This window comes from Aegilops tauschii, chromosome 5 (genome assembly GCF_002575655.3).
Source record: "Aegilops tauschii subsp. strangulata cultivar AL8/78 chromosome 5, Aet v6.0, whole genome shotgun sequence".
Lineage (NCBI taxonomy): Eukaryota > Viridiplantae > Streptophyta > Magnoliopsida > Poales > Poaceae > Aegilops > Aegilops tauschii.
The window spans coordinates 552544209-552615652 of NC_053039.3; the positions used below are offsets into that span (position 1 = coordinate 552544209).

At 48.2% G+C, this 71444-nt stretch overlaps 3 protein-coding genes and 1 pseudogene across 3 annotated transcripts; 3 read left to right on the forward strand and 1 right to left on the reverse strand.

Annotated features, from left to right (window-relative positions):
* The first annotated feature begins 11442 nt into the window (after nt 1-11442).
* Nucleotides 11443-12742, forward strand: LOC109746545 (uncharacterized; annotated as a pseudogene).
* A 3188-nt stretch (nt 12743-15930) lies between these two features.
* LOC109746552 (calreticulin) lies at nt 15931-18871 on the reverse strand. The gene is made up of 13 exons (XM_020305670.3): nt 18659-18871; nt 18366-18473; nt 18089-18281; nt 17737-17995; nt 17575-17631; nt 17277-17324; nt 17095-17181; nt 16945-17002; nt 16756-16823; nt 16561-16656; nt 16407-16454; nt 16280-16324; nt 15931-16180 (listed from the first exon to the last, which is right to left on the reverse strand). The coding sequence occupies exons 1-13, from the start codon at nt 18753-18755 to the stop codon at nt 16058-16060; spliced, it is 1287 nt and encodes a 428-aa protein (XP_020161259.1). The 5' UTR covers nt 18756-18871; the 3' UTR covers nt 15931-16057.
* A 5256-nt stretch (nt 18872-24127) lies between these two features.
* On the forward strand, nt 24128-24837 carry LOC109746541 (elongation factor 2-like). Its single transcript, XM_020305662.2, has 2 exons — nt 24128-24218; nt 24690-24837. Exons 1-2 carry the CDS (start codon nt 24128-24130, stop codon nt 24824-24826), a joined length of 228 nt encoding a protein of 75 aa, XP_020161251.1. The 3' UTR covers nt 24827-24837.
* Nucleotides 24838-40417: 15580 nt separating this feature from the next.
* LOC109746543 (elongation factor 2-like) lies at nt 40418-45479 on the forward strand. Its single transcript, XM_020305663.4, has 3 exons — nt 40418-40602; nt 42045-42174; nt 42851-45479. Exons 2-3 carry the CDS (start codon nt 42084-42086, stop codon nt 45289-45291), a joined length of 2532 nt encoding a protein of 843 aa, XP_020161252.1. The 5' UTR covers nt 40418-40602; nt 42045-42083; the 3' UTR covers nt 45292-45479.
* Nucleotides 45480-71444: the final 25965 nt, after the last annotated feature.

The window sequence follows — 71444 nt, forward strand, 5'->3', positions numbered from 1 at the left end:
GGGGGTATATCGACCCCCCCCCCACGTGTTGAAGTTATCGGGAGGGGGTTATATCGACAACGACGACATACGTACATGGGAAAATAATATTATCGGGGAGGGGGTATATCGACCCCCCTCGTGTTGAAGTTATCGGGAGGGGTATATCGACGACAACAGACCCGATAAAACATAAGAAAACGAAGAAGAAATAAAAAGAGGAGGAGAAGAAAGGAATAGAGGAGAAGATCGAAGAAAAAAAAGAAAAAAAAGAGGAGAAGAAGAAAGGAATAGAGGAGAAGAAGAAAAAGTAGAATATTTTCTATTTTTTCTTCTTCTCCTCTATTCATTTCTTCTTCTCCTCTTCTTTTTCTTCTTTTTTCCTCTTCTTATTTATTTCTCCTCTTTTCTTCTTCTCCTCTTCTTCTTTCTTCCTCTTCTTATTTTCTTCTTTTCTATCCTTCTTTTTCTTCTTCTTCCCTTCCTAGCTAGATATATAAAACTTTTCTAAAAATGTAACTTTTGCATATATAAAACTTTTCCATAGATCATCATTTCTCATATATATCGAATATATATCCATAGTCATATATAAAAACTTTCTATATATGAACAAAAAACTTTCTATGAACAAAAAAACATTTTTGACATATATATTTAGCATATTCTAAATTTTCCTAACTCTTTTACAACCAAAAAAATTACATATATGGAAAAAACATTAATACACATATGAACAAAAAAATACATATATGAACAAAAACATGCTCTGAACAATTTTTTATACATTTTAAACATCTACATACACATAGCCACATACATACACATATACATCATATATATATATATGAACAAAAAAATTAAACTAATAAAAATGAAAAAAACAGAGCCGGGGCGGCGCGGCGGCTCATAGCGGGGGCGGCTAGCGATGACGATGGCGACGGCGGGGGCGGCGAGGGCGTCGGCGCGCGGGGGCGGGACGGGGCAGGGGCTCGGGGCGCCGGAGCGGCGCGCGCGTCAGAGCAGCGGAGCTCGAGGCGGGGCGGCGCGTGGGGGCAGGGCGACGACGACGAGGAGCGGGCGGCGACCCGTCAGGGCAAGGGCGCGGGGCGACGGCGACGAGGAGCGGGCGGCGACGGCGAGCACGGGCAGGGGCTCGGTGCGCCGGGGCGGCGCGCGCGTCAGAGCAAGGGAGCTCGAGGCGGGGCGGCGCGTGGGGGCAGGGCGACGGCGACGAGGACCGGGCGGCGACCCGCCGGGGAAAGGGCGCGGGGCGACGGCAACGAGGAGCGGGCGGCGACGGTGAGCACGGGCAGCCTGGCGGCGTCGATGAGCTCGGCGTCGTCGGGGGCTAATGCGAGACGAAAACTGAAATTTCCTAAGTGCTTTCTTATATACCCACAGCATTGGTCCCGGTTCGTGGCACCAACCGGGACCAATGCCCCCCTTTAGTCCCGGTTGGTGCCACCAACCGGGACGAAAGGTCTCTTTTCAGCAGCCCAAAGGGCGGGAAGCAGAGGCCTTTGGTCCCGGTTGGCGGCACCAACCGGGACTAAAGGGGGTGCATTGGTCCCGGTTGGTCTCACGAACCGGTACCAATGCACCCCCTTTAGTCCCGGTTGGTGCCACCAACCGGGACCAAAGGCCTCTTGCTGCCCGCGTCGCGGCCAAAAGTTTAGTCCGACCTCGCTAGCTGAGAGGGGCTCGGAGTGGTTTATAAGCCCCGCTGCGGCTGCCCTCTCGAGCTCCTCTCAAATGCAGGCTTACGGGCCTAATCTCACACTATGTTGTCTGTGGGCCTATTGGGCCTTCTGCGGGCCTGAATCCTGGCCCAGATTGGGTTTCTAGTCGTATTCACGCCGTGGTGGCCCAATAGGTGGCAGTTTTTTTCCAGTTTTTTGTTTTCTTTTTGTTTTATTTATTTTCTTTTGTTTTTTGCTTTATTTTTTAATTCTTTTTGCTTTTAGGTTAGAAAAATTATAAACTTTCTGTTAGTGCCATTAGTTTTCAAATTTGAATAGTTAAAATTACTGTGTTTAATATTACTGTGTTTAAAATTCAAAGTTTTTTTCCAGTTTTTTTGTTTTGTTTTTTGCATTATTTATTTTCTTTTGTTTTTTTGCTTTATTTTTAAATTCTTTTTGCTTTTAGGTCAGCAAAATTATAAACTTTCTGTTAGTGCCATTAGTTTTAGAAAAATTATTTTGTTTTTTTTCTTTGTTGCTTTATTTATTTTATTTTGTTTCTACTTACAATAAAATACTTATTGTTGCTATTTTTATTTATTTTATTAAAGTTTATTTTTAATTATTTTATTTTAAGTCACAAAAATTATAAACTTTCTGTTAGTGCCATTAGTTTTCAAATTTGAATAGTTAAAATTTGAATTCTTGAAATTTGTGTGAATCACAAGTTTGTGATTAACTTTACTAAAAAAATGAGCATAGATGCGCCTATAGGGAGAATTCAACCTAAATTTATAATAAATTTCTATGAATTTCAGCGAAATTCAGTATGAATTTAGGTCAAATTCCCTGTATAAGGGCATCTATTTTCACTTTGAGAGGAGCTCAACAAGGCAGAGAGGGAGGGGCTTATAAACCGGTGTGAGCGCCCTTCGGTTGGCGAGGTGGGACTAAACTCTGACCGCAACGAGGACCAACCCTTTAGTCCCGGTTTGTGGCACAACCCGGGACTAATAGTCATGGGCCAGGGGCGAGGCGCATTGGTCCCGGTTCGTGCGTGGAACCGGGACCAAAAGGTCCAGACGAACCGGGACCAATGGCCCACGTGGCTGCCCTCTTGAGTGTTCTTGGTGAGAACATAGTTGACAAGGAGCGAACCGGGATTAATGGTATTACGAGGGCCGAACCATAAGACATTAAAGCATTTCAAATGAACTCTGGAAAAGTTGAAAGTTGGCATGGTATCATAATTTCACACACATAGCATGTGCATGTCCAAAACGGACAATGGTATCATACTCGTCTGTTACAAAGTTGGCATGGTATCATCATAATAGTTGCGGGAGAAAGTCTTCACTTTTTCTTCGCTTGTGTCATTTGCTTATTGCGCTGTAACCATGGATAATCTTCATCGTTTATCAGGATGCTTGGGTCAGCCTTGACTTTGAAGGGAGGAATTTCATGAAACTTTTCATAATCTTCAGACATGTCTGTCTTGCCCTCCACTCCCACGATGTCTCTTTTTCCTGAAAGAACTATGTGGCGCTTTGGCTCATCGTATGATGTATTCGCTTCCTTATATTTTCTTTTTCTCGGTTTGGTAGACATGTCCTTCACATAGATAACCTGTGCCACATCATTGGCTAGGACGAACGGTTCGTCAGTGTACCCAAGATTTTTCAGATCCACTGTTGTCATTCCGTACTGTGGGTCTACTTGTACCCCGCCTCCTGACAGATTGACCCATTTGCACTTAAACAAAGGGACCTTAAAATCATGTCCGTAGTCAAGTTCCCATATGTCCACTATGTAACCATAATATGTGTCCTTTCCCCTCTCGGTTGCTGCATCAAAGCGGACACCGCTGTTTTGGTTGGTGCTCTTTTGATCTTGTTCAATCGTGTAAAATGTATTCCCATTTATCTCGCATCCTTTGTAAATCAATACAGTCAAAGATGGTCCCCTGGACAACAAGTACAGCTCATCACAAACAGTCTTGTCACCTCTGAGACGTGTTTCCAACCAACTGCTGAAAGTCCTGACGTGTTCACATGTAATCCAGTCGTCGCACTGCTCCGGGTGTTTGGAGCGCAGACTGTTCTTGTGTTCATCGACATACGGGGTCACCAAGGTAGAGTTTGTAGAACTGTGTAGTGTGCTTGAGACCAAGAATATCCGTCCCTGCATATTATTGAGTCCCCTCCAAGCGTGCCTTTTCCAGTCAGTCTCCCCTCATACCGCGATTTAGGGAGACCTATCTTCTTAAGGCCAGGAATGAAGTCAACACAAAACCCAATGACATCCTCTGTTTGATGGCCCATGGAGATGCTTCCTTCTGGCCTAGCGCGGTTACGGACATATTTCTTTAGGACTCCCATGAACCTCTCAAATGGGAACATATTGTGTAGAAATACGGGCCCCAGAATGACAATCTCGTCGACTAGATGAACTAGGATGTGCGTCATGATATTGAAGAAGGATGGTGGGAACACCAGCTCGAAACTGACAAGACATTGCGCCACATCACTCCTTAGCCTTGGTACGATTTCTGGATCGATCACCTTCTGAGATATTGCATTGAGGAATGCACATAGCTTCACAATGGCTAATCGGACGTTTTCCGGTAGAAGCCCCCTCAATGCAACCGGAAGCAGTTGCGTCATAATCACGTGGCAGTCATGAGACTTTAGGTTCTGGAACTTTTTCTCTAGCATATTTATTATTCCCTTTATATTCGACGAGAAGCCAGTCGGGACCTTCATACTGAGCAGGCATTCAAAGAAGATTTCTTTCTCTTCTTTCGTAAGAGCGTAGCTGGCAGGACCTTCATAGTGCTTCGGAGGCATGCCGTCTTTTTCGTGCAAGCGTTGCAGGTCCTCCCGTGCCTCAGGTGTATCTTTTGTCTTCCCATACACGCCCAAGAAGCCTAGCAGGTTCATGCAAAGGTTCTTCATCACGTGAATCACGTCGATTGAAGAGCGGACCTCTAGGTCTTTCCAGTAGGGTAGGTCCCAAAATATAGATTTCTTCTTCCACATGGGTGCGTGTCCCTCAGCGTCATTCGGAACAGCTAGTCCGCCGGGACCCTTTCCAAAGATTACGTGTAAATCATTGACCGTAGCAAGTACGTGATCACCGGTACGCATGGCGGGATTCTTCCGGTGATCTGCCTCGCCTTTGAAATGCTTGCCTTTCTTTCGACATTGATGGTTGGTCGGAAGAAATCGACGATGGCCCAGGTACACATTCTTCCTGCATTTGTCCAGGTATATACTTTCAGTGTCATCTAAACAGTGCGTGCATGCGTGGTATCCCTTGTTTGTCTGTCCTGAAAGGTTACTGAGAGCGGGCCAATCGTTGATGGTCACGAACAGCAACGCCTTTAGGTCAAATTCCTCCTGTTTGTGCTCATCCCACGTACGTACACCGTTTCCATTCCACAGCTGTAAAAGTTCTTCAACTAATGGCCTTAGGTACACATCAATGTCATTGCCGGGTTGCTTAGGGCCTTGGATGAGAACTGGCATCATAATGAACTTCCGCTTCATGCACATCCAAGGAGGAAGGTTATACATACATAGAGTCACGGGCCAGGTGCTGTGATTGCTGCTCTGCTCTCCGAAAGGATTAATGCCATCCGCGCTTAAAGCGAACCATACGTTCCTTGGGTCACTTGCAAACTCATCCCAGTACTTTCTCTCGATTTTTCTCCACTGCGACCCGTCAGCGGGTGCTCTCAACTTCCCGTCTTTCTTACGGTCCTCACTGTGCCATCGCATCAACTTGGCATGCTCTCTGTTTCTGAACAGACATTTCAACCGTGGTATTATAGGAGCATACCACATCACCTTCGCAGCAACCCTCTTCCTGGGGGGCTCGCCGTCAACATCACCAGGGTCATCTCGTCTGATCTTACACCGTAATGCACCGCATACCGGGCATGCGTTCAGATCCTTGTACGCACCGCGGTAGAGGATGCAGTCATTAGGGCATGCATGTATCTTCTGCACCTCCAATCCTAGAGGGCATACGACCTTCTTTGCTGTGTACGTACTGTCGGGCAATTCGTTATCCTTTGGAAGCTTCTTCTTCAATATTTTCAGTAGCTTCTCAAATCCTTTGTCAGGCACAGCATTCTCTGCCTTCCACTGCAGCAATTCCAGTACGGTACCGAGCTTTGTGTTGCCATCTTCGCAATTGGGGTACAACCCTTTTTTGTGATCCTCTAACGTGCGATCGAACTTCAGCTTCTCCTTTTGACTTTCGCATTGCGTCCTTGCATCGACAATGACCCGGCGGAGATCATCATCATCGGGCACATCGTCTGGTTCCTCTTGATCTTCAGCAGCTTCGCCCGTTGCAGCATCATCGTGCACATCGTCTAGTTCCTCTTGATCTTCAGTAGCATCACCGTATTCAGGGGGCACATAGTTGTCATCGTCCTCTTCTTCTTCGCCGTCTTCCATCATAACCCCTATTTCTCCGTGCCTCGTCCAAACATTATAGTGTGGCATGAAACCATTGTACAGCAGGTGGGTGTGAAGGATTTTCCGGTCAGAGTAAGACTTCGTATTCCCACATTTAGGGCATGGACAACACATAAAACCATTCTGCTTGTTTGCCTCAGCCACTTCAAGAAAATCATGCACGCCCTTAATGTACTTGGAGGTGTGTCTGTCACCGTACATCCATTGCCGGTTCATCTGCGTGCATTATATATAATTAAGTGTGTCAAAACCATTACAGAACGTCATGAATAGATAATTAAGTGACCAAATTAATAGAAGTTCATCATCACATTAAAACCAAAGTACATACATAGTTCTCATCTAACAACATAAAGCTCTCCAGAGCATCTAAATTAATTAAACCATGCATGCATTGAAACTATGTAAAACATTTCAATGTGAAAACAAATGCGATCATAATTGCAACCAAGATAACAATTGATCCAACGGCATAATGATACCAAGCCTCAGTATGAATGACATATTTTCTAATCTTTTTAATCTTCAAGCGCATTGCATCCATCTTGATCTTGTGATCATCGACGACATCCGCAACATGCAACTCCAATATCATCTTCTCCTCCTCAATTTTTTTTATTTTTTCCTTCAAGAAATTGTATTGTTTTCTTCTTCAACTAAATTTAACCTCTCAACAATAGGGTCGGTTGGAATTTCCGGTTCACATACCTCCTAGATAAATAAAATCTATGTCACGTTGGTCGGCATAATTTTCATAAACAATAAATGAAGCAATAGTTATAAAGATAATATATACCACATCCGAATCATAGACAGGACGAGGGCCGACGGGGGCGGATACCAAAACCATCGCACTATATAATAACAAGCAATAAAATAGTGAGAAAATTAGACAAGTATCTATCTAAAGCAAGAATTTTTTTCTTTCAGAAAGAAGATAAGAACAAGAGGCTCACCACGGTGGTGCCGGCAACGAGATCGGCGCGGGCGATCGACGACAGTGAAGACGGGGACGGGGCGTGATGGGCCGCTAATATAAACCTAGACAAATCTTGGAAAAAATAGAGTTCGGAGGTCGTGCTTCGAGAGGAGAAAGCTTAACTAGTGTGGCTCGGGTATTTCATCGAACACCTCATGTGCATAGGAGGTGAGCTAGAGCACCACAAAGCCCTCCCCTCCCCGGCCAGAGAAAAACAGAGCAGTGGCGTGCTCTGCTCGCGGGCGAGGGGTATATATAGGCACCTCAATGGTCCCGGTTCGTGGCACGAACCAGGACTAAAGGGCAGCCTGTTGTCTCGGTTCAAGCCACCAACTGGGACCAATGGTGGTGGGCCAGGAGCCAGGCCCATTGGTCCAGGTTCATCCAACCGGGACCAAAAGGTCCAGACGAACCGGGACCAATGGCCCACGTGGCCCGGCCGGCCCCCTGGGCTCACGAACCGGGACCAATGCCCCCATGGGTCCCGGTTCTGGATTGAACCGGGACTAATGGGCTGACCCGGCCTGGACCAAAGCCCTCTTTTCTACTAGTGGCGGTAGTACCTTTCCTGTCATCATCTGGTGCTTATTATGATGTTTTGAACGTCACTATCAAGTACTCCCTCCATTCCATAAAATAGTGCGTCCACGCTTTTTGAGGTTCAACTTTGACCATAAGTTAGAAAAATAATATATAAATCATTTTATTGAAAAATCATACCGTTGAAAACTTTTTTCGAATACGAATTCAAAGGTATCTGTCATATTCCCGCCCCAGTTGCCCATGTTAATTAAATTTATGGTCAAAGTTAAATCTCAAAAAGCATGGGCGCACTACATTATGAAATGGAGGGAATATGTATGTATATGATATTAAAGAATCTCTTGCGGACTCCTTAAAAAGGCCAAACCTGTAAAATTCCGACGGGTTTATGGTTCGACTATTTTTTTATCCAGAACAAATGAGGTAAAAGTCCGCGGACCCTTATACGTTTTATGGGCCACCGAAAACGCGAGCCTCAGACCCATACTTCTATGGATCTGAGGACGGTATGCAGGCCACGAACTCGTCGATTCTGCCACCCTCTCCTCGCGCGCCACCGTCCGTACCACACGTCTCGAGCCGTTGATTTCTCCCACCTCCAACAAAATTTTGCACTGCAAAAGGACCGAGCGCGTGCGTGCGGCCATGGCTAATCCCGTTTGTGCTCGACACGAGGAAGAGGAACGGGATGCGGGCTTGGGGCCGGACTCGCGTGTGCATGCGGCCATGGCGGGGCGGGCGGATGCGGTCCTGGGGCTGGCCTCGCGCACTCGGGGAGCAGCCCCGAACTCCTCCTCTCGAGGTCCCAGCTCGCGGTGGCGGTGCGCGGGCAACGCTGGCAGGGGCGGCGGTGCGCGGGACTGCGACGGAGAGCGGATGGGCGGCGGGGGATGGGCCAGCCGGAAGGGCAGAGGATGGACGGCGGCGGCAGGCCGGAGAGGCAGTGGGTTGGTGGCGGCGGCATGCCGGAGGGGCAGCGGCAGGTCGGGCCTCGACCAGTCCATGCGTGAGGATAAGGAGGAGCCTCACAAGAAGAAGAAGAGAAAAGAAATAAAATATGGAAAAAAGTGGGTCCCGCTGGTAGATGCTCTTTTAAGGACCAGATTTAGTGTATCTATTCTATCGTGACCGTTTTCAGCCCGTAAAACCAGTTTTAGGCACCCTGTATATATGTTTTAAAGGTCGAACTTTTACCGTGTCTGCTAGAGATTTTTTTTTAGAAAAGGAGGATGACCCCCGGCCTCTGCATCTGGACGATGCATACGGCCATTTTATTAACTATTCTCACAAGACCTTACAAAGCCATACAATAGCAAGACTAAAGTCACCATCTAAGCAACAACTGTCGCTACACCTATCCAATTGATGAAGGGGCGCAGATAGTCTGGGTCTAATACCAAACAGACATCACAGCCAAACCTAAACATCTAAGACCTGAGGTCCCAACCAGGACGCCTGCCGGGTATGGGGCACCTACCAGCCCGGCGCACTCCTCAACCAGGACGTCTACCAGGTATGAGGCCGCCGCAGCCACCTGCCACCAATCCATCTTCAGAGCTGTACTGTTGCATGTACCGTGCCAGGTCTCTCTGCCATCGACACCACCACGACGCCCGACAGCGTTGTCCTCCTGCGCGAGTCCATCCTCCCACAGCGAACTCCGAATCTGCACTGCGCCACGCCATCAAGATCCGTCGCCATCAGTGTGTAGGATGAATCACCGCTCCACCAAAGAATCCGTCCTCTGGTCCCTCGATCACGTGTGTACCTCCAAGAATGACGCCCCCAAGGGAGGAACGACACCAGAGCGCTGCCGTCATCCGATAGGGTTTCCCCCGGAGGTAGCAGAAAGTGGCCTTGAACTTCTCCACGGCGACGCCTTCAAGAAGGGAACGACGCAGATAGCGCCGCCACCGCCGGCCTTAGCAGACGCCGAAGGCAAGTTTTCACCCAGATCAGTTCGAAGGGATCCAACTCTCGTGCACGGGCCGCCGTCACCACCAGCACCACCATGCAGAACCCTGGAGCACCGGCAGATCAGTGGGCCGCCGCCATCCCCAGCGCCGTCCGGGTCAGAGACGGAGCCGCCGACCGCGCACATGGACCATCGCCGCCTGCACACGCCGGAGCGCCGCCGAGAGCCCAGCGCCTGCCACCGTTTGCCGAGGGCCGCCGCCGTGCGCCCCGAACGGACTTCCACGCACACCAGGGGAAACCGCGAGCGTGAGCCCTGCCGTTGCCCCCAAGCCCGCGCCGGCGCGCCCCGCCTCCAGCGCGTCGCCAACAGCCGCCGCGATCCGCCCGCGCCAGATCCAGCGAGTCGTGGGAGAAGAGATCCCGCCGCCGCCGACGCCGACCGGGCTTTGCCCGGCGGCGGCGAGGAGGAGAGGTCGGGGGAGGGACGAGGACGCGGCGGCGCTAGGGTTCCCCCCGATCGCCGCGCAGGGGCGACAAGGGAGGAGTCGGGAGTCGGTAGGTGAGTTGAGGTTATTATAGATATGTCTCTGCTAGAGATGCTAGAGATGCTCTTAGAACTTTTCTGATGTTCTTTGCTGCTGCCAAATTTCACTTTCAGTTTGCATTGTTGGGAAGCAAAATGACATTGCTATTCTGTCTGACGGGGATACACCCTGGCATATCCTTAGCAGTTTGTTATTGTATTCTTAGTTGTTGAAATGATGTTTAGTCAGGATCTCTCCTTTCAAGGCTGGTAGTTTGATCTTTGCTGTTGAGAATGCTGATAGCATGTGGTTGCTCCTGCTCGTTGTGTCATCATGTTTTCGTCGGACGCATACCTGCGGCTGCATATGCAATGACATTTAATTTAGCACATTTTTTTGTCTGGTTGATTTAACATGTTTTTGATGGTAGTATTATCAAGGCCTCTGTTTTGTTGCTGTTTTTCCTTTTTGAGTGCATAGTTTGGCATTTTTCAGGTAGAAACAATTGAAGATGCACTCCCCTGAAGCAAGATATTTTGTAGATTTAATTCTTCAGTTTCATATATTTTTTAAGTGTTAGATCAGCAGGGTAATCACCAGGCTAGTACGCAACACCATCCCCAGTTTTGCTCGCCATGGTACTTCTTCCATCTATCATCTTGTGTTTTCTCCTCTCTATTTCTCTTTCCTATTTTTTCTGTAGTTTGATCTGGTTAGCTCCCTGTGTGCCAGTGATGTGTTGTGTGTGTGTGTGTGTGTGTGTGTGTGTGTGTGTGTGTGTGTGTGGAGGGAGTGGGTGCGGGCGGCGGCTATGCTTGCTCCTCACTGGTGTCCTATCCCTTCAAGAAGTAGATATTTTTTTTCTTCTTTGGACCGGTATGGCGTATACTAGAGAAAAATTGAAGATAATAAACATATACTAATTAAGGAAAAAACAATCATGACCGAGTTGCTACTTTGCCTTGACTTCTGCACCAAAAATTTAGGAACCAAAAGGATTGCTTCTTCACGTGATGGTCCTGAAGTATCACATTGATGTATTGCCACACGGATGGTCAGCTCTCAGCTATCTCAAGTTGAGGGTACGAGTATTTGAATTTGAATTTTGTAGAGTTTTATATAATATAAAAAGAATAATAACTTTTTTTAGGCAAAAAAGAAAAATAACTAGTACTGATCCTGGACCGACTCCAAATGGACCTCCCGTCCCCATCCTGGTCCGGCCCGTAATCGTACCCCGTAGGATTTAAATTAGCCCCGTAGATGTGGCGAAGCCCTTCCCCACAGAGGCACAGACGACAAACCCAAACCCAGCGACCACCATGTCCATGGCCTCAGCACCGCCGCCGCAGCGACGCCGCGCCCCGCCGCCGGCGATCCCGGACGAGATCGTCGAAGAGATCCTCCTCTGCCTCCCGCCAGACGACCCGGCCTGCCTCCTCCGCGCATCCCTCGTCTGCAAGGACTGGTGCGGCATCGTCTCCCACCCCGTCTTCCGCCGCCGCCTCCACGAGCTCTACCTCGCACCCCCCGTGCTCGGCTTCCTCCACGGATCGGAATACGACGACATCCCGCACTTCGTCCACACCACCGCGTCGCCCTTCTCCCTCGCCGCCCCGGACTGGCGCTCGTGGCGGGCGGTGGACTGCCGCCACGGCCGCGCCCTCTTCCTCTCCAAGCGCAATCATGCTCGTACCTGGGAGCTGCTCCTGTGGGAGCCAATCACGGGCGCCCAGTAGCGCATACCGGTGCCCGCGGCGTTCAACGGCAGCTGGCCGACCGCGGCCGTGTTCTGCGCAGTGGACGGGTGCGACCACCGCGACTGCCTTGGGGGTCCATTCCGCGTGGTCTTCGTCTTCGCCGTCGACAACGAAGACGTTGACCACGAGGAGGAGAATGTCACGTCGGCCGGCGTGTACTCGTCGGAGACCGGCACGTGGGGCGAGCTGACCTCGATGTACAGCGAATTCATGATGTTCTTTGGAGAATATTCCAGCTTGCTCGTTGGGAGGTCTCTGCTCTACTTCATGTCTGACGGTGGGTTGATCCTGGAGTACGATTTAGTGAGGCACGGCCTGACTGTCTTCGACCCACCCGACTACAAGTCTGACGCTGGGTTGTCCCTGGAGGATGACAGATTTAAACTCATGCTTGCGGAGGATGGTGGACTGGGAGTTAGTGAAGAATGTGGCCAGCGTCTCAAACTGTGGACAAGGAAGGCGAGTGACACCACTGATGCACCATGGGTTGTGAAGTGCATCTTCTGCTTGGAAAATTTGTTTCCAACTAGCGATCTCTTGGTCCCGGGTATAAATTATAGAGTGACCGTGCTGGGCTTTACTGAGGAAGCACAAGTCATTTTCGTTGACACGGTTGCCGGCCTCTTCACAATCGATCTGCAATTAGGGTTGGTGACGGAGGTGCCGGATGATCGTGGCTTCTGCAATCTGATTCCAGTTGTCGGCTTCTACACTCCTGTGCCCCGACGCGACAACCAGAATCTGCTGGCGTTGAAACCTTGCGAGGAGGCAAGCGGTGAGGGGGGAGAAAACAATAGTTCAGGCACATCGGCTGTTCGACAAGGGGTCCGATGCTATCAATGAGGAGGGACTTTGTCAACACCTTTGAATGCATCAGCTATGACCACAATGTCAGGCGACGGCTTTGTTCCCAGTGGCCTCGCCTATTCTGAGCTGCGCTGAAACATTTGTACGGGGATTCTGGAAAATATCGTGTTAGTTCAGTACTTCAGTTCCCCTTAAGCTTAGTTGTTGGTTTCCATGTGTCCATAGTTGCTTTAGGACTTTTCTTTCTCTGGAAGGTGAGTTCGGAAAAGGTTTTGATTGTTGTAGGACGAGGTTGTTGCCAAGTGGTGTTCATCTTATATTTGGCGACGAACCCAACTGAGTTTGAGGGGTTCAGCAAGTCGAATTACCCTGGAGTTTTTTGATAGCGTTTTTCGATGAGCAGTGGAAGTACTGTAATTAACATTGGGGTTGTAGCTAGAAGCAGCAAACGTGGTAATGTCAGCTCCGTGCTGAGTTTTCCCCAAAAGAGAGGAGCAGCTGATTGTTCGGTGTCTGTGAAATGTGATTCCAAATACATATGAAGTTCTGAAATTGCCAAGATATGTTTGAGACGTTGTAACAAGATGTTTCTACTCCATGTTCATGCTGCCTCAGTGGTCAATACTCATCTGTTGATTGGTATACAAGTAGCTACTTTTGTTAATTATTTTGGTCAATGCTATTGCAATGTTTGCCATGTTCGTTATCGAATTGAATGATTTAAGAAAAAGGGTTTCCCCGCTTTGTATTACAAAGCAACCATCCGATACAACCAACGATAGGAGCTGGGGCGGGAGCAGCACAATCACGCCCAAAAGAAATGAAAGAGAAAAAGAAAAGAAACAAATGCTGATAAAGGCAGATCGACAAAAACGACGAAGCCTCGCGACCGCTGCGTCCACCGGAGATCGCCCACCAAGCTCCGAGACTCCGAAGCGCCGGTACCAATCACACCTTCAAGAAGGGATGCGACGATGACGACGCTGTTGTCAAGGGTTTCCCCCGGTACGCGGCGAGGAGAGAGGAAGGGTAGCCCCGACGCCCTCCAGGAAGGTCCGGCGGCACCCTCAGACACCACCGCGTCGGTGTCGGCCAAGCCAACAAGGATTTATCCCGATCCCATCCTCCACCTCAGGCACTCCGGAGCTCGCCACCAAACCGACCACCACCCTGCACCAACACGGATACAAAGCTTCCCACGTTGTCTCACCACGGCACCGCGAAGATGGTCTGCACAACGACGAAGAGGAGCCGGGACTAGGGCAGCAGCACCGTCGGCCTACGGGAGGGCCCCACCTCCACCGTCCACGATGGTAGCCGACCGGACGCCAAAGCAGGAGCCTACCGGGCCCGTGGCCCCACAGGCCCGACCGGGGCCTCAAAGGCCCGGGCAGCTCCCGCCTCCGCGCAGCAGCTGGCACGCCGTCAGCGTCGCTGCCCCAGTCCAAGCCGCTCCCCTGCCTCCCCATACAGAGGGCGTTGCGGTCGCGCCGGAGCCGACCCGCAAGGACCCAGAAGGGGCCCTACGGGCCCAGATCTGGGCCGGGGACGCGCCACCGGCCGCTCAGCACCACCAGATCGCCCCGCCGCCAAGAGGTGGCACCACCACGGCGAGCGCCGCCGGCCTCCGCCACCAGGACACCGGACCGCCACCGGCCGAGCACCACTGCCGCCTCCCCCCACCCCGGGAAGGAGGAGCATGCGCGGGTAAGGGACGGCCCGCCGCCGCCGGCACCACGGCGGCGGGAGGGAAGGACGGAGGGAGGGCGGACGAGGTGGAAGGAGGCGCGCGCCGCCCCGGCCGCCTCCCGGGGAGACGGCGGAGGCAGCCAGACGGGGAGGAAGGGAGAGGGGCGGGGGGGAGGCGGGAAGGGGGGCCCGCGCCGGGGGCCGGCGGCGGCAGGAAGGGTCTAGGGCCCGCCGGCGGCGGGGGAAACCCTAGCGGGAGCGGGCTTCGACGGTAGAAAATTAGACTGAGCATTCAATTTTCGACCTCACTGAACAAGGTATCATCGAATTGAATGATTGCCATGCTCTGAAAAGCTTTGATGCAACAGGCTTTGCATTAGTCTTGGAGGGTTTTATAAACAATTTTGCATGTTCTTGTGCATGCGTGAATGTTGCTTTTTATGTGAAATCCATATGTATAGATGTATTACATCTTGTCTCAGTCCATTCTGCTAGCATACATGCCTTTTGGAGGAGTTAAGCTTTCCATATATATCTGACATACTAACATCTCAATTTGTTGTGTGCTGCTTAGTGCTACTCTGATGGTCAGTCATCAGTGCCGTGAGTAGGATCCTTTTTTTCTCCGCAGTCGGGAAACACTTCTTTTCATGGTATTGTAGTTTAGGTTCCAGATCAAACATTGACAAGAATCAAGGCACGAAGAAGTGAAGTAGCGAATGATGTTGAAGACTTGTTCTGAAGATAGCATCACAACTAGGACTTGAAAACTATTTGTAACTGCTAAACCTGATAGTTGTATGATGATGCCTTAGCACTGAGTATGTTTGTTGTTCTATACGGTAATGTTTCTATTCTGTGAAGACTTGTAAGAAATGGGATAAACATCGTCGACATATTTCATCAGTTGCAAGAAAACAGTACTATTTTTTTCCCCTCTCTGTATGAATCTGTTTTTTTTCTACTCTTGCCGGCAGTTGCTTGGTTTAAGTAGCATGCATAGCTAATTCGAAGAGGCTGGCTATTCGGAACAGGTAGTGTTTATCTTCCAAATCAACATTTCTACTGTAGTTTCTACATCTCTTCTGAAACATAACAATATAGTTTTGCTGAAAACTGCTGAGCTGCAGCGACATACAAGGCTAGTTTAGAATTGGGTCTGGGTTTAATACAGTGGTCATCATTTTCTTTCTCTTGAAAAAACAACATTTCAAATTTTTCTTAAACTAGGCAAAAAATATTTAGGGCTTGTTTGAGACTCTTCCTTCCATCAAAATCGGGCCGTTGATGAGTAGGATGAACCTATTGTGCTGCAAGCACTTTGGCTTTTTTTGTGGGTCCTGTTTCTCTCAATAAGTTAACTTTATTAAGTGGACAGTTCGTCTTCTATTTTTTAGCTGAATTATTTCTTCTGCTTTTTTTGACAGGTAAATTATATCTTCTGTACTTAATTAGAAGGTTGACCTCCAACAGGATGCTCCAAAAAAAACGCGATGAGGCACCGAGATAGATTCATGACTACGCTATATTTCCTATGACCGACAAAAAACACATAACAAATTACAAGAGCCGAGATTGCATTACTTCTTCTCTCAACTTTCAGAGAAAATGTTCTTCTAATTGCTGGATGGGAAGTTCTACTGCCTCAAGAGGAAAAAGTTTAGATATAGAGCCTGCCTGCCACACTCTAAAGCTCGTCCTTCTTGTCAGAAGAAGAAGAAGCATCCTTGCTAATTTCCTCCACCTTCTCATCGCCGGAGGCATCCTTGTTCTCCTCATCGCTGGCACCGGCAGCTTTGCCCTCATCCTCCTGCCACAGGTAAGAGAAAGTAGTTTTGTGTTAAAATGAGACACATCATATAAGCAGTTAGAAACGTTGAGGATAAAATTAAATTCATTTGCAGCTTACATCAGCTGCATCGTCATTGTCTTCGGTCTTAGCGTTTGCAGATTCCTGACAAGGAGAAAACAGAGTAGTTAGTACTGGATTTAGCGTAGAAGGCAGTATAACAAACAGAAGATGTTTGCATATATACCTCCTCAAGCCTCTTCTTCTCGGCCTCATCAAAGGCAGCCTTCTCAGCCTGCAAGGCAGAGAGCCATTGACTTAGCTCTCTACATCAAATATCTAAAACGAAGCAAAACTGAAAATGAAACAAAACTTAAACTGCTCGTGATAAGACGGCATACATCCTTGTGCTTGCCCCAGGTCTCCTCCGCGAACTTCTTGGCGTACTCGGGGTCATCAGTGATCAGGATGTTGTCGAACAGAGTTCCTGATTTAACCTAGTGCCGGTCGAAGGAGAAATCAATATCAGTGGTCCCAACAAAAGCTTCACAATGTGCTATGCTAACCATGTTTCACAGAACTTGTGAAGCACTAACCTGCCACAGCTCAATGCCAATGTGCTTCAGGCTGTCAAAAGCGTAGATGTAAGGATCATCCTTGAACTCTGCACGAACAAAGGAAAAGAAGATCATATGAGCTTTGATGTTTCACTGAATTAGTTGAGCAGAAAAGATAAATGTACAGCAGTTAATCTGAATGTACAACAGTGGGCAAGCTCAGCTTACCTGGATTGTCAATCAAAGGTGCCTTCCATTTGCCCTTGAAGTTAGGGTTCTTGATTTTCTGAATACAAAAAAGTCTCGTGTCAGAAGTTGCTATGCACGTTGCCACCTATCTGAACAATTAAGTAACTAGTCATGCTGTCATAGTTATACCTTTTGGATCCATGGTCCCTTGTACTCCGGGTTTGGGATGGTTGGAGCTGTCCATTCACCATCTTCCTCATCATCCCAGTCCTCAGGCTGCCATATATGTAATATCGACCAATGTGAGAAATTGCATACAAGAGGCAACAGAACACAAAGTAAAATTGTTTTATGAACGGGGAAATGTGCACCTTCGTTGCATCAGGTTCAGTGATTTCCTTGGGAATGTCATCATACCCCTGCAAACAATCTGAGTCAAACAGGAAACCACTAGAGGCAAAGCACCAAAGACAAACAACAGTTTATAACACAAGAATGTGGAAACTCATGTTGTGCTGTTAGGATTGTAATGGAAACTTTGCATTCGGAGATTAATATGATGAACACTTCGGCTTAGCTCAGTATTATGGCATTGGCCAGAAATCAATACTCATGCTACAACATTATCATCATATCATACAAATTGTGCAGCAACAAAGGGAAAGCTACCTCTGGCTTCTTGTCCTCGGGGTCAGGAAGGAACTCCTCGTCCTCCCAGTCCTCTGGCTGCAACCATCAGCACGCAATGTTATATTAATGGCTTTATTTATCACCTCTGTGACGAAAACACCTTAACCATGGCTAGTAGACAGTTTTATCTCTGAACCTCACCTTCTTGGCATTAGGATCCCTCTTCTTCTTGGCAGGAAGGATGTCCCAGTCATCGTAGACGCTGCCGGACTGCTTCTCGACGTTGTCGATGAGGATGCTGTACGTGGCGTCGGGCCGGAGGATCAAGGTGTAGACGTGCGTGAGCTGGTCCGTCTCGCAGGGCACCTCCTTCTTGATCAGGTGGTTCTTGCCGTTCTTGGTGAGGATCGCGTGCACCTTCTTGGTGGCGTACCCGCAGATGTCCGGCCCAAACATGATGCTGCGATTCGAATCGAACCAGGGCATGAATGATCAACCAGCCACTAAAACAGATCGGAGACGGATTGAACGATTTAGAGGAGATGATCGGCACCTGTATGGGGTCTCGCCGCCGAACTTCTTCTGGTCGACGTCGGCGGGGAGGAGCTTGACGTAGCCGCCGCCACAGTCAAGGTCCTGCTCGTGCTTGACCGAGAACTGCAGCACCAGGGTCTTGTCCTTGTTGCTGAACTCCGGGTACTGCGCCGAGATGGCGTAGAACCTGTAGTCCTCCGACGTCTGGATGCCTGCGGAAACAGAGCAATTCAGTTCCCCATTCGCCGCCGATCAGAAGAGAACAGAACAAAAGGAAATCCGGCGACAAAAATTACCTTTGTCGTCGGCGTCTCCGTTCCATTTGCCGGAGGTGTGGTTCCACTCGCCGGCCGTGTTGTCCTCCTTCTTCCACTCCGACTTGACCCACCGATAGTCCCATCCGTCTGTATTTTGTGAGGCACAAATCACGGCGAGAATTCAGGCACGAAACGACTTACAAGTAGGACTGGATCAACGAACAACTGAGACGTTTTGATCGACTGGATCTAGAACACGCGCGCTACGAGAGAGGGGCGGGGGGGGGGGGGGGGGGGGGGGGTTGGAATTTGGATCCGGAGGGGCGGCTCACCGTCGAACTTCTCCTGGAAGAAGACCTCGCCGGCGACGGCCGACGCGAGCAGCGCGAGCGCGGCCACCGCGGCGGCCGACCTCGCGAGGACCGCCATCGTCACCGGGGACGGCAAGGGAGCGCCCAACACACCAACCGAAGCTTCTAGATCCTTCCGATCCTGCCCACCTAACTCCAAATCTTGGCAACCTAAAACCTCCTGATGGATAGCGAGCGCGAGACGCGCCTTGATAAAGGAGCGGAGTGGCGTCGCCGCAGGAGGACGCCGTCTCACTGACAGCGCGGGCCCGCGTGGTGGCCGTGCGCGCGGCGCACGCATGGGCCGTGTGACCCGCCAATGGCGCACGGGGGCGGGGAGGGGCTGGGCGAATGGGAGGGCGCCGCGTGGCAAAAGCGACGTGTCTCCGGGCACCCGGACGAAGAATGGTACGTGGACGCCTCCTCCTCGTAGGTATCGCTTGCATGTACCGGCTGCGGGTGCTGCCGCGCGGCGGGTGGGGCCCATAGGCAGGCGGGGCCCCGGGTGTCAGAAATGGTGTTATATTCACGATCAATGTCCGTGTGTTGTTACACTTCTGGCTCCAGTTTTGCTTCTGACATTCAACACCCATTTTATTCATGCATTCATTGACAGTTGACATCACTGACAATCAAATAAGAGATGGAGCCAGGAGCATCATGGAAAGCGAGCAGTCCAAAGGTAAGGGTGAACACACTCGATCGCCCCCGCATCGCTCTGCAAGGGTGACTCGGGAGATGTAACCCTAGCCCGTCACCGGCCTTCCCTCCACCTTCCCCTCTCCCTCGTCGCCACCAAAGGTGGTCGCCGACTCGCAATGTGGCCACAAGTGAAGGTTGCGGCGAGGATCTTAAAGCGTTTGGTCAAATGCATGGTGTGCACCAGCATACAATCCCCAATTTCAGTGAAAATCATTTTTAAGGATAAGATCTATTGTGCTTCGGCAACTCCGTACCGTGACTGGTGATGTGTTGTATGTGGCTGCAATGTGTGCACGGGAAAGAATTGTGCACGTGTGAATTTGTCTTGTCCATGGAGCTGAGTATTCATCGAGAAGATTCTCCGGGGTGTGGAGACGGGGCGTGGCATAGACAGTTATCGAGGACCTCCCGTGGATATGCTATCCTTCGTGCTCTAGCGACTCGACACTCGACAATGCCTCCTTGTTGCGCTCAGTGTAGGAGCTCCATCTTTCACGACCTTGACACTGATCGTCTGATCCCCATACATTGCACAAGTTCTACCTCGCACAGTAACCGTCGGTCATTGGGTTCCTAAACCCAGCATGTTGTTGCCGCACTGGCGACGTCTTTCATTGGACGCTCTTCGCCGGTGTGTTTCTGATGCCAATGATGACGATAACAGTGACAGTGATAACATTGTTCACCCTTCGTAGCCGACTCGTCTCGGTTGTGAACATGCGCCACAAGGGGGTCTGCATCATGTCATGCCTTGTGTGGACGAACGACTCGTCGGCAAGGAGAAAGGAGATAGATTGAGGGAGAAAATGAATACGACAAGTAGGACCATGTGGCCAGTGAGAGAAGCATTCAGGGTGGACTTTTCCAGTGGGACAAACAATCTAGGGTCAGTTTAGGGTTGGACTTGACTAGGATCAAGTTTAAGGTTTGATTCTGACCGTCTCTACGAGTTCAAGGTCTTATTCCAAACTTTACTCAGAAAGAAACCATAATGTGGCGCTTGGCATCGGTGTATTTTAATACAGAGGTATTAAATTTACAAGTGTATCTTACCGGACATGAGTGTTTTCGGACAGAAACAAAATAGGTGGGTAGAGACACATATTGTTTTTAGAGGTGTATCTAAAAGAAAAGTGATAACCCAAACAGGCCCTAAAAGTCCAATGTCCGAACGCCCGGTGCTTGAGCTTAAAGCGCGACCGGTTCAACACTATGATCAGTCGTTCGTCCTATGTTTGGCAGAGTATTTGGGCAGGGGTACAAACTTTCAAGAAAGGCTGCATATGGAGGGTAGGCAATGGGATGAAGATAAACATCTGGGAAGACTGCTGGATACCAAATAGTACATCCAGGAAGATTATAACAGTCCGGGGCAACTGTGTTCTGACGACGGTGAATGAACTTATAAATCCTGTCACTGGAGAATGGGATGAAGCACTAATACGGGACAACTTTTGGCATATTGATGCGGAGAGGATTTTGCAAATTCCGATCTTTCATCATGATACGGAAGATTTTGTTTCTTGGCACCTCACAAAGTCGGGCATTTTTTCTGTCCGGTCTGCCTACTACAGGCAATGGGAGGACACCTACGTATCAAGTAACTCAAGTCCCTCTGGAATAAGTGGCTCCTTGGCTCACCCAGCATGGAAGAAACTTTGGAGCTTAAAGGTACCAAGTAAGATAAAAATATTCTTATGGAGATGCTTACATAATGCAATTCCTTGCTGCTGCGTGTTAGCAAACAGGCATATAGCTCAATCAGGACAATGTCCACTCTGCTTGAAAGAAGCAGAAGACGTTGCACATATGGCGTTCAAGTGTACCCAGGCTCAGGAAATTTGGAGGAGCCTAGGCGTACATGAAATAATAGAGCAGGTGGCTACACTAGGCAGATCGGGGGCGGAGATACTGGAGATATTTCTCTGCGACCCAGCGCATCAAACACAATATATGGACTCGGTTGATCTAACTGAGTTGATCGCTGTGGCGAGCTGGTATCTATGGTGGCGAAGAAGGCAAATTGTGTGAGAGGAAGAGGTTCAGTCTCCTGTTCGATCAAGCCAGTCTATCCGTGCACTTTGTCTGAATTTTGTGAGAGCAGCGAGCAAACCTGCAGCAACCCCTCGTCAGAACCTATGGATAAAACCGATGCTGGGCCAACTTATTCTTAATGTTGATGCTGCGTTCTCAGAAGAGGAGAATGCAGGTGTTTGCGGGGCAATTATAAGGGATAGCAGCGGTATGTTTGTGGGCGCAGCAACGGCTAAACTCGAGCACGTGGCAGATGTGGTGTCAGCGGAAGCAGCCGCACTTGTGGAGGGACTCAAGTTAGCCATTTCTATTCGTGCCAATTCTATATTGGTACAGATGGACAATTTAGTCATTGTGGACGCAATCCAACAGAATACTGACCATTCAATGATCGCTGCTCCTATTCTTGACGTCTGCCGAACTCTTCTTCACGACTTCGGAAAGGCTTTATTAGAGCATTGTAACTGTGAATCTAATATGGTAGCTCACGCGCTAGCTCAGAATGGGCGTGTTGATCCATCAAACTTGTGGTTAGGCGCACCTCCCGATTTTATTTCTGCACTTTTCGCGGACGATGTAAGCGTTGTTTAAATTAATAAAGCTAGCCATGAAGGCCTTTTCCTCAGAAAAAATTGATCAGTCGTTCGTCCGTGTGCGCACAAGCTTGTGATAATATTGACCCGGCTAAAGTGCACGGCGTGGAATGCGTCGCGTGTACGCACCCATCGCACCGTGGCACAAGCCAAAATGAAAGCACCACACCAGTGTTTTTTTAGGAAACAAACACGCTAGCACTATTTGTTTTTTTTAAAGGGGAAACACGGTACCACTAGATAATAAGTTTTCACAAAACCCTTTGGGCCGGGCCGTCATTCCATCTGGCCGGCCTCCTTCACGGCCCTAGTCCAAGCGTGCCTGATAGCACCCGTCCTATAAAGCAGACCTTCGCCGCCGCCGCCGCCGCCTCGTCCTCATTTCCTCATCTCCCGGATCGGGAGAGCGATTCCCCAAGGTGATCCAGCCCTCGTTTGACTGCTTCTTCTTCGTTGACATATCATTCTGAACATAGTAGCTGCCATTGTTCGACCTCCTGCTACGTAGATATATAGGCGCTCGTCGTCCACCCTCGTGCATCGGTCGCTAAGTTGTCGTAGATGTTCGACTGGTACTAGACATGCCTGGATCTATGTCTACTCTTGTCTAACGTGGATCTGTTGTTCTGGTGTGTGGTGTTGTTTACTTTTGTCTGCATATATTGGTAGACTGCTCATTCACTGGTCCCGCCAGAATGTTCATGCCGTAGGAATATATAGTGCTTGCTCGCTTGCATGCCTTCACCTGCTGCTCGGTTCTGCTCTCTGTTCCTTATCTTCTCATCGGATGTTTAAGAGCATCTCCAACAGGCGCCCAACACGCGGCGCGCTAAAATCTGATTTGCGGCGCGCGCAACGCCAGGTTTGGCGCGTGGTGCAGCACTTGCTCCAGCAGTAGCGCTAAAATGCAGCGCACGCGAGCAGCCGGCGCACATGTTTATTCTCATTTTGGGCACAAATTTCACACTTCAACACAAAACACATGGCATATATTGAATCCCAAACATCATTCCAACCAAGTTCGTGCCCAAAAATTCATGCCCACAAGTTTAAATTCATGCCCACAACATAATTAAACCAAGTTTAACATGCAAACCAAGTTTATGATGACACAAACGAAAGACACAAGAATCAAGCCTTGTCCTCGTCTTTGTCTTCATGCTCTTCCTCTGATTTATCTGACTCTTCCGAAGACGATTCTTCCTCCTCCTCTTCATTGTTGCGCGTCGTATCCTCATCACGTGAAGCTCGGAAGGTGTTGCCAAGATCTTCAACGGCATCTTCAGAGGCCGCGCGCGAGGCCGATGCTCGGAGGAGCTCCGGCGGAGGCGTGGCCAACGCTCCCAGCGCTAGGGTTTGCGGCGGCGGCGGCGGCGCTGGAGGGTTCGCGGCTGTAGGATGGGGTGAGGGGAGTGCCGGCGCGTGGGTCCATCGGGGTCAGCTCGCCGGCGCCGGCGCCGGCGGGGCGAAGGTGGCGCGGGGGAGAGAGTGCGGCCCGAGCGCTCGTGTGTGCCGCACGCGGAAGCGGGCGCCCCAAATACGCAGCGCGCGATAGCGATTCGGACCGCGCGCCCAACTCTATATGCGGCGCGCGCGGTTATTGTGCGCCTGCTGGCGATGCACTAGCGATTGCGCGCGCGCTAAAACGGGTAAATTTGCGGCGCGGCCCTTGTTTAGCGCGCCTGTTGGAGATGCTCTAATGCAATCAAATTTTATGTTTCAAAAGGTACATATGCATATTAGTGTGTGTTACTATTCCATGTAACTTCACTACAGGCTTTCTGCATGAATGGTTTTCTGATCTGATCATCTCGTTTAAATTATTTAGTTTTTGTTTCAGTTTATTATGGCTGGTTGCATGTTGCATCTCTTTCAGAACGTCTTGTGCATCGAACTGTTTTTTACCGTGGTAGTTACACGATAATACTGTCAGCACTTGTGCATGCTAATATGATTCTGCCACACGAAGCAACCCTCTACACTGTTTTGTCATTCCCACGTTACTTGAAAAAAGAATTGTCGCATGTTGCTTCCCTGTGTAATTATTCGTATTAGTGAAGTTGGATGCTCACGCTCTGCTGTTCTTTGAGTAGGAACTTATCTTACCACCGTGATAGTCAAGATGGTGAAGTTTACAGCAGAGGAGCTCCGCGCAATTATGGACAAGAGGGACAACATCCGCAACATGTCTGTTACTGCTCATGCGGACCATGGTATGTGCTGAACAGTGGGCAGTGGTCTCGGACTATAAGTTTAAAATTGATGTCTTTATAGCCTGTTCTTAATTATATCGCCTTAATCTAAAACGTGGGTATATTTTTAAATTTGTTATTATGAAGTAATTAATTCCATCCATGAAAGTATCAATCCATCGTATTTTGTTTTCTTATATGATTGATTTATGGTTTAATAAGGTAAAATGTGACTACTACATATGTGCCAAGGGCTCAGATCTACCAAATTTGGAGTGTACTCACGATCATGTTTTTATTACAATTTGTAAGCTCTGCTATTTGATATGAGTAGTCAACTTATTTTGTTTCAATGTACTTCACTGTTGTGCCCTACTAAATTTTCAATCGTCTCTTCATATAAATTGTGTTCATTTGTTCAAACCTGACGCTTTCATTTTGTTGAATAACAAAATTTAGCGCCGTTCTTACATTTTGTTTACATATTTGCAGGCAAGTCTACGCTTACGAATACGCTTGTAGAAGCTGCTCGGACTATTGCCGAGGAAGTTGCTAGCGATGTTCGCATGACCGGTGCCCCTGCAGACAAGGCCGAGGGCGAGAAGGTTGTTGCTTCATCACCTCCTTAGTCAGGGTCACACACTCACACCAAAGATCTCAAATAAGGCGCTCAGCCACCATAATAGTGTCTTCTTCTCTATTGTTGGTGTCTTGGTCCTGATGGAAGATAATGATTCACTAAACTATAGGATCGTCCCAAGGTGTCAAGAGTTACCAGACTTGTTCTTGTGATTCTTCTATGTCTTGTAAACTCTATTTTTTAATGTGGTGACTTACATCTCTTGTTGCATGTCATGCTTATCTTTTGTGTATGTGTGCATGTCATCTTTGTGGCCATCATTCGTTTCTTCATGTGTGGTGTTTGTTGTCTACCATAAACACATAACTGGCTCTCGTGGAATATATCACATGTATTGCATCCTCCTTTACTTATAGGATGAGTGTTTTTGAATTCTCCTCTTCGGCGGGGGTGATGAAAGAGAAAAGGCTAGGGGATGTAGATGTAGAGACCTTTTGAAAAATCCCTGCTCGCCATGGGCATATTATCTGCAATATCATTGAAAACTAAGTATATATTGAGGGAGGTTTAAAGATAATGCTTTTGTTCGAACTACATCGTTAGGATGACGTGGCATTATGCATGGCATGTAAATGTTAAAAAATGAGGACTAGTTGGATCTTTTTTTAACACTGTACTGACGTAAGCGCTCATACATATGCGCGCACACACACCCTACCCCTATGAGCACCTCCGAGAGACTGAGCTGAGATTTTACGAAGTCGCCGTAGGCGCCTCGTAGTCGACGAGAACGTCTCCTCCCACTGGACACGCATCGCCGGAACTGAAATAAATCCAGGATAAATGCGAGCATCAGGATTTGAACCCTAGTTGGCTGGGGATACCACTGCCTACCTAACCATCCTACCACACGTTGGTTAATATTGCGAGTAATCATTCAAACTCACGTGTTTGTTGGGTGGCAGACGTCACTAATCAAGAACACTATTTGAAGGAGGTGGTGGTTTGGTGGATTCTTTTGATGCATGATGCAGAAGAAGTCATGAAAATCAGGTTGCCCAAATTATGAAGATGATGACTTCACTACCTACTATCCTAAGATTGACATTTTTTTTGTCCGGAGCATCTACCGTTTGGCACTTGATGCTACGCTAAGTACAAGCAAACTCCAACACAATCGAAATTATTTGGAAGGCCCTAGTGCCTCCGAAGGTTCATGATTTTGCCTGGAAGCTAGCCTATGTATCCATTCTGATACACACTAATCGATGCAAGTGGATACCAAATCTATCACCAATTTGCAATGTTTGCGGTAGCGAACTAAAACACGTCTTTCATGTCGTAATGTGGTGTACGTTTGTTGGTGATTTGCGACATGGCTTGCAAGATGTTTGGGGCATCCCACTGGATAACGAGTTAAATTACTTTAGGAAAGACTAGGTTCTTATTGTGCTTGATAAGATGAATGAAGACATGCACACAAATTTGGCGCTCATGTCGTAGCGTGCATGCGACATCGCCGAAATGATGCTGTTCTTGGCAAAGTGAGGCTTTACACTCGATTGAGTTTCTTTGGAATCATATGTCTTCCTTGCAGATGTTGAATAGTGACATAGGCAAAATTCATCGAAGGCAAAACGTGAAGTTGGGTGTGGTTTTTCCACCGGGGACAACCACCGACATGAGCTATCAAAAGCAGAAATAGCAACCCTGAGATGATAGTTATTGGTGCTAGATTTTATGAACGGTCTAAGAGCAAATGTAGTAGATTCTCTAAAAAGTGAGTCTTTTAAATAGCTTAAACTGTGTTCTAAAGGTATTGGTGCCTTGTGCTATTTCATATTCCTTAAAACCGACACTTCATAATTTTATTTCTCTCCTATTGTCCTATATATAATATGCGTACATATAAATGTAGGGGATCGTGGCAGAAATTAAAATTTTCTACGCATCACCCAGATCAATCTATGGAGTTTACTAGCAACGAGAGGGGAGGAGTGCATCTACATACCCTTGTAGATCGCGAGCGGAAGCGTTCAAGAGAACGGGGTTGATGGAGTCGTACTCGTCGTGATCCAAATCACCGATGATCCAAGCGCCGAACGGACGGCACCTCCGCGTTCAACACACGTACGGAGCGGTGACGTCTCCCACGCCTTGATCCAGTAAGGAGGAGGGAGAGGTTGAGGAAGAAGGCTCCAACAGCAGCACGACGGCGTGGTGGTGGTGGAGTGACAGTTCTCCGGCAGGGCTTCGCCAAGCACACGCGGAGGAGGAGAGGTGTTGGAGAGGGGAGGGGCTGCGCCTTGGATGTGGTGCTGCAGCCCTCCCATCACCCCTCTATTTATAGAGAGGAGGGGGAAGGGGGCCGACCCCTCTAGATGAGATCTAGAGGGGGGCGGCGGCCAAGGGGGGAGGGAGCTTGCCCCCCAAGCAAGGCCCCCCCCCTTTAGGGTTCCCCCCCAACCCTAGGCGCATGGGCCCTAGGGGGGTTGGCGCCCAGCCCACTAAGGGCTGGTTCCCTTCCACCTACAGCCCATAAGGCCCTCGGGGGCAGGTGGACCCTCCCGGTGGACCCCCGGAACCCCTCCGGTGGTCCCGGTACAATACCGGTATACCCCCGAATATTTCCGGTGACCGTATGGTGACTTCCCATATATAAATCTTTACCTCCAGACCATTCCGGAACTCCGCGTGACGTCCGGGATCTCATCCGGGACTCCGAACAACATTCGGTAATCACATACAAACCTTCCTTATAACCCTAGCGTCATCGAACCTTAAGTGTGTAGACCCTACGGGTTCGGGAATCATGCAGACATGACCGAGACACCTCTCTAGCCAATAACCAACAGCGGGATCTGGATACCCATGTTGGCTCCCACATGTTCCACGATGATCTCATCGGATGAACCACGATGTCGAGGATTCAAGCAATCCCGTATACAATTCCCTTTATCAATCGGTACTTTACTTGCCCGAGATTCGATCGTCGGTATCCGAATACCTCGTTCAATCTCGTTACCGGCAAGTCACTTTACTCATTCCGTAATGCATGATCCCGTGACTAACTACTTAGTCACATTGAGCTCATTATGATGATGCAATACCGAGTGGGCCAGAGATACCTCTCCGTCATACAGAGTGACAAATCCCAGTCTCGATCCGAGCCAACCCAACAGACACTTTCGGAGATACCTGTAGTGCACCTTTATAGCCACCCAGTTACGTTGTGACGTTTGGTACACCCAAAGCATTCCTATGATATCCGGGAGTTGCACGATCTCATGGTCTAAGAAAATGATACTTGACATTAGAAAAGCTTTAGCAAACGAACTACACGATCTAGTGCTATGCTTAGGATTGGGTCTTGTCCATCACATCATTCTCCTAATGATGTGATCCCGTTATCAATGACATCCAATATGCATGGTCAGGAAACCGTAACCATCTATTGATCAACGAGCTAGTCAACTAGAGGCTCACTAGGGACATGTTATGGTCTATGTATTCACACATGTATTACGATTTCCGGATAACACAATTAAAGCATGAACAATAGACAATTATCATGAACAAGGAAATATAATAATAACCATTTTATTATTGCCTCTAGGGCATATTTCCAACAGTCTCCCACTTGCACTAGAGTCAATAATCTAGTTACATTCTGATGAATCGTACACCCATAGAGTTCTGGTGTTGATCATGTTTCGCTCGTGGAAGAGGTTTAGTCAACGGATCTGCGACATTCAAATCCGTATGCACTTTACAAATATCTATGTCTCCATTTTGAACATTTTCACGAATGGAGTTGAAGCGACGCTTGATGTGCCTGGTCTTCTTGTGAAACCTGGGCTCCTTGGCAAGGGCAATAGCTCCAGTGTTGTCACAGAAAAGAGTCATCGGCCCCGATGCATTGGGAATAACTCCTAGGTCGGCAATGAACTCCTTCATCCAGATTGCTTCATGTGCTGCCTCCGAGGCTGCCATGTACTGCGCTTCACATGTAGATCCCGCCACGACGCTTTGCTTGCAACTGCACCAGCTGACTGCCCCACCATTCAAAATATAAACGTATCCGGTTTGTGACTTAGAGTCATCCAGATCTGTGTCGAAGCTAGCATCGACGTAACCCTTTACGACGAGCTCTTCGTCACCTCCATAAACGAGAAACATATCCTTAGTCCTTTTCAGGTACTTTAGGATGTTCTTGACCGCTGTCCAGTGTTCCATGTCGGGATTACTTTGGTACCTTCCTACCAAACTTACGGCAAGGTTTACATCTGTAACACCCCGAGAATCATGCTACAGTAACTCTCTGTGATTAAGCTAATCATGTTGCTAAACAGGGCTTGATCACATTGGAATCACATTTCTTTTCAAACTCCTAATTCAAATTTCAATTAAAATTAAAGTGGAAAATAAAAGTTTTCAAAAATTTAAACAAAAATGTTCGGTGGGTGCCAAATAATACACTGGTAATTATTGTGGAGAAAACTCCTTTTTAGAAAATGCCTAAGTATTTTAAAATGGATTAAAAGGTGAAAGAAAATAAATAAAAGAAAATGCAAAACAAAACAGAACAAACAAAGAAAAAAAGAGAAGGAGAAGGCCCCCCCCACTGGACCCCTGGCCCAACTGGGCCGACCCCCGGCCCAGCCGGCCTAGCCCACCTCTCCCACTCGCCCTCCCCTTCCCTGTTCCCCCGACCGGGGTCGGAACAGGGGCCGGTCCCCGCCGCACCCCCTCGCCGGCGACGGGGGAGGATAAGGACGCCAGCGCCCCCCGCCTCCTCGGGCCCCTCTCCCACTCGCCCCGTTCACCTCTCGGCCTCTGCGCCTCTCCCTTCCCCCCCCCAGATCCACGCCGCTCCCTGCTTCCCCACGCCCGACGCGGTCGCCGCCGTTCTCCGTCGTTCACGCGGCCACCGAGCCCCGTTCTCCTCCCCGACGTGTCCACGAGCTCCGCCGCGTCGAGCCCGTCCTCCCCGACCACCTGCTCGAGCCGGGACACCCTACATCGCCCCCAACGCCGTCGCCTTCTTCCTCGGGTCGCCACCGTCTCCTTCGACTCCGGCGACTGCTGCTGCTACTAAGCCACCCACGGGCCTCTGTGTGCCGCGCGGTGAGCTTCTCCCCCTCCTCCCCTGTCCTTTCGCTCTCGCGCGCCCCCTAGCTGCTTCCCCCCGCGCGCCCAAACGCAGCGCCGCGGAGCTCGCCGCCGGCAAGGCTCCGGTGACCTTTTGGTCACGGGCTCAAGCCCGTTGCACTCCCCACAACGCGTAGATGCTCCCCAGCCCCTCCGCTTGCTCGATAGCACGCCGTAGCCCCGTTTCCGTCGGGCACCCGTGCGCGCCGCCGCCTCCGCCGCTCGCCGGCGCCGATTCCGGCCAGGTCCGGCGAAGCTACGGCCACCACTGGATGCGGCGTTGCGAGCTCCTTCGAATGAGCCTAGCCCCGCTCCTCCCCGAGCCCTGTAGCGCGATTCCGGCCAACTCCGGCGAGGGGCCGCCGCTGTTTTGGTCGCCGGAGTCGCTCCGGCGCCGGCCGCCGACGTGGCTGGCCTGGGGCCACCCCAGTGCCACTGCCAGTGGGCCCAGTGGGTCCCAGTTGACTGGGTTGACCCAGTCAACTGCTGACTGGGCAGGCCCAGCCACTGACATGCGGGCTCTGCCGCATAATTAACAAAAAAAATGTTTTTATAAATAAAACTAATTAATTAATCTAATTAGGCACTGACAGGTGGGGTCCAGTAGTTAATTTAATCTTCTAATTAGCCCACTGTCTATGACAGGTGGGGCCCACTGGTCAGTTTGACCTGGTCAGCCGCTCTGTTGACCTGCTAACATCAGCATTACCTCATGCTGACGTCATAATTCATTTTTGCTAAATTCAAATAATCTTCAAAAATTCATATCTTTTAAACCGTAACTCGGATGAAAATGTTTTCTATATGAAAGTTGCTTAGAACGACGAGACGAATCCGAATACGCAGTCCGTTCGTCCGCCACACCTCCCTAACCTATCGATCTAGCAACTTTCCCCCTCCGGTCTGTCTGTCCGAAAACGCGAAACATCGGGAATGCCTCCCGGATGTTCCCCCCCTTTCGTCGGTACCACCTACTGTTGCGTTAGGACACACCTAGCACCGCTCATTGTCATGTCACGCATCGTCATGCTTATGTTTGCATTGTATTTACTGTTTCTCCCCCCCCTCTTCTCTCCTGTAGACTACGAGACCGACACTGCTGCTGCCCAGTTCGACTACGGAGTCGACGACCCCTCCTACTTGCCAGAGCAACCAGGCAAGCCCCCCCTTGATCACCAGATATCGCCTATTCTTCTCTATACTGCTTGCATTAGAGTAGTGTAGCATGTTACTCCTTTTCGATATCCTATCCTGATGCATAGCCTATCCTTGCTACTACTGTTGTTACCTTTACCTGCAATCCTACATGCTTAGTATAGGATGCTAGTTCCCATCAGTGGCCCTACATTCTTGTCCGTCTGCTGTGCTATACTATCGGGCCGTGATCACCTGGGCGGTGATCACGGGTATATACTTATATACTATATACATGACACATGTGATGACTAAAGTCGGGTCGGCTCGTAGGAGTACCCGCAAGTGGATCTTTGTGGCGGAGCGACAGGGCAGGTTGAGACCACCCAGGTGAGAGGTGGGCCTGGCCTTGGTCGACGTTCGCGGTTACTTAACACGCCTAACGAGATCTTGGTATTTGATCTGAGTCTGGCCATTTGGTCTATACGCACTAGCCATCTACGCGGGAGTAGTTATGGGTATCCCGGCGTCGTGGTATCAGCCGAAGCCTTCGTGACGTCAGCGACTGAGTGGCGCGCGCCGTGTTGGACCGCTTTGACGTAACCGCCGTGATCGTGTGGGTTGCTAGGTCTGCTCGCGGCCGCGTTCGCAACGTGCAGGTGTGCATAGGGCGATGGGCCCAGACCCCTGCGCGCTTAGGATTAGACTGGCGTGCTGACCGCTCTGTTGTGCTTAGGTGGGGCTGCGACGCGTTGATCTTACGAGGCCGGGCATGACCCAGAAAAGTGTGTCCGGCCAAATGGGATCGAGCGTGTTGGGTTATGTGGTGCACCCCTGCAGGGAAGTTTATCTATTCGAATAGCCGTGTCCCTCGGTAAAAGGACGACCCGGAGTTGTACCTTGACCTTATGACAACTAGAACTGGATACTGAATAAAATACACCCTTCCAAGTGCCAGATACAACCCGGTGATCGCTCTCTAACAGGGCGACGAGGAGGGGATCGCCGGGTAGGATTATGCTATGCGATGCTACTTGGAGGACTTCAATCTACTCTCTTCTATATGCTGCAAGATGGGGATGGCCAGAAGCGTAGTCTTCGACAGGACTAGCTATCCCCCTTTTATTCTGGCATTCTGCAGTTCAGTCCACTGATATGCCCCTTTACACATATACCCATGCATATGTAGTGTAGCTCCTTGCTTGCGAGTACTTTGGATGAGTACTCACGGTTGCTTCTCTCCCTCTTTTCCCCCTTTTCTTTTCTATCTGGTTGTCACAACCAGATGCTGGAGTCCAGGCGCCAGGCGCCACCGTCGACGACGACACCTACGACACTGGAGGTGCCTACTACTACGTGCAGGCCGCTGACGACGACCAGGAGTAGTTAGGAGGATCCCAGGCAGGAGGCCTGCGCCTCGTTCGATCTGTATCCCAGTTTGTGCTAGCCTTCTTAAGGCAACTTGTTTAACTTATGTCTGTACTCAGATATTGTTGCTTCCGCTGACTCGTCTGTGATCGAGCACTTGTAATCGAGCCCTCGAGGCCCCTGGCTTGTATTATGATGCTTGTATGACTTATTTATGTTTTAGAGTTGTGTTGTGATATCTTCCCGTGAGTCCCTGATCTTGATCATACACATTTGCGTGCATGATTAGTGGACGGTCAAATCGGGGGCGTCACAACATCAGGTCTGATACACAGCATGGCATACATAATAGACCATATGGCCGAGGCATAGGGGACGACACTCATCTTTTCTCTATCTTCTGCCGTGGTCGGGCATTGAGCCGTGCTCAATCTCACACCTTGCAATACAGGCAAGAACCCCTTCTTGGACTGATCCATATTGAACTTCTTCAATATCTTGTCAAGGTATGTGCTTTGTGAAAGACGTATGAGGCGTCTCGATCTATCTCTATAGATCTTGATGCCTAATATGTAAGCAGCTTCTCCAAGGTCCTTCATTGAAAAACACTTATTGAAGTAGGCCTTTATACTTTCCAAGAATTCTATATCATTTCTCATCAATAGTATGTCATCCACATATAATAAGAGAAATGCTACAGAGCTCCCACTCACTTTCTTGTAAACACAGGCTTCTCCATAAGTCTGCGTAAACCCAAACACTTTGATCATCTCATCAAAGCAAATGTTCCAACTCCGAGATGCCTGCACCCGCCCATAGATTGAGCGCTGGAGCTTGCATACTTTGTCAGCATTCTTAGGATCGACAAAACCTTCCGGCTGCATCATATACAATTCTTCCTTAAGGAAGCCGTTAAGGAATGCCGTTTTGACGTCCATTTGCCATATTTCATAATCGTAGAATGCGGCAATTGCTAACATGATTCGGACGGACTTCAGCTTCGCTACGGGTGAGAAGGTCTCATCATAGTCAACTCCTTGAACTTGTCGATAACCCTTAGCGACAAGTCGAGCTTTATAGATGGTAACATTTCCATCCGCGTCCATCTTCTTCTTAAAGATCCATTTATTTTCTGTCGCTCGCCGATCATCGGGCAAGTCTGTCAAAGTCCATACTTTGTTTTCATACATGGATCCTATCTCGGATTGCATGGCTTCAAGCCATTTGTTGGAATCTGGACCCGCCATTGCTTCTTCATAGTTTGAAGGTTCACCGTTGTCCAACAACATGATTTCCAGGACAGGGTTGCCGTACCACTCTGGTGTGGAACATGTCCTTGTGGACCTACGAAGTTCAGTGGTAACTTGATCATGATCGTCATCATTAACTTCCTCTCTAGTCGGTGCTGGCACCACAGAAACATTTTCTTGTGCTACGCTACTTTCTGGTTCGAGAGGGGTCATCTCATCAAGTTCCACTTTCCTCCCACTTACTTCTTTCGAGAGAAACTCTTTCTCCAGAAAGGACCCGTTCTTAGCAACGAAGATCTTGCCTTCGGATCTGAGGTAGAAGGTATACCTAATGGTTTCCTTAGGGTATCCTATGAAGACGCATTTTTCCGACTTGGGTTTGAGCTTTTCAGGTTGAAGTTTCTTGACATAAGCATCGCATCCCCAAACTTTAAGAAACGACGGCTTAGGTTTCTTTCCAAACCATAATTCATACGGTGTCGTCTCAACGGATTTCGACGGAGCCCTATTTAAAGTGAATGCGGCAGTCTCTAAAGCATAACCCCAGAATGATAGCGGTAGATCGGTAAGAGACATCATAGATCGCACCATATCAAATAGAGTGCGATTACGACGTTCGGACACACCATTATGCTGAGGTGTTCCAGGCAGCGTGAGTTGTGAAACAATTCCACATTTCCTTAAGTGTGTGCCAAATTCGTGACTCAAATATTCCCCTCCACGATCTGATCGTAAGAACTTTATTTTCCTGTCACGTTGATTCTCAACCTCACTCTGAAATTCCTTGAACTTTTCAAAGGTCTCAGACTTGTGTTTCATTAAGTAGACATACCCATATCTACTCAAGTCATCAGTGAGGGTGAGAACATAACGATAGCCACCGCGAGCCTCAATGCTCATTGGACCGCACACATCAGTATGTATGATTTCCAATAAGTTGGTTGCTCGCTCCATTGTTCCGGAGAACGGAGTCTTGGTCATTTTTCCCATGAGGCATGGTTCGCACGTGTCAAATGATTCATAATCAAGAGACTCCAAAAGTCCATCTGCATGGAGTTTCTTCATGCGTTTGACACCAATGTGACCAAGGCGGCAGTGCCACAAGTATGTGGGACTATCATTATCAACCTTACATTTCTTGGCATTCACACTATGAATATGTGTAACATCATGTTCGAGATTCATTAAGAATAAACCATTGACCAGTGGGGCATGACCATAAAACATATCTCTCATATAAATAGAACAACCATTATTCTCGGATTTAAATGAGTAGCCATCTCGCATTAAACGAGATCCAGATACAATGTTCATGCTCAAAGCTGGCACTAAATAACAATTATTGAGGTTTAAAACTAGTCCCGTAGGTAAATGTAGAGGTAGCGTGCCGACGGCAATCACATCGACCTTGGAACCATTCCCGACGCGCATCGTTACCTCGTCCTTCGCCAGTCTCCGCTTATTCCGCGGCTCCTGCTTTGAGTTACAAATATGAGCAACCGCACCGGTATCAAATACCCAGGAGCTACTACGAGCGCTGGTTAGGTACACATCTATAACATGTATATCACATATACCTTTGGTATTGCCGGCCTTCTTATCCGTTAAGTACTTGGGGCAGTTCCGCTTCCAGTGACCGTTTCCCTTGCAATAAAAGTACTCAGTCTCAGGCTTGGGTCCATTCTTTGTCTTCTTCCCGGCAGCTTGCTTACCGGGCGCGGCAACTCCCTTGCCGTCTTTCTTGAAGTTCTTCCTACCCTTGCCTTTCTTGAACTTAGTGGTTTTATTCACCATCAACACTTGATGTTCCTTTTTGATCTCCACCTCCGCTGATTTCAGCATTGAATATACCTCAGGAATGGTCTTTTCCATCCCCTGCATATTGAAGTTCATCACAAAGCTCTTGTAGCTAGGTGGAAGCGACTGAAGGATTCTGTCAACGACCGCGTCATCCGGGAGATTAACTCCCAGCTGAGACAAGCGGTTGTGCAACCTAGACATTTTGAGTATGTGTTCGCTGACGGAACTATTCTCCTCCATCTTACAACTGTAGAACTTGTCGGAGACTTCATATCTCTCGACCCGGGCATGAGCTTGGAAAACCATTTTCAGCTCTTGGAACATCTCATATGCTCCGTGCTGCTCAAAACGCTTTTGGAGCCCCGGTTCTAAGCTGTAAAGCATGCCGCACTGAACCAGGGAGTAATCATCACTACGTGACTGCCAGGCGTTCAGAACGTCTTGAGTTGCTGGGAAAACAGGTGCATCACCTAGCGGTGCTTCAAGGACATATGCTTTCTTGGCAGCTATGAGGATAATCCTCAGGTTACGGACCCAGTCCGTGTAGTTGCTACCATCGTCTTTCAGCTTGGTTTTCTCTAGGAACACGTTGAAGTTGAGGGCAACATTAGCGTGGGCCATTTGATCTACAAGACATATTGTAAAGGTTTTTTAGACTAAGTTCATGATAATTAAGTTCATCTAATCAAATTATTAACGAACTCCCACTCAGACAGACATCCCTCTAGTCATCTAAGTGATACATGATCCGAGTCAACTAGGCCGTGTCCGATCATCACGTGAGACGGATTAGTCATCATCGGTGAACATCTTCATGTTGATCGTATCTTCTATATGACTCATGTTCGACCTTTCGGTCTCTTGTGTTCCGAGGCCATGTCTGTACATGCTAGGCTCGTCAAGTCAACCTAAGTGTATTGCGTGTGTAAATCTGGCTTACACCCGTTGTATGCGAACGTTAGAACCTATCACACCCGATCATCACGTGGTGCTTCGGAACAACGAACCTTCGCAACGGTGGACAGTTAGGGGGAACACTTTCTTGAAATTTTAGCGAGGGATCATCTTATTTATGCTACCGTCGTTCTAAGCAAATAAGATGTAAAACATGATAAACATCACATGCAATCAAATAGTGACATGATATGGCCAATATCATTTTGCTCCTTTTGATCTCCATCTTCGGGGCGCCATGTTCATCATCGTCACCGGCATGACACCATGATCTCCATCATCATGATATCCATCATCGTGTCTTCATGAAGTAGTCTCGCCAACTATTACTTCTACTACTATGGCTAACGGTTAGCAATAAAGTAAAGTAATTACATGACGTTCCAGTTGACACGCGGGTCATAAATAAATTAAGACAACTCCTATGGCTCCTGCCGGTTGTCATACTCATCGACATGCAAGTCGTGATTCCTATTACAAGAACATGATCAATCTCATACATCACATATATCATTCATCACATCCTTCTGGCCATATCACATCACATGACACTTGCTGCAAAAACAAGTTAGACGTCCTCTAATTGTTGTTGCAAACTTTTACGTGGCTGCTATAGGTTTCTAGCAAGAACGATTCTTACCTACGCCAAAACCACAAAGTGATATGCCAATTTCTATTTACCCTTCATAAGGACCCTTTTCATCGAATCCGATCCGACTAAAGTGGGAGAGACAGACACCCGCTAGCCACCTTATGCAACTAGTGCATGTCAGTCGGTGGAACCTGTCTCACGTAAGCGTACGTGTAAGGTCGGTCCGGGCCGCTTCATCCCACGATGCCGCCGAATCAAAATAAGACTAGTAACGGCAAGTAAATTGACAAAATCGACGCCCACAACAACTTGTGTTCTACTCGTGCATAGAAACTACGCATAAACCTGGCTCTGATACCACTGTTGGGGATCGTAGCAGAAATTAAAATTTTCTACACATCACCAAGATCAATCTATGGAGTTTACTAGCAACGAGAGGGGAGGAGTGCATCTACATACCCTTGTAGATCACGAGCGGAAGCGTTCAAGAGAACGGGGTTGATGGAGTCGTATTCGTCGTGATCCAAATCACCGATGATCCAAGCGCCGAACGGACGGCACCTCCGCGTTCAACACACGTACGGAGCGGTGCCGTCTCCCACGCCTTGATCCAGTAAGGAGGAGGGAGAGGTTGAGGAAGAAGGCTCCAACAGCAGCACGACGGCATGGTGGTGGTGGAGTGACAGTTCTCCGGCAGGGCTTCGCCAAGCACACGCGGAGGAGAGGTGTTGGGGAGGGGAGGGGCTGCGCCTTGGATGTGGTGCTGCAGCCCTCCCCTCACCCCTCTATTTATAGGGAGGAGGGGGAAGGGGGTCGGCCCCTCTAGATGAGATCTAGAGGGGGGCGGCGGCCAAGGGGGGAGGGAGCTTGCCCCCCAAGCAAGGGGGGCGCCTCCCCCCTTAGGGTTCCCCCCAAACCCTAGGCGCATGGGCCCTAGGGGGGTTGGCGCCCAGCCCACTAAGGGCTGGTTCCCTTCCACCTACAGCCCATAAGGCCCTCCGGGGCAGGTGGACCCTCCCGGTGGACCCCCGGAACCCCTCCGGTGGTCCCGGTACAATACCGGTATACCCCCGAATATTTCCGGTGACCGTATGGTGACTTCCCATATATAAATCTTTACCTCCGGACCATTCCGGAACTCCGCGTGACGTACGGGATCTCATTCGGGACTCCGAACAACATTCGGTAATCACATACAAACCTTCCTTATAACCCTAGCGTCATCGAACCTTAAGTGTGTAGACCCTACGGGTTCGGGAATCATGCAGACATGACCGAGACACCTCTCTAGCCAATAACCAACAGCGGGATCTGGATACCCATGTTGGCTCCCACATGTTCCACGATGATCTCATCGGATGAACCACGATGTCGAGGATTCAAGCAATCCCGTATACAATTCCCTTTATCAATCGGTACTTTACTTGCCCGAGATTCGATCGTCGGTATCCGAATACCTCGTTCAATCTCGTTACCGGCAAGTCACTTTACTCGTTCCGTAATGCATGATCCCGTGACTAACTACTTAGTCACATTGAGCTCATTATGATGATGCAATACCGAGTGGGCCCAGAGATACCTCTCCGTCATACGGAGTGACAAATCCCAGTCTCGATCCGAGCCAACCCAACAGACACTTTCGGAGATACCTGTAGTGCACCTTTATAGCCACCCAGTTACGTTGTGACGTTTGGTACACCCAAAGCATTCCTACGGTATCTGGGAGTTGCGCGATCTCATGGTCTAAGAAAATGATACTTGACATTAGAAAAGCTTTAGCAAACGAACTACACGATCTAGTGCTATGCTTAGGATTGGGTCTTGTCCATCACATCATTCTCCTAATGATGTGATCCCGTTATTAATGACATCCAATGTCCATGGTCAGGAAACCGTAACCATCTATTGATCAACGAGCTAGTCAACTAGAGGCTCACTAGGGACATGTTATGGTCTATGTATTCACACATGTATTACGATTTCCGGATAACACAATTAAAGCATGAACAATAGACAATTATCATGAACAAGGAAATATAATAATAACCATTTTATTATTGCCTCTAGGGCATATTTCCAACAATAAACTCTATCCAAGTCCAATTCAATCTGGCAGCCACCTTCAAGGGCTAAGAGAGCAGCCGGAGGCGAGAGGGCCAAAAATTTTCTTGCAGCAGCGGCAACACCCTTGAAACCCTCGCTCTAACAGTGTGCAGCCAAGAATATAAGTTTTTTTGGAGCAACTAGTTAACGAGCGCTCCTTCGGGAGCCTCACAACGATCAACGTCACTTGGCGCGCTCTCAGCCGCCTGCCACGTGTCGCGCTTTGGGCGCTCCCTTCGTTTTTTTATTTTTCCGCACGCGTTTTCAGCTTTTTAAACGGTTTTTTCCCTGTTTTTTTTCGACGCTTCGGTTTTTCACTGGCCTTTGTTAGCTTTTAGAACAAATAAATAAATAAAAAAATTTACGCGAAAAAACGTGTTTTCTTTTTTATTTCGTGAGAGTCACGGTTTTGCTTTCGCAAGAGTCACGGCTGTGCCTCTCAGAAACGAAAAACCCATTTTCTGTCTTTTTTCTTTCGCGAGAGGGACGGTTTTGCTTCCGCTAGAGTCACGGTTGTGCTTTCGCGAGAAGCACGGCCGTGCCTGTCGGGAACGGAAAAAAAATGCATTTTCTGTTTCTTTCCTCCCGCGAGAGGCACGGTTTTGCTTCCGGGAGAGGCACGGTTGTGCTTTCACGAGAGGCACGACCGTGCCTCTCGGAAACGGAAAAAAACGCGTTTTCTGTTTTTTTCTTTCGCAAGAGGCACGGTTTTGCTTCCGCGAGAGGCATGGTTGTGCTTTCGCGAGAGGCATAGCCGTGCCTCCGCGAAAACGGAAAAAACGCGTTTTCTCTTCTTTTTTTTCCTTCCGCGAGAGGCACGGTTGTGATTACGCGAGAGACACGGGCATGCCTCTTTTGAAAAGGGAAAAAATCCGTGCTCCCGATTCGGTTTTTTCGTCCTGCTTTTTTCGTGAAAAAAAGTTCGTCAGAACCTATCAACATGGGATCTAGTTTTAAAGATCTCGACGCGAGGAAACCAATGATGAAAACGATTCAAGATTTGGACGCACGGTTTAAGAGATAAAACATTTTAAATAAACAGATCTACTAAAAAAGGAAAAATGACAAGCCATGCACATGCAGCGCGCCACTTATCGCAACCTAGGAAGGTGGAAGTGTTCTTTGCAACGAGTAGTACTCAATTAGTGATTTCGTTTTTTTTCCTTGATACACGTTAAGAATATCAAGATGCGAGGGCCAACGCTTCACGACTGGGCCCAGGTAGGTGGTAACAAGAAAGTTCTCACACATCAGGGCCATTCATTCGGCCGGGCCTTGAGTCCACGGAGCCGCTTCCACCACTCCTGGGCCGTGGTCGCAGTCCACGCAGTCTCCCATTCGCACCTCACCACGCAGTATATCCGCAAGCAGGTCCCTTGCACCCCTCCCCTGTCCCCTAAACCCGAAGACCCTCTCCGCCGCCGCTTCCTCATCTCATCCTCCCGGATCGGGAGGCGGAAGCCAAGCCCCAAGGTGAGACCCCCCTCTCCTCCTCCCCCGCCCTCCCCGCTCCTCCGATTGCCTCTCCCCGGAGCTCCCCGCCGCGTCCGCGCCAGCTAGCTGCTGCCCAGTCGACCGGCTTCACTGGGTTCTAGGCTCTGGTTCGCCGGATTCGTCGTCGTCAGGGACGCGTGCGTATCATTTCCGCGGTAGATCTGCTGCTCCGTTCGCCCCGCGCGCTTGCTCCGGGGGCGATTTGCTGGCGTGGATGGATGCCCGTCGCTTCTCCTCCTGCGTGCGTCCACTAGGTATCGGTGGTTGCTTAGGTGGTAGGCGCCCGTGGTTTCCGTTGTGGTCGACGCCGATCTAAGTTTTTTGTGTAATTCCAGAGAGGAGTTCGTGTTCTGTTATCGTGTACTTTTGGCTACTTCGCTCGGCTGTTCGTCCACGGGGATTCGTTGGAAATCGTTCGGCTGCAGGGTTCTGCTCGCTCGCTTGCTTACTTTGCTGCCTGCCGTAACCTGGTCGATTTTTTTTTGCTACCATGTTCAGCGTGGATAAAATGGAGATGCATGTCACTGCCTGGCATGCTTAATCTAATTTAATGTGCAAAATGGGAGATGCCCATGTCGGTGTGTTTTGCTACTCCTCTATGTAATTTTAGTTCAGGTGTTGTGCATGAATTTTTCTCTGATCTGACCGTTTCGTCTGAACTATTATGTGTGGGCATCTTCTGCGTTTTTCTTGGTGCTCACCATGTATGATTTGGTTTTTCTCAGTGCTCCCCATGTATAAGTTTCTCTGATCTGACCATTAGCCGTCTTGTTTTGGGCTGTACTTATGCACTGTTTTGCCATTCATACATTGCTTGCAAAAGAAATTGTTACATGTGTGCTTGCTTCCCGGTGTAATTAGGCGTCAAGCTATGCATATTGAGGAGTACTCGGTTTTGTGCTTCCATATTTGATTATTATCATTGTGGTATAATGAAATTTAAATTACATGGCTTACTGGTCACTTAATGGTCAGCGGATACATCCTTGCTTATTCATGTACAGATCACTTAATAGTATCTGTACTTATTAAGCCTTTCTAACTTGATTAGATCAATCCCTGAGAAGCTTTACTATTATTCACCCCTTCGCTAGTTGTACAGATCTGGAAGTATTTTGTGTAGTTGGTGAAATCCATGCATGTTTCTTCCTCATAGTTTTACAGCCCCTTCAATTGTGGAGGACCAGCTTTTGCAAGGACACTTTTCATGGTCGATTGCTTTTCTTGCCGTGATGTGTGTTTTTGCATTACCTATTTGTTCTTGATTGTTTTTTAATACTAAGCACTTTTGAGTAGACAATTGTGGTTGCAGTTACTTGACATAATCATTAATTCATTATATTACATTGCTGGATATTCATGTTTAGTCGTTCACATCTCATTCTTGTTCAATTCTAATAGCTTTGCCATTCTCTGAACAGGAACTTAAATTCTCGGTGTGATATTCAAAAGCAGTCAAGATGGTGAAGTTTACCGCGGAGGAGCTCCGTGGAATTATGGACAAAAAGAATAATATCCGTAACATGTCTGTTATTGCTCATGTTGACCATGGTATGTGCATGTGCCTGAACAGTGAACATTGGTTTTTGACTGCTGAGCTCATAATCTAGAAACTTGTTGATTGTTGTTTTTATAGTCTGTTCTTAATTCTGTAAACTGTTTATTTCTATAAATTGGTTTAATTAGCTGTCAGCTTTGTTCTATTTAATTAGTTCCATCTCGTGTGTCATAGAGCTTCAGTTACCTCATTGTCCCAGGACTCAAAATAATTACGTAATAACCTTAAAATGTACTCCCTCTGTAAACTAATATAAGACGTTTAACTGTTAACTTGGGGTCCTAGGTTTCAAAAATCTACCCAGTTTGGTGTATAATCATGTTAATGACTGTATTTATTACAATTTATAAGCTCAGAAATTGGCACCATTGTGCTTAATAACTTTGATTTGATGATCTTATACATGTGCTGTTTTTTTTTGCTTTGTCCCAGACTCCCAGTAGATTGTGTTTAGCCATGTTACTGTACCTTGTTTGTTTTATTTTCATCTTCTCTTGTTTCTGGATTGTCTCAGTGTACTGTGCTGTTGTGTACTACTTAATTCTTAAGAAGTTAATATGTTCAATTCTCAGTTCATATAAATTGTGTTCTACTGTTTAAAGCTGATCCTTTTTGTTTTGTTGAATACTAAAATTGTGCACTGTCCTTGTATCTTTTACATTTGTGCAGGCAAATCTACGCTTACGGATTCCCTTGTGGCAGCAGCTGGGATTATTGCCCAGGAAGTAGCTGGTGATGTTCGCATGACCGATACCCGTGCAGATGAGGCAGAACGTGGTATTACAATCAAATCCACGGGTATCTCTCTTTTCTATCAGATGACTCCTGAATCACTCGAGATGTACAAGGGCGACAGGGATGGTGATGAGTACCTGATCAACCTTATTGATTCACCTGGCCACGTTGACTTCTCTTCAGAAGTCACAGCTGCTCTTCGTATCACCGATGGTGCTTTGGTTGTTGTTGACTGTATTGAGGGTGTCTGTGTGCAGACTGAAACTGTGCTGCGCCAAGCTCTTGGTGAGAGGATTCGGCCTGTCCTCACCGTGAACAAGATGGACAGATGCTTCCTTGAGCTTCAAGTGGAAGGCGAGGAAGCATATCAGACTTTCTCCCGTGTCATTGAAAATGCCAATGTCATCATGGCAACATATGAAGATGTGCTCCTTGGTGATGTCCAAGTGTACCCAGAGAAGGGGACTGTTGCATTCTCCGCTGGTTTGCATGGGTGGGCTTTCACCCTTACAAACTTTGCTAAGATGTATGCCTCCAAGTTTGGAGTTGATGAGTCGAAGATGATGGAGAGGCTGTGGGGTGAGAACTTCTTTGACCCAGCCACAAAGAAATGGACCTCCAAGAACACTGGGACAGCTACCTGCAAGAGAGGTTTCGTTCAGTTCTGCTATGAGCCAATCAAGCAAATCATAGCCACCTGCATGAATGATCAGAAGGATAAGTTGTGGCCAATGTTGAAGAAGCTTGGTGTGACGATGAAGAATGATGAGAAGGACTTGATGGGCAAGGCTCTCATGAAGCGTGTGATGCAAACTTGGCTGCCTGCCAGTCGTGCTCTGCTTGAGATGATGATATTTCACCTTCCCTCTCCCTCAAAGGCACAGAGGTATCGTGTGGAGAACTTGTACGAGGGTCCCCTTGATGATATATATGCTAATGCTATCAGAAACTGTGACCCTGATGGTCCTCTTATGCTGTATGTCTCCAAGATGATTCCAGCATCTGACAAGGGTAGGTTCTTTGCCTTTGGACGTGTTTTTGCCGGGAGGGTTGCAACTGGTATGAAGGTCCGTATCATGGGTCCCAACTTTGTTCCTGGCCAGAAGAAGGATCTGTATGTGAAGAGTGTCCAGCGTACTGTTATCTGGATGGGAAAGAAGCAAGAGTCTGTTGAGGATGTTCCCTGTGGTAACACTGTTGCTTTGGTTGGTTTGGATCAGTTCATCACCAAGAATGCAACCCTGACAAATGAGAAGGAAGTTGATGCCTGCCCAATCAGGGCAATGAAGTTCTCTGTGTCCCCTGTTGTGCGTGTTGCCGTTCAGTGCAAGGTGGCATCTGATCTTCCTAAGCTTGTTGAGGGTTTGAAGCGGCTGGCGAAGTCTGACCCTATGGTTCTCTGTAGCATTGAAGAGTCTGGTGAGCATATCATTGCTGGAGCTGGAGAGCTTCACCTTGAAATCTGTTTGAAGGATCTGCAGGAGGACTTCATGGGTGGTGCTGAAATTATTGTTTCCCCTCCCGTCGTCTCCTTCCGTGAGACTGTTCTTGAGAAGTCCTGTCGCACTGTCATGAGCAAGTCCCCCAACAAGCATAACCGTCTTTACATGGAAGCTCGCCCATTGGAGGAGGGATTGGCTGAGGCTATTGATGATGGCCGCATTGGCCCACGTGATGATCCTAAGGTGCGCTCTAAGATCCTATCTGAGGAGTTTGGTTGGGACAAGGATCTCGCCAAGAAGATTTGGTGCTTTGGACCTGAGACGACTGGCCCCAACATGGTTGTTGACATGTGTAAGGGAGTGCAGTATCTGAATGAAATCAAGGACTCTGTTGTGGCTGGGTTCCAGTGGGCATCGAAAGAAGGTGCTTTGGCTGAGGAGAACATGCGTGGCATTTGCTTTGAGGTCTGTGATGTTGTTCTGCACACTGATGCTATTCACAGGGGTGGTGGTCAGGTCATCCCAACAGCCAGGAGGGTCATTTACGCTTCTCAGCTCACTGCTAAGCCAAGGCTGCTGGAGCCCGTGTACCTGGTTGAGATCCAGGCCCCAGAGAATGCACTCGGCGGTATCTATGGTGTTCTGAATCAGAAGAGAGGGCATGTGTTTGAGGAGATGCAGAGGCCTGGTACCCCACTGTACAACATCAAGGCTTACCTCCCGGTCATCGAGTCTTTCGGGTTCTCAAGTACCCTCAGGGCAGCGACATCTGGCCAGGCATTCCCCCAGTGTGTGTTCGACCACTGGGACATCATGTCTTCTGATCCTTTGGAGGCCGGCTCCCAGTCTGCCACCCTTGTCACGGAGATCCGCAAGCGCAAGGGTCTTAAGGAACAGATGACCCCTCTGTCTGATTTTGAGGACAAGCTCTAAACTTTTGGTTCTGTTATCTCCTATATGGTGTAGTTGGTTTTGCTGCTAAGAGAGCTGCACTATTATTTTCTGTCTATTGTGTCGTGGCTGTATTGCTATTGGGATGTCCTATCTGTCGTGATACTGGCACTTTGTTTTGATGTCTATCGATGTTAAAACTTAGATTATATATGTGTTAGCCACTGGTAGTTCGTTGTTTGTGTTAGATCCTGCTCTGCCTGATTATTTATTGCTATTTTCTTGCTCTATATTTTTCATGTTTGTCCAGCAATCGCATCAGTGTTTTTCTTATTCATTGCATTAGTTTTCTCCCTGCTCTTATCATCATTTTACATTGATTGATGCACTCGTCCAGGTTTTATGCCCATCGAAATGTGTTCCCTCGTCTAGCAGTTGTATCTTTCAATTTATCCTCAAAACTTGTTTAAGCTGCAGTTTGTCAGTTTTTTAGTACAGTACATAGCTCTCCAGTTCGTACTCTACAATCTCGTAGACACAAACTGATGATGAGAAATTACTCCCTCTGGAACTAATGCTATACATCAGTAGAGTTACTTGAGATTATTCTGTAGTAGAAGCATCTGTTGGTGCTGACAATATCCGAACTTGGCATATATTCTTTGGAATAATGAAGGGTGTGCGAGAGCAAAAATTCCTTTCTCGACCCACTTTCGGGTGTTTGGTAGTGTATGAAGGTTGCTTGAGTCCACACTAGTTTAACACAAATAGGACGCGTTTGGTTGCCTGCATTAGACCCAATCAGGCCCGTGCGGGAAGAAAATGGGCACCGAATCGGCCATTTTTTGCGAGCTAGACGAGCTAGATCGAGCACAAGGAGTGGGCCCCGTTGCATGAGAGGACCTCTCCTCTAATCCCCTTCTTCCTCCTCCATTCAGATCTACACAACGAAGCTTCGATTCGAGATAAGTTCTACACAAAAAAGATGCACATCGATCTTATGGTTCCATTCAGACGATCGGTTTGTAGTTTCATAGATTGTAGATGATTAATTTTGTGTTCATGTTTGTACCTATTTTAGGCGCTCTTGAGGAACATGAGGGAGACCGGGCGCGGCAAGACGCGGAGGCGCAATAGGCTGCCGCCGCGGTGCGGCAGCAGGTACTTGGTTGGGGGCACGGAGAGACGCGGAGGCGTAACATGCCGGCATACGGGAGGAGATCGAGCTTGCTGAGGAGTGCTCGTCGCCGATCCGTCTCCTGCCCGCGCAAGGCAGCGCGTACTCGCAATGGGTGCTCGCCAAGCAGCCGAAAGCGACGGTCCGAGTGGCGTGCATCGAGTTCGACCCAAGCAAGCTCACCGACGACCGCGGCGACCTCGACATGATCGTGAAGAAGCTGACTCGGTCGAAGGCCGGTGGCGGTGCAACAAACTCTGGGTCCGTTGCCCAGACTGTGCACAAGCCCCAAGGACAAGATTACAGCACCAAGATCTGACCAAGCAAGAGGGATTAATTCTTTGAAGGATCCAAGTGCAGATCAAGAAGGCCAAGATGAGCCAGAGAAGCAAGATACCGCTAAGGAAAGAACCTCTCTTGCCGGGCAGGCGAGCCTGGCAAGGTTGGGGTTGCCACGGAAGCAAGCTTCCAGATCATCCCGACAGACCTGCCGGGGCTTGCGGAGGCAGGCCACTCCACCGCTCCACCTCACAAGCGATGCAAGTCATAGATCAGTGCGGTGTCGAGCCCCAAGGTGACTAAGTGGCTGCTCTCTGACACATGGCAGCCACTTCCTACAGCAAACACCTCCATATGACACCCGTCCTGAGACGTGCAGGCACGAAGCTGGCAAGACAGCCCGGCAAGGGTTGCCGGGCACACTGTGATGTGACACTCGACGACACATTTAATGCGCTCTGTCAGCCTGCAGAGTTAGGTATGATAGCACTGTTTGCTATCTAATCAGTACGTAAAGACTGATTTGCCATTGTGGTGACCCCTTGCTCTATAAAAGGAGGCCCATGGCAACCGTAGAAAGGGTTCCGGTTCTAGAGGCTCGGGGATTCAGCCATTCGGACCCTCACACATTCATATGCGCGTAGCCACTCTCGCCGCGAGACAACCCTGTTGGGCAAGTGTGCTGCGTTCGCCGCCATTTTCCACCATCAATCCACCAAAGCATGAGTAGGGTTTTACGCCTCACGGCGGCCCGAACCGGGGTAAAACTGCCCGTGTGATCTCTATCGCGCTGTGTTACGCCTCTCCGCTCTTTGTGCAACGTGCCCATCCCCCTGCCAAACCAAAAAGGGCTCATGGCCCCATAGGTGGTCGTGGTTTCCCACGACATCTTTGGCGCGCCAGGTAGGGGGATCACTTGCGCGAACCCGAGAGCGTCAGTAGCGCGTCATCTTCATCGCCATTTTCGTCATCGACTATGGCGCCCAAGAAGAAGCTCGAAGCTGCAAATCACCCGTCCACCTCGAAGGCTCCGCCACCCGCGACCGCCGACGTCACGGGGAATGCGGGGACGCATGATGATGTGGACGCTGCGGGGGACGTGGTCGGCGCAGGAGGCGTTGTCACCACCTCCCTCACGGCCGAAGCAGAAGCGGGAGGCACCGGGGAAGGACAACATCAGCAACATCCCAGCGGCCACGATCCACGAGGTACAGATGGAGGGATTATTCTGTCTGCACCCTCTCTCCTCGCCGAAGGGCACAGTCGCAGTGGTGGCACATGTTCTGGGGCAAATCGCAACCCTCCAGCCGCCCCCGCTGTGGGCGCGACCGCAGGGCACGCGCAACCCCCGGAACAGGCTGACCCTGCTACTGTGCCCAACGGAGCCGCTCGTCCTCAAGCGCCTCCACCGCGTCACCACGCCATCCAAGCGGCTGGTTCGCAACAGCGAGGGCACGACGCGGTCGCCACCGGCACCATTAGGAGCCGAGCGACACTGCGGTCTACATCGTCATCACCTATGCCAAGCATTGCCTCAGAGGCCATGGCGCGGGCTTAGCTGCTGTTGAGATTTCTGCCAGCAGCCGATCAGATGGATGAGTGGCGAGCCATCATCCAAAGCCTGATTGGTTTCACCGAGGCGGGAGGATCACAGCGAGCTGGCACGCCATGGCCTCCCCAGGCGACAACAACGGCTCGTGCAGCTGGTCGTACGGAAGGGGCCACCCCCACGGTGCAATCCCCACCACAACAAGCAGCACAGAAGCCACGAAACCAAGAATCCGATGACGTCTCGATGGCCTCTTCCGACCCTCGAGCGCATCAAGGCCAATGGCGGTCCTCGAAGGACAGGCGGAGGGAAGGCGCGCGCGTCGTCGTCAAGCGGCACCGCGACAACCACCGCCAGCCCAATGGCTGCGATGGCCCCGACATCGACGAGCCCGCGCTCAGAGATGGCGAGTGCCTGCCTTTCGAGGTTGGGTGCCCTGCCTTCACCCGTGAGCTGTGGCAAGTCCGTTGGCCGTCCGCTCGCACGTTCAAGCCAGAGATACCCAAGAAGTATGATGGGAGATTGAACCCAGCAGAGTTCTTGAGCATCTACACCATCGCTGTTCAAGCTATCGAGGGAAGAGATGAGAAGGTGTTCGCCAACTACTTCCCTTTGACACTCAAGTCAAATGTGAGGTCTTGGTTGATGCACCTGCCGGAGAACTCCATTTCGACCTGGGTTGACCTATGCCATGAGTTCATTGGCGCCTTCACGGGAAGCCATCAAGAACCAGGGCAGCCCAGCGACTTGCAGCTTCTCCAGCAGAAAGAAGGAGAGACTCTACGAAAGTACTTGCAGAGATTCAACCGAGTCCACAGAAATATTCCAGACATCCACCCGGCAGCTGTGATAGGTGCCTTCCAATCCAACGTGCGCAACCATAGGATAAGTTCCAAGATCAACGTTCGGTTGCCCAAGACTGTGAAGGAGCTTTATGCCTTGGTGGACAAATGTGCTCGGGTGGAGGAGGGGAGGAAACTCCCTGGAGAGGAAGATTGCGTCAACATCGACTCAGAGGATGACGACGAGACCACTAGTCAGAAGAAGAAGAAGAACAAGAAGCGCAAGGATAAGGCGGTGATGACCGTTGAGGGATCGGGCATGCCTAGTACCGACAAGAAGGCTAAGGCCGAAGCCTCCGGCAAGGAAGCTACCACGTGCGCTGACTGCCGAGAGGCTGCGACTGACGAGAAAGCTGGGAAAAGTGATGGACCGTACTGCAAGATTCATCGGACCAAGGGCCACGATCTCCAGGAATGTCATCGGGTTGAGCAGCTCGTCAAGAGGCAAAGGGCTGAGTATGAAAAGCGTGATAAGGAAAAAGGTCAGAACGGTACTGGCGGGAAGGGCCGGGGCGGTGAAGCAAATCGCCTCGGCAAGACTCCTCGGAACCAAGGGAAACCCGCCAGGGGCCGAGAGAAGGAGGATTGCAATGCTGAAAGTGATGAAGGGGGTGACGAGAAAACCAGCGAGCAGGAATTCCAGAAGGCCACTGGCGCTATTGACGTGGGTGCATCTTTGCACTCCTCTCACCGCCAGCTTAAACAGTGGGCGTGTGAGGTCAATGCCATGGAGCCAGCGGCAGGTTCTCGGAAGCCGCTCAAGTGGTCACTCACGCTCATCATCTTTGATGAAGAGGATCACCCCGACCGCATCACTGCGGTAGGGTGCTTGCCGTTGTTGGTCTCACCAACGATCCGCAACCTCAAAGTCACAAAGATGCTGTTGACGGCGGGCCGGGTTGAATCTGATTTCCCCACAGGTTATCAGCAAACTCCAGATAGCAAAGGAAGAGCTTAAGGCCACAGGCACGTTTCAAGGAGTCAATCTTGGCAGGAGCCGTCCTAAGGGAAAGATCACGTTGCCAGTGACATTTGGGGGAGATTTAAACTACCGGACTGAGAAGGTTGTGTTTGATGTGGTCGACCTCTCCCTACCGCACAACGGAATCCTTGGGCGCCCGACCCTAGCCAAATTCATGGTGGCATCCCACTATGCGTACAACACCTTGAAGATGCCAGGGCCGATGAGCGTCATTTCCATTCCGTCAGACAAGAAAGACGCAATTATTTGCGTGGATAAGATGTATCGGGGCGCCATCGCGGCAGAGGCCGCTGAAGCCACAGTTCCCATCAAGGAAAGTAAAGGAAAGAAGAAGACCAGTAAGGACGCCGGCATAGAATCCGGGAAGCATATCTCTTTGAAGTGTGCCACACATGTTGATGACGTGCCGGAGAGTTCCAACAGCAAGAGGTCCAAGGCTGCTGCACCCCATGTGAAAAAGGTCTCAGCTGGGCTGGTTGGCGCTGATGGTACTTTCACTATCAGTGCCACCCTTGATGACAAATAGGAAAGCGTGCTCGTTGTCTTCCTGCGGGCGAATGTCGATGTGTTCCCAGGGAGGTAATCGAGCGCCATCTTGCTGTCTGCCCACATGCTCGACCCGTCAAGCAGAAGGTTCGGAAGCAGGCCTTGGAGCGGCAGCAGTTCATTGCCGAGGAGATCAAGGAACTTGAGGCAGTTGGTTTGCTCAGAGGAGTACTGCATCCAAGATGGTTAGCAAACCCAGTGGTTGTGCGCAAGGCTAATGAGAAATGGAGGCTTTGCATAGATTTCACGGATCTGAACAAGGCGTGCCCGAAGGACCCATTCCCCTTGCTGCGCATCGACCAGATTGTGGATTTCACTTCCGGGTGTGATTTGCTCTCCTTTCTGGATGCATACTCTGGGTACCATCAGATATTTATGTCCAAGGAAGATGAAGAAAATACCTCATTCATAACCCCATGTGGCACATAGTGCTTTGTGCGCATCCCTTTCGGGTTGAAGAGTGCCGGGTCCACTTTTGCAAGAGCAGTCCAAATTGGCTTTGAACCACAGTTGCACAGGAACATCGAAGCTTATATGGATGATATTGTGGTCAAGACCAAGGATAGATCAACACTCATCCAGGATTTAGAAGAGACATTTGCTAATCTGCGCAAGATCAACTTGAAGCTGAACCCGGAGAAGTGTGTGTTTGGCGTTCCCATCCGGCAAGCTACTTGGTTTCTTTTTGTCCCACCGCGGGATCGAGGCCAACCCAGAGAAGATCAAAGCCATCGAGCAGATTCAGGCACCCAAGACAATTAAGGATGTAAGGCATTTGATGGGATGCATTGCTGCGCTTAGCAGATTCATCTCCAAGTCTGTCGAGCGCGCCTTGCCGTTCTTCAAAATTTTGAAGAAGGTAGAACCCCTGAAGTGGACCCCGAAAGTAGACGTAGCGCTGCAAGATTTGAAGACCTACTTGTCTTTTGTTCCCACTTTGGTTGCACCCAAACCACATGAGCCGTTGCTGCTATATCTGGCAGCGACTAATTAAGTGGTTAGCGCAGCATTAGTGGCACAACGGGAAGTGGAGTAGATAGCAACCTTAGCCGGTTTCCCATCCAGGGAAGAGAGAGAGAACAACCCGACAAGGCCAGATATGGATCAGGACAAAGAGGAGCACGTCAGCGGAGGCAACGCCAAGGACACGACAAGGAAGAAGGTGGTGGAGCGCTCGATATACTTCATTAGCTCCCTATTGCAGGGGGCTAGATCCAGGTATTCTGGCGTGCAAAAATTGATTTTTGGCCTTGTCATGGCCTCAAGGAAACTGCGCCACTACTTCCAAGCCCATGAGATCACGGTTGTCACACGCTTCCCATTGCAAAGGATACTCCAAAACCCAGAGGCTACCGACAGGATAGTGGAATGGTCATTGGAGTTATCCAGCTTTGGCCTGAAGTTTGAAAGCACATCAACGATTCAGAGCAGGGCATTGGAAGAGTTTATTGCAGAATGGACGCCAACCCCTGATGAAGAAGTACTGGAAACAGTTATCCCCGTCAAGGAAGCGCTCCATGAATGGATCATGTATTTCGATGGTGCCTTCTCCCTACAAGGTGCAGGGGCTGGTGTGCTTCTCGTTGCTCCCAGTGGAGAGCACCTGAAGTACGTCGTCCAGATGCATTTTCACCGAGAGGAGGCGACCAACAATACAACAGAGTATGAAGGGCTCCTTGCCGGGCTCAGGATTGCCACATAATTAGGAATCAAGAAGTTGATCATTCGAGGAGATTCACAACTTGTGGTGAGACAAGTCAACAAGGATTACCAAAGTCCATTGATGGAGGCATACGCCGATGAATAGAAGATTGGAGGAGCACTTTGACGGATTGCAAACGGAGCACGTACCCCGCGCGGAAAACAGCATTGCTGATCATCTGTTAAAGTGTGCTGTGCAGAAGCTTCCTGTGGAACCAGGGACTTTTGTTCTCCATCTTACTCGGCCCTCCGTATCCCCGACAACAATGGACCGAAAGAGGAGGAATTAGGCTCCGGTAAGCCTCTCTCGGTAGAGCCTCTCGGGGCTCCTGGCAGGGACCCTGCCGGAAACAACTCCCCTTCGATTGCCGGGCTGCACCCTCCTGCCGGGCCACTGGTCCCCGTGGTCGAGGGATGCGCTCCCACGAATGAGGAGGTGCCGCTAGTCCTCGTTGCCGAGCCCCAGGCTCCAACTTGGGCAAGGCACATAGTCCATTTCCTCCAAACTGGAGAACTTCCCGAAGAGCAAGAATAAGCGGAAAGAGTAGCCCGGAGGGCCAGTATGTATCAGTTTGTCGATGACACACTATACGGAAGAAGGCCTAACGGTGTGAAATTGAAGTGCATTTGTCGGGAAGAAGGAAAAGAACTGCTGGCAGAAATACACAAAGGCATGTGCGGCTCCCACATTGGATCAAGGGCTTTAGTTCGGAAAGCATCCTGGCAAGGATTCTATTGGACCACAGCCCTCCAAGATGCGGTCGAGCTAGTCACCAAGTGTGAAGCCTACCAGTTCCATTCCAAGAATATCCATCTGCCTTCCCAAGCACTTCAGACAATCCCTTTGTCATGGTCGTCTTCGGTCCGGGGGCTCAATATCCTCGGCCCTTTCCCCCGAGCTGCTGGGGGCTTTGAATTCTTGTTCCTTGCAATCGACAAATTTACAAAGTGGCCGGAAGTAGCTGCCTGAGAAAGGTGACTGCTCAGTCAGCTATCAAGTTCTTGAAAGATTTGGTGTGCCGCTTCGGGGTCCCCGCCCGGATCATCACTGACAATGGCACCCAATTCACGAGTCGCGCCTTCATGCAATATGTTCGTGCCCTCGGAAGCAAGATCTCATTTGCCTCTGTTGCACATCCCAGAAGAAATGGACAAGCTGAGAGGGCGAACGCTGAAGTGCTACGGGGACTCAAGACAAGAACATTTGATAAGTTTTAGAAGTGTGGCAGGCGATGGATCGATGAGCTGCCGGTGGTTCTTTGGTCCCTCAAAACGACACCAAACTGAGCTACCGGGCAGACTCCCTTCTCCCTACTCTATGGGGCAAAAGCAGTTATCCCCATGGAACGGGTCACCTCGAGTACTTGCCTATGATGAAGTAGCGCAGGAACAACACCGGCGTGACGACGATGTGCTTCTCGAGGAGAACCGTCTCCGGGCTGCTACGCATGTTGCACGCTACCAGCAAGCCCTGCGTCGATATCACAACCACAGGGTTCATGCCCGGTGTTTTGAGAAAGGCGACCTTGTCCTTAGGGGTGTTCAGTCCGCCAAGGGTACAAACAAGTTGTCGTCGAAGTGGGAAGTCCCTTACCGGGTAGTACGAGTCACCAGACCTGGCGCAGTACGTCTGGAGCCGGAGATGGCATTCAATTGCCAAAATCATGGAATATTGAGCATCTCCGCAAGTTCTACCCGTAAGGTGCGGCTGTCAGGCCCTGCCCGGTAGCCACCCTTTTGTACAGGCCTTGCCTCAGTTGCATGTAACCCCTTGTACAAAGCCAGGCGCAGACTGATACGTCTCCAATGTATCTATAATTTTTGATTGTTCCATGTTGTTATATTATCATTCTTGGATGTTTTACAATCATTTTATAGTCATTTTATATTATTATTTTGGTACTAACCTATTGACATAGTGCCCAGTGCCAGTTTCTGTTCTGCATGTTTTTTTATATTCCAGGAAATCAATACCAAACGGAGTCCAAACGCAGTGAAACTTTTTGTGGATTTTTTTGGATCAGAAGACATAAGGTGGGCCAAGAAAGCACCTGAGGGGAGCTCCGATGGGAGCACAACCCACCAGGGTGCGCCTGGGGGCCCAGGCACTCCCCGGTGGGTTGTGCCCTCCTCTTTGGCCCCCCACACCGCCTCTTTGCTCTATAAATACCCCAGTATTCCAAAAACCCTAGGGGAGTCTACGGAAATCAATTCCAGCCGCCGCAGAGTCCAGAAACACAAGATCCAATCTAGACACCATCTCGGAGGGGTTCATCATGTCCATTGTTGCCTCTCCGATGATGCGTGAGTAGTTCTTTGTAGACCTACGGGTCCGTAGTTAGTAGCTAGATGGCTTCCTCTCTCTCTCTCTCTCTCTCTCTCTCTCTTGATTATCAATGCAATGGTCTCTTGGAGATCCATATGATGTAAGTCTTTTTGCGGTGTGTCTGTTGGGATCCGATGAACTTTGAGTTTATGATCAGATCTATGTTTTTATCCGTGAAAGTTATTTGAGTCTTCTTTGATCTCTTATATGCATGATTGATTATAGCCTCGTATTTCTTCTCCGATATTTGGGTTTTGTTTGGCCAACTTGATCTATTTATCTTGCAATGGGAAGAGGTGCTTTGTGATGGGTTCGATCTTCCGGTGCTTGATCCCAGTGACAGAAAGGGAAACACCATGTATGTATCGTTGCTATTAAGGATAACAAGATGGGGTCTATTTCTACATAAATAGATCTTGTCCACATCATGTCATCGTTCTTATTTCATTACTCCGTTTATCCATGAACTTAATACACTAGATGCATGTTGGATAGTAGTCAATGTGTGGAGTAATAGTAGTAGATGCAGGCAGGAGTCGGTCTACTAATCTTGGACGTGATGCCTATATAATGATCATTGCCTGGATATCATCATGATTATTTGAAGTTCTATCAATTGCCCAACAATAATTGATTTCCCACCATTTGCTATTTTTCTCGACAGAAGCCACTAGTGAAACCTACGGCCCCCGGGTCTCTTTTCATCATATTTGCCTTTGCGATCTATTTTCCTTTGCTTTTATTTTCAGATCTATTAAACCAAAAATACAAAAATGCCTGCTGCAATTTATTTTTTCGCAATCTATTTATCCTATCTACCACATTTATCTCATGTTATCTTGCCTACTTGAGGCGCCGTACCCGAAAGGGATTGACAACCCCTTTAACACGTCGGGTTGCGAGTATTTGTTATTTGTGTGCAGGGGCTGTTTACGTGGTGTGAGGAGGTTCTCCTACTGGTTCAATAACCTTGGTCTCATCACTGAGGGAAATACCTACCGTCGCTATACTGCATCATCCCTTCATCTTTGGGGAAATACCGACGTAGTTCTAGCAGATATCAAAAGGAATTTCTGGCGCCGTTGCCGGGGAGGATCTTCAACATCAACCAGGTTCCTAAACACAAATCTCATCTCCTCGCAATTTTCATTATTTGCCATTTGCCTCACGTTTTCCTTTCCCCCACTTCACAAAAATTCGTCGTTTTATTCGCCCTTTTTCCGTTCGTCTTTTCATTTTCCCTTTATGTCTTACTTGGTTTGTTTGCTTGCTTGCTTGGCATAATTGTGTGTTTATTGAAAATCAAGAACCAAAAAGTTTATGGATCCTCATCCACTTGCTAATATTTTTAAGAGATCCAATTATGATGAACCAATTGCTAGTGACTTGTGTGCACAAGATTATCTTTATGAAGTTTTGCTTGAAATTCGTGAATCTGAAAATTGTGATGAAGTGTTGAAAGAAGAAAATTATAATGTGATTCATGATAGGTCCTTGAATGAAAAGCATGATTGCAATGATGTTATTATAAATTCTATTAATGTCAATTTAATGATATGCAAAACCCTAAGCTTGGGGATGCTAATTTTACTATGTCTACTACTTTTTGCAATGATCATGATTGGGGTGATTCTTATTATGACCTTGAAAATTTGTTTAAGCCCCATGATGAATATGAGACTGAAAGCAATGTTTGCAATAATATTAAAAGTGGGTTTGGAAGAGTGTCAACTTTAGATCCCACATATTTTGAGAATGTTCAATCTTATGAAATTTTTGATAAAACTGGGTTTGGAGAGGTCATGACTTTAGTTAATTTTAATCCCACTATTTTGGAAGAGTGTCAACTTTGCATGCATGTGGATCGTGTTGAGAATATGTTATGCGATAGCTATTTTGTTGAATTTGCTTATGATCCTACATGTAATTAGTAGGAGAGAGGAAAATATGGTTGTAGAAATTTTCGTTACTAAATTACCTCTCTTCATGTCGAGATTACTATCGTCTCTTTCTTTTTCCTTTCTTATGCCAGTTTTTTCTTGCCTTGATAATTTGTTTGCTTATAAGATTCCTATGCATAGGAAGTATGTTATAGTTAGATGTGTTTGTCACGTGTTTTATGATGCTCTCTTTGTGCTTCAATTCTTCTCTTTTATGTGAGCATCATTGAAATCTCAATGGCTAGCTAAAAGGCTTTAAAGAAAAGCGCTTTTTGGGAGACAACCCAATATTTTTACTTGCTGTTTTGCAAAAATAAGTCATATAGCCTCTGGTTAGATGTGTTTTTGTGGTTTAAATTAGTGTTTGTGCCAAGAAAGGCCTTTGGGATGATTTGGGTGAGAGTTGATTTGATCTTGCTGAAAAATAGAAACTTTTGCGCTCACGATTTTTTTTCATTTTTATGAGAAGAGTGATTTTGAGTTGGTTCTTTTTTTAGAATATTAATAAACAAATTATTCACGTCATCCTAACTTTTCAGAATTTTTGGAGTTACAGAAGTATTCGAAGTATCAGATTGTTACACACTTTTATGTTTCTGACAGATTCTGTTTTCTTTGCGTCGTGTGCTTGTTTTGATGATTCTATGGTTTTCTTTGAATAGTTTTTTCCATAGAAAAGTTGTAATACAATAGATATAATGCAAAAATAAAATATGAATGGGTTTGCAACAATACTTATAGTAGTGGTTTGCTTTCTACTAGCGGATCTCACGAAGGTTTTGTTGTGTTTTGTGTGATTGAAGTTTTCAAATTTTGGGTGATCTACGATGGATGAAGGAATAAGGATTAGCAAAAGTCTAAGCTTGGGGATGCCCGAGGCACCCCAAGATAATATTCAAGAAATAGCAAGCAACTAAGCTTGGGGATTCCCCCGAGTGGCATCCCCTCTTTCTTCTAACAACCATCGGTATTTTACTTGGAACTATATTTTTATTCGTCACATATTATGAGTTTTGCTTGGAGCGTCTTGTATGATATGAGTCTTTGCTTTTTTTGCTTTGTGTTTTAAGTCTTGAATCCTTGCTGGACACACCTTTTTGAGAGAGCCAAAAATTATGCTATGCTTGCTCCTATACTTCACTTAAATTTTTAGAGCCATGGAATTGCTCTAGTGCTTCACTTATATCTTTTTGAGCACGGTGTGCTTTGTTATTTTTGAAGAAATGCTCTCATGCTTCACTTAGATTTATTTGGGGGTTAGTAAATTTTTTAAGAAATTCTCTCTTGCTTCACTTAGATCATTTTGAGAGAAAGAAATTTTATGCTCATGTTCTTCACTTAAATTTGTTTGAGATTATTAAAAGCAACATATGAAAATAGTCCCAAAGTGATAGATATCCAAGGAGGATATAATAAAAACTTTCATGAAGATCATTGGACAAAATAAACTTGGTTCTTAGTAATGGTTTTGAGATATGACGATATGATATGTGAGTCATGTTGATGAGTAATTGTGCTTTAGTAAGAATATTGATGTTAAGGTTTGTGATTCCCTATGCAAGCATGAAAGTCAATAGTTATGCAATGAAATTTACTTGTGGTGCATTATTCGGTGTTACTTATGCTTAATGCTGGATACGAGAATTTTTTGTTTCTTGGTTGGTCGGTTCTCAATCTTTTTGCTAGCCTTCATTTTGCACTAAGTATGATCACTACTTGTGCATCCAAAACCCTTTAAACCAGTTTTGCCATATGATCCCACTATACCTACCTATATGCGGTATTTTTGTGCCGTTCTAAGCAAATTTGCATGTGCCATCTCTAATTTTCAAAATAAATTTCTCTTTTGTGTGCTCTACCGCTCGCGAGGCGGTGAGGGGTGGCCAATATTTTCCATGCTAGATGTGTTACTCTCACGATGAGTGTTTATTCACTTGTCATTGCACGAGAGTACGACAAAGGTATTAGGGATGCCTAGTCCTGAAATGAAAAATGAATTTACTTTATGTTGTCTGTGACGCCCCCGATTTGACCGTACACTAATCATGCACGCAAATGTGTACGATCCAGATCAGGGACTCACGGGAAGATATCACAACACAACTCTAAAACATACAGGGGTTCGGGCGATGCGGGTGCGGGTGCCCGCCCGCATGGCCACGGGCGTGCGGGCGCTGGAGCTGAGCGGGGCGGATGGGCACCGGCGTCGGGTGACGACCGGGGCCGCGACGAGGCCGGCCGGGAACGGCACCGGCGAGGCCAGCCCAGCGGCGACCTGCAGCAGAGGATGACGGGGGGGGGGGGGTCGCGCGAGGGGGCGGTGGAGGCGTCTGCGGCCGGAGACGAGACCACGGCAGGGAAGGGAGCCAAGGCGGGTGCCGGCGGCTGCAGCAGAGGCAGGGAGCAGGGGCGGCCCCGGACGGCGGCGGCCCTGGCGGGTGCGGCCAGGCGTCGCGGGATGGAGGCGGTGGTGGCCGGGCGGCGGTAGGGGCTGGGCGTGACCGTTGCTTGGTCGCGGGAGGCCAAGGCCGGCGCGGGCGGGCACGGGTGGCTGGCGAGGATGCGGTGAACGCGGCCGAGCGCATGCGGGGCGCGGCGACCACGGCGTGTCCGCGTTAGACGAGGGGGGAGAGGGGGTGGCGCTCACTAGCGTTGCCGGGGAGAGGGGGTGGCGCTCACTAGCGTTGCCGGGGAGAGGGTCGGCGTGGCTCGGTGAAGCCCTTGGGGAGGAGGACGGGGACGACGTGCGGCGCCGGGGAAGACAAGGAGGCAGTCCGGCGACGCGGCGTTGGGGAGGCGGGCCGTCGGGGACGAGACGAGGTCGAGGCGGCGTCGATCCAGGAGGCGGGGTCGTCGGGCAAGCGGGGGACTCCAGGGAGGAGGCGGCGCGGTGGCGGGTCGGGCGCGGCGTCGGGGCTGGGCGCCGACGGCGTTCGACGGGGCCGGAGCAACTGCCCCGATCCAGATCCAGACGGGATCGGGTGAGGGAGGGGGAGCGGGGAACGAGGAGGAGTGGGGGGGTGTCGGTGGGGTGTGGGAGTGGGGGGTGAGGGGATAAGGAGAGGAGTGGGGGCCGGCCTGGTTGGCCCGATGGCCAGCTGGGCCGCGGTCCAGCAGGGGGGGTTCTTCCTCCTTTTGTTTTTTTTGTTTTCTTTCTTTTATTTATTTTCTTTTCTGTTTTATTTCAATTTAATTTATTTAGACATTTTATAAAAATATGTTTTTTTAGTATAATTACCCTTGCAATATTTGGCACCCACCAAACATTTTTGTTTCAATTTTTGAAAAACTTTTACTGTTGGCATTAATTTAAATTTGAATTTTGAAACGGTTTTGGATCATCGCACGGTTAACAACAGTAACCGAGGTGACGTGGCATGATTAGCGGGGAATTACTGTAACTTGATTCCCCGGGCGTTACAAATCTCCTCCACTACAAGAAATCTCGTCCCGAGATTTAAGTGGGGAAGTAAAGAGTAACTTCGGGAGAACTGACCCTTATAGGATTAATTATCTGGTGTACAATTCAGGGAATGAGGTAGAAGTATCTCTCGAGTTGAAATGCAAGAAAGTTGTCGAGAGCAAGGTAAGGAGGGGCAACAAGAAGCTCCAAGCGGTTAGGCAACCGCCCGTTGCCTGAAACAGAGGGTGAAAGGGGTTCGGAGCAATGGGAATAAGTGTTGTGTCTGATACCAAAATTGATGATCTCACAAAAGGTGGCACGTGAATTACATACGAAGCCAAGCGTGAGGAATAACCTTGGGAACAGGGGGTGTACAAGAGAGTCAGGTTTCGATCCTCTGGAACTGTGGGTTATGGGCCCACCATGTGGGTTAAAAGTAGAAAGGGCAGTAATGTCTTGCACGATCATGTAAGTAAGGCATGTAAGAGGATAGCCTGTCTTTTATGTCGGCAACAACATCGGTACCAAGGGCGAGGGACGAAGAGAACCATTTTCCTGCTCGTTGAAACGAGGCGGACCATTAGGCAAAGTTCTCGTCCATCGGTGGCTACCGGGATGTCATCAACAATAGTAACAGGGTCTTGCTGACAGAATTGTACACCGAGGTGTTTACATAAGCAGGAGAATATTACTGCTTAGATCATATAGAACTCAAGAAGGGTTAAACAAAAGAATGGGAAGGAAAATATCGTTATCAGATTAAACAGAACAATGGAAAGGAAAATGTGTTTAAACACATATTTCAAGGGTATATTCTTCCCAAGGGTAAGCAGAGCATGATATCCATGTCGGGATATAACGTAGAAAACCCTTTAGGAAAGAGGAGAGAAATTTCATGCCATTACCCATACAACGGTGTTTGGATAATTGATAAAGAAAGTTTAGCATTGTGCTTCAAATGTTCTTATTAAAATTCGGAGTACCACAGACATGCTTCGAGATAGCATTGACATGGTCTTCAAGCAAAAGACAGACTTGGAATACACAAGAATTCATCAGGAACAACATATAGAATAAGTCTTTCAATTTCCTCATGGAAGAATGGTTAACCTTGCTAAAAAGGAAATTATAACAAAAGGTCCTCTGGCTAGGGGTGCTAAGCAAAGACACCACCTTATCGAGTTATGTAGAGACCAATGTTACAACTCTTGGAAATATGTTCCAACCATCATATCTGACCGAGGTTTAGATCTGATTGGTGTCAGGATACCTCAGACTCAGGATGTCTGAGAAGAAAGGTGCAACACAAATTGATGGGATGACATTGTAAGATTATCGGGAAATGAACTATGAAAGCAAGTTCCGAAACAAGGGTTCATCATTAAACCAAGGGGAGGATGACGGGGTGGCTGATGGACTCAGAGACAATTCCTCGAGATTTCCAAAAAATGGATTTCCACAACTATGTGACCAAGGAGATAACATTAGCTAGATCGAATGATATAATGAGGTATGCTCGAGGAAAACATACCCAATTAAACATTGGTGGAAAGCTACACCCAAAATATGGGCTTAGGTAGCATGATCAATGTTGGAACGGTGATTCGATAACCAATAGTCTAAGCATGAACTATCGACCATTAGCTCCAAAGCAATAGGATTGCTAGAAGTTTTGAATTCACGCATGCTAGTTCAATTGTCGGTATTCAGGTTAGAAACAACACGGGGATCAGAAAGCAAATGGAGATGGCGAGACGTATTACTATATCAAGAATTCTCAAGAGGTGGAGAAATTCTCACAATATCCTTGACATAAAAGATAGCAATACTCCAAGGTAGAACATAACATAAGTTGGATAACAAGGATCTCAAGGTACAACACAAAACATGAACAAGTTTGTATTGAAGGGAAAGCAAGAATGTTGCCGATGATAACACAAATCATCGAGGGGCAAGGATGGTATTTCTCATCATGAATTCAATTGATATCCTGGAGGAACTCAGAATGTTGATGATGATCATGACAAATTTTGTCGAGAGGTTTCATGGAGATGTAATCGATCGACGATGACATCAAGTCAAAGGAATGATGAAAGCGAAAGGTTATTGGAACCACGGTTAGGACACAAACTCGGAATCAAGTTTGCTGTTCAAGGAGAAGCGCTATGACGAGGAAGATCGACGTAAGCTTAGCTCATCGTCGAAAGCTGTGCTCTGTGAATAAGGACCAGGTAGCACAGTTAAAATCGGCACGATAATGGCATAGCTGAGCAGGCTAGGGATGACGTGATCGAGTACGAACTCGTAAGCAAAGGAGATTACTAAGAGTTGTTGAATCGTGATGCGGACTCGATTCAGTTATCGATGTTCTTGAGTGTTTAATAACTCGGAGCCCGTGAACAATTGGAATCAATGAGAATGTAATACTTGGTGGAGAACTCATAAGAAGTTATGCAGTTCCGTGATAATCTTGAGATACCAGGGGGGTAATACTCGACGACAAATCAAAGTAGAGGTTGGACTGGGGTATTACTCTGCAGAAGACAAGTGCTTAAACTTGCACGAGAAATGGTATTTAAAGGAGAACATGGTCGGAACCACGATTGCAAAAGGCCAGATCCCAGATATAAGATGAACTTATACCAAGGGAATAATTAATTTAAGAAAAGATTTAATGATAAGATCTACATCGTGTCCATGGGCATGAACGCAAAGTTCAAGGTCGACTCCCACTTCTTCAATGCATAACCTTTCATTCACTTCTCGCGTTTGATGAAGTTGCAGTGTTGAAAAATTTTATCTGGCAAAATACCAGAAGAGTATGACTCAGGAAAACTTTCGAGTTCACACATATTATGAAAGGCATAGGTTTCAACTCATCAAGGCATCTTAGGAACATATACCACAAACTTCGGAGTAAATATTACAAGCTCGAAAGAAGAGCATTGTTCAAAAACAGATGATACAATTTACCAAAGGCATTATATACCCATGGAAAGGCTCACAAGGTTATTCAATATGAAGGACACTGTCGGATAAAATCCAACAAAGGAACCGATGGTCCACTAGGGATCTGATGTGAGCATCGGTACTCAACCAGAGGAACAAGAACGCAAGGAGATCTGATTATAGAAACAACTGACTAACTCAAAGTTCAAATGCAAAAGAATTATGATTTCCAAATCATGGGGTCAGAAGCAACGCTCTCATCAAGGATGGATAAGTTGAGTAGGCTTAGGGGTACAATCGATGGCAATTTGATAGGTCGAGATCCAGCTCACGTTTAAAATGACGTCTGAGCCGGAAGAATGAATTCTAGTAGATGATGGAGGATTGCGAGCATTCGCAACAAATAGAATCAACGGACTCAAAATGATAATGACAAGAGATGCCAATAAGATTACGAGACTTATGGGATTAACCATAATGCAAGCAAACAAGAATTTCAAGAGTAATAGGCTCCTGAGGATTTTCGAAAGATCGAATAGTATTTTGAAGACTAATGTGGAATACTTGAATCAACTGGGGATGACCGGATACTCGGTAAGTGCGAGAATTATCCGTAGGGGTATTCAGGTGACAAAGAACAGCAAGGCAGTAAGCTCAAAGGATTCTCGGAACAACAGAGAGAATTTCAGGGTATCTTGTAGTAACAAGATCAACTGGGAAACATTGTAAGAATGGCGAGTATACGTGGTTATCCATAGGAGTTTATCGATGAAAGGGAATTTCAAAAGCGATGAACACAAGTTCTCGGGTTATCAGCGGAGAGTATCTTCAGGGTCTTCACGTGCAGCAGACGATCATCAGTAATAAGGGGCTCCCCGGGTGAAAGTGATAATGAGATCCTAATGTCAGATTTAGCAAAATTCAATTAACCCGAATAGAAGAGATATCAGAGTCCCAGAGTATAGGTTGAGGAATAAAAGATCCTACTACCACCCAATGGCGACGTGGGCCCGTAAGCCACACAGCCATGTTAGTAAAACAGTTTTCACTGACTAGACTCAACTTCGGCCAAGTAGTTGGAAAGGGGGATTCCTACATGCAGTCGGCTCTGATACCAACTTGTGACGCCCCCGATTTGACCGTACACTAATCATGCACGCAAATGTGTACGATCAAGATCAGGGACTCACGAGAAGATATCACAACACAACTCTAAAACATAAATAAGTCATAAAAGCATCATAATACAAGCCAGGGGCCTCGAGGGCTTGAATACAAGTGCTCGATCACATACGAGTCAGCGGAAGCAACAATATCTGAGTACAGACATAAGTTAAACAAGTTTGCCTTAAGAAGGCTAGCACAAACTGGGATACAGATCGAACGAGGCGCAGGCCTCCTACCTGGGATCCTCCTAACTACTCCTGGTCGTCGTCAGCGGCCTGCACGTAGTAGTAGGCACCTCCAGTGTCGTAGGTGTCGTCGTCGATGGTGGCGTCTGGCTCCTGGACTCCAGCATCTGGTTGCGATAACCAGATAGAAAGGAAAGGGGGAAAAGAGGGAGAGAAGCAACCGTGAGTACTCATCCAAAGTACTCGCAAGCAAGGAGCTACACTACATATGCATGGGTATATGTGTAAAGGGGCATATCAGTGGACTGAACTTCAGAATGCCAGAATAAAAGGGGGATAGCTAGTCCTATCGAAGACTACGCTTCTGGCCATCTCCATCTTGCAGCATGTAGAAGAGAGTAGATTGAAGTCCTCCAAGTAGCATCGCATAGCATAATCCTACCCGGCGATCCCCTCCTTGTCGCCCTGTTAGAGAGCGATCACCGGGTTGTATCTGGCACTTGGAAGGGTGTATTTTATTCAGTATCCAGTTCTAGTTGTCATAAGGTCAAGGTACAACTCCGGGTCGTCCTTTTACCGAGGGACACGGCTATTCGAATAGATAAACTTCCCTGCAGGGGTGCACCACATAACCCAACACGCTCGATCCCATTTGGCCGGACACACTTTTCTGGGTCATGCCCGGCCTCGTAAGATCAACACGTCGCAGCCCTACCTAAGCACAACAGAGCGGTCAGCACGCCGGTCTAATCCTAAGCGCGCAGGGGTCTGGGCCCATCGCCCTATGCACACCTGCACGTTGCGAACACGCCCGCGAGCAGACCTAGCAACCCACACGATCACGGCGGTTACGTCAAAGCAGTCCAACACGGCGCGCGCCACTCAGTCGCTGACGTCACGAAGGCTTCGACTGATACCACGACGCCGGGATACCCATAACTACTCCCGCGTAGATGGCTAGTGCGTATAGACCAAATGACCAGACTCAGATCAAATACCAAGATCTCGTTAAGCGTGTTAAGTATCCGCGAACGCCGACCAGGGCCAGGCCCACCTCTCACCTAGGCGGTCTCAACCTGCCCTGTCGCTCCGCCACAAAGATCCACTTGCGGGTACTCCTACGAGCCGACCCGACTTTAGTCATCACATGTGTCATGTATTTAGTATATAAGTATATAGCCGTGATCACCGCCCAGGTGGTCACGGCCCGATAGTATAGCACAGCAGACGGACAAGAATGTAGGGCCACTGATGGAAAACTAGCATCCTATACTAAGCATGTAGGATTGCAGGTAAAGGTAACAACAGTAGTAGCAAGGATAGGCTATGCATCAGGATAGGATATCGGAAAGCAGTAACATGCTACACTACTCTAATGCAAGCAGTATAGAGAAGAATACGCGATATCTGGTGATCAAGGGGGGGCTTGCCTGGTTGCTCTGGCAAGTAGGAGGGGTCGTCAACTCCGTAGTCGAACTGGGCAGCAGCAGGGTTGGTCTCGTAGTCTACCGGAGAGAAGAGGGGGAAGAAACAGTAAATACAATGCAAACATAAACATGACGATGCATGACATGACAATGAGCAGTGCGAGGTGTGTCCTAACGCGACAGTAGGTGGTACCGGCGAAGGGGGGAAACATCCGGGAAAGTATTCCCGATGTTTTGCGTTTTCGGACAGATGGACCGGAGGGGGAAAGTTGCGAGTTCGATAGGTTAGGGAGGTGTGGTGGATGAACGGACTGCGTATCCGGATTCGTCTCGTCGTTCTGAGCAACTTTCATGTTGAAAATATTTTAATCCGAGTTACGGATTAAAAGATATGATTTTCTAAAGATTTTATTAATTTCTGGAATTTAACTAATTATTTAAATTAATTCGAAAATGGATTTATGACATCAGCATGATGTCATGCTGACATCAGCAGTCAACAGGGGTTGACTGGGTCAAACTGACATGTGGGTCCAGTGGGACCCACGTGTCATACTCTGTTAGGTTAATTAGGGTTTAATTAAACTAATTCTGTTCAATTAAACTAACAGGTTAATTAGATTAATTCATTAGGATTAATTAACTTTAATTAATTAATATTAACATGATTAAATAAGTTAATTAATTATCTTAATTAATTAATTAATTAATTAATTATTTTTATTTTTATATTTATTAATATTTATTATTATTATTATTATTATATTTTAATTTTATTAATTTTATTATTATTATTATTATTTTAAATCATTTTTTTCTTTAATTCGTTCTGGGGCTGGGCCCCTCTGTTCAGTGGCACAGAGGCCATACAGGGGTGCGGGCGATGCGGGTGCGGGTGCCCGCCCGCATGGCCACGGGCGTGCGGGCGCTGGAGCCGAGCGGGGCGGATGGGCACCGGCGTTGGGTGACGACCGGGGCCGCGACGAGGCCGGCCGGGAACGGCACCGGCGAGGCCAGCCCAGCGGCGGACTGCAGCAGAGGACGAGGGGGGGGGGTCGCGCGAGGGGGCGGTGGAGGCGGCTGTGGCCGGAGACGAGACCACGGCAGGGAAGGGAGCCAAGGCGGGTGCCGGCGGCTGCAGCAGAGGCGGGGAGCAGGGGCGGCCCCGGACGGCGGCGGCCCTGGCGGGTGCGGCCAGGCGTCGCGGGATGGAGGCGGTGTTGGCCGGGCGGCGGTAGGGGCTGGGCGCGGCCGGTGCTTGGTCGCGGGAGGCCAAGGCCGGCGCGGGCGGGCACGGGTGGCTGGCGAGGATGCGGTGAACGCGGCCGAGCGCACGCGGGGCGCGGCGACCACGGCGTGTCCGCGTTAGACGAGGGGGGAGAGGGGGTGGCGCTCACTAGCGTTGCCGGGGAGAGGGCCGGCGTGGCTCGGTGAAGCCCTTGGGGAGGAGGACGGGGACGATGTGCGGCGCCGGGGAAGACAAGGAGGCAGTCCGGCGACGCGGCGTTGGGGAGGCGGGCCGTCGGGGACGAGACGAGGTCGAGGCGGCATCGATCCAGGCGGCGGGGTCGTCGGGCGAGCGGGGGACTCCAGGGAGGAGGCGGCGCGGTGGCGGGCCGGGCGCGGCGTCGGGGCTGGGCGCCGACGGCGTTCGACGGGGCCGGAGCAACTGCCCCGATCCAGATCCAGATGGATCGGGTGAGGGAGGGGGAGCGGGGAACGAGGAGGAGTGGGGGGGTGTCGGTGGGGTGTGGGAGTGGGGGGGTGAGGGGATAAGGAGAGGAGTGGGGGCCGGCCTGGGCCGGCCTGGTTGGCCCGATGGCCAGCTGGGCCGCGGTCCAACAGGGGGGGGGGTTCTTCCTCCTTTTGTTTTTTTTTGTTTTCTTTCTTTTATTTATTTTCTTTTCTGTTTTATTTCAATTTAATTTATTTAGGCATTTTATAAAAATATGTTTTCTTTAGTATAATTTCCCTTGCAATATTTGGCACCCACCGAACATTTTTGTTTCAATTTTTGAAAAACTTTTACTGTCGGCATTAATTTAAATTTGAATTTTGAAACGGTTTTGGATCATCGCACGGTTAACAACAGTAACCGAGGTGACGTGGCATGATTAGCGGGGAATTACTGTAGCTTGATTCCCCGGGCGTTACACTGTCAAATAATAAATTCCTTGGAAAGTGTTGGTATGGAGGGCACCCATGGATACGGTTAGCCATGGAAAGTGAAAGTAATGGTGGAAAAAGGAATAAACTTCATTTTCTGTTTGGGAACCGCCTATGATGTATCTAGCATGGAAAGTGTTGGGAGCTCTAAGTCGTTTTCATTGGTGGGAAAAGTATGCCTCCCAAAATGTTTTTATCTCTCAATTTTCGCTTTGAGCTCTGGCACCTCTACCAATCCCTACTTCCCTCTGCGAAGGGCCCTTCTTTTACTTTATGCATTTTTTTTGAATTTGAGTCTCCACCGTCTCTCATAAAGCACCAACTAAGGGGCACTATGATCGTATTTGAGCATTGGGTGTAGCTAATATTTGAGTGTGTTTCATGAATGGATCAATGGTTGACCATAATGGGCTCGGGATAACTTGCTTTAGTGTTGATATTTTGAAAGACATGGTTGTTTGTTGGTATGCTTGCGTATTAAAGTGTTCATGTCAAAACTAGACTATTGCTTTGAACCATATAAAGGTCCAAATGTCCATGCTATAAAGAAAAGAAAATGTGATGAACATGTTAGGCAGCATTCCACATCAAAAATTTCGTTTTAATCATTTACCTACTCAAGGACGAGCAGGAATTAAGCTTGGGGATTGATAACCCACAAGTGTAGGGGATCGCAACAGCTTTCGAGGGTAGAGTATTCAACCCAAATTTATTGATTCGACACAAGGGGAGCCAAATAATATTCTCAAGTATTAGCAGTTGAGTTGTCAATTCAACCACACCAGGATAACTTAGTATCTGCAGCAAAGTATTTAGTAGCAAAGTAATATGATAATAATGGTAACAATAGCAAAAGTAATATTTTTGGGATTTGTAGTGATTGTAACAGTAGCAACGGAAAAGTAAATAAGCAAAGAACAATATGTGAAAAGCTCGTAGGCATTGGATCAGTGATGGATAATTATGTCTGATGCAATTCCTCATGTAATAGTTATAACCTAGGGTGACACAGAACTAGCTCCAGTTCATCAATGTAATGTAGGCATGTATTCCGAATATAGTCATACGTGCTTATGGAAAAGAACTTGCATGACATCTTTTGTCCTACCCTCTTGTGGCAGCGGGGTCCTAATGGAAACTAAGGGATATTAAGGCCTCCTTTTAATAGAGTACCGGAACAAAGCATTAGCACTTAGTGAATACGCGAACTCCTCAAACTACGGTCATCACCGAGAAGTATCCCGATTATTGTCACTTCGGAGTTGTCGGATCATAACACATAATAGGTGACTATAGACTTGCAAGATAGGATCAAGAACTCACATATATTCATGAAAACATAATAGGTTCAGATCTGAAATCATGGCACTCGGGCCCTAGTGACAAGCATTAAGCATAGCAAAGTCATAGCAACATCAATCTCAGAACATAGTGGATACTAGGGATCAAACCCTAACAAAACTAACTCGATTACATGATAAATCTCATCCAACCCATCACCGTCCAGCAAGCCTATGATGGAATTACTCACGCACGGCGGTGAGCATCATGAAATTGGTGATGGAGGATGGTTGATGATGACGATGGCGACGAACCCCCCTCTCCGGAGCCCCGAACGGACTCCAGATCAGCCCTCCCGACAGAGATTAGGGCTTGGCAGCGGCTCCGTATCGTAAAACGTGATGAAACTTTCTCTCTGATTTTTCTCTCCGCGAAACGGAATATATAGAGTTGGAGTTGAGGTCGGTGGAGCTCCATGGGGCCCACGAGAGAGGGGGCGCGCCCAGGGGGAGGGGGCGCGCCCCCACCTCGTGGACAGGGTGTGGGCCCCCTGGCCTTGATTCTTTCGCCAGTATTTTTCTTACTTTCCAAAAATAATCTTCGTGGATTTTCGGGTCATTCCGAGAACTTTTGTTTCTGCACAAAGATAACACCATGGCAATTATGCTGAAAACAGCGTCAGTCCGGATTAGTTTCATTCAAACCATGCAAGTTAGAGTCCAAAACAAGGGCAAAAGTGTTTGGAAAAGTAGATACGTTGGAGACGTATCAACTCCCCCAAGCTTAAACCTTTGCTTGTCCTCAAGCAATTCAGTTGACAGACTGAAAGTGATAAAGAAAAACTTTTACAAACTCTGTTTGCTCTTGTTGTTGTAAATATGAAAAGCCAGCATTCAAGTTTTCAGCAAAGATTATGAACTAACCATATTCACAATAACACTTAGGTCTCATGTTTACCCATATCAATGGCATAATCAACTAGCAAGCAATAATAATAAAACTCGGATGACAACACTTTCTCAAAACAATCATAATATGATATGACAAGATGGTATCTCGCTAGCCCTTTCTGAGACCGCAAAACATAAATGCAGAGCACCTTTAAAGATCAAGGACTGACTAAACAGTGTAATTCATGGTAAAAGAGATCCAGTCAAGTCATACCCAATATAAACTAATAGTAATGCATGCAAATGACAGCAGTGCTCTCCAGCGGGTGCTTTTTAAAAAGAAGGTGATGACTCAACATAAAAGTAAATAGATAGGCCCTTCGCAGAGGGAAGTAGGGATTTGTAGAGGTGCCAGAGCTCGGTTTTAAAATAGAGATAAATAATATTTTGAGCGGTATACTTTCACTGTCAACGCAACAACCAAGAGATGGCGATATCTTCCATGCTACACACATTATAGGCGGTTCCCAAACAGAATGGTAAAGTTTATACTCCCCCTCCACCAACAAGCATCAATCCATGGCTTGCTCGAAACAACGAGTGCCTCCAACTAACAAGAGTCCCGGGGGAGTTTTGTTTGCAATTATTTTGATTTGATTTGCTTAAAGCATGGGACTGGGCATCCCGGTTACCAGACATTTTCTCGTGAATGAGGAGCGGAGTCCACTCCTCTTGAGAATAACCCGCCTAGCATGGAAGATACAGACAACCCTAGTTGATACATGAGCTATTTGACCATACAAAACAGAATTTCATTTGAAGGTTTGGAGTTTGGCACATACAAATTTACTTGGAACGGCAGGTAGATACCGCATATAGGAAGGTATGGTGGACTCATATGGAATAACTTTGGGGTTTATGGAGTTTGGATGCACAAGCAGTATTCCCTCTTAGTACAGATGAAGGCTAGCAAAAGACTGGGAAGCGACCAACTGAGAGAGCGACAACAGTCATGAACATGCATTAAAATTAATCAACACTGAGTGCAAGCATGAGTAGGATATAATCCACCATGAACATAAATATCGTGAAGGCTATGTTGGTTTTGTTTCAACTACATGCGTGAACATGTGCCAAGTCGAGTCACTCAATTCATTCAAAGGAGGATACCACCCTATCATACCACATCACAACCATTTTAATAGCATGTTGGCACGCAAGGTAAACCATTATAAGCTCCTAGCTAATTAAGCATGGCATAAGCAACTATAGTCTCTAATTGTCATTGCAAACATGTTTATTCATAATAGGCTGAATCAGGAACGATGAACTCATCATATTTACAAAAACAAGAGAGGTCGAGTTCATACCAGCTTCTCTCATCT

Excerpts from the sequence above, each read along its gene's own strand:
- LOC109746552 (XM_020305670.3), bottom strand. The coding sequence starts at position 18,755 with ATGGCGGTCCTCGCGAGGTCGGCCGCCGCGGTGGCCGCGCTCGCGCTG. Across the intron at positions 17,996-18,088 it reads GGCGGCGAGACCCCATACAG|CATCATGTTTGGGCCGGACA; the intron begins GTGCCGATCATC and ends TTCGAATCGCAG. Across the intron at positions 16,325-16,406 it reads AGAAGAAGAGGCTTGAGGAG|GAATCTGCAAACGCTAAGAC; the intron begins GTATATATGCAA and ends TCTCCTTGTCAG.
- LOC109746541 (XM_020305662.2), top strand. The coding sequence starts at position 24,128 with ATGGTGAAGTTTACAGCAGAGGAGCTCCGCGCAATTATGGACAAGAGG. Across the intron at positions 24,219-24,689 it reads TACTGCTCATGCGGACCATG|GCAAGTCTACGCTTACGAAT; the intron begins GTATGTGCTGAA and ends ACATATTTGCAG.
- LOC109746543 (XM_020305663.4), top strand. The coding sequence starts at position 42,084 with ATGGTGAAGTTTACCGCGGAGGAGCTCCGTGGAATTATGGACAAAAAG. Across the intron at positions 42,175-42,850 it reads TATTGCTCATGTTGACCATG|GCAAATCTACGCTTACGGAT; the intron begins GTATGTGCATGT and ends ACATTTGTGCAG.